The sequence below is a fragment of the Sceloporus occidentalis genome, unplaced genomic scaffold, assembly GCF_023333645.1.
Source record: "Sceloporus occidentalis isolate IW3139 unplaced genomic scaffold, rSceOcc1.0.p SCAF_2, whole genome shotgun sequence".
NCBI lineage: Eukaryota > Metazoa > Chordata > Lepidosauria > Squamata > Phrynosomatidae > Sceloporus > Sceloporus occidentalis.
Window position 1 is genome coordinate 174,741,337 of NW_028316982.1, and position 67,726 is coordinate 174,809,062.

Sequence of the window (67,726 nt, forward strand, 5' to 3'; positions counted from 1 at the left end):
CAAAATAGATAATGTATGGAACAAACTGAACTTCTTTGTTAAGAACCTGATGATTGAGACTCCAATAGCTTATTTCATTGTGGCAGGAGACCTAAATGCTAGAATAGGGGCTGATGATGTGTCTCTCTACACAAAATATAATTGCCAACCGTTACCCCCTATATATATACCTCCAATAATATGCCGACAGTCTAAAGATAAGATCTGCGACTACAAGGGCTTATGTTTAGTCCGCACTTTTGCCGAGCTAAATTTAACAATCCTTAACGGCAGCTTAAAAGATGACTACCCAGCTGAATTTACTCATTGGGCAGGTACTAGACCTTCGATCCTTGATTATGTAGGGGTCTCATCAAATTTAATTCCTCACATCTCTAAATTTGTAATAATAAATAGACCCGCCAGTGACCACTTTCCAGTTTTGCTGCATCTGAAATTACTCGACAGTCTCTTCCTGCTCCTTGTTAAGAGCACAATTTTATCTGGCGACCTCTGCTTATCACGGGCTAAATGGTCCCCCCAGTTATCTGAAACCATTTCCAAGTTCCTTAATAGTGACTTAAGCAAACATCTTCATACCCTAATATCGGAAGGTAGATTGGATTCTGAAATATTGTCTAGCTATAACACCCTAATTAGCTCCTCACAACCACTAATAACTGTCTCTAAAAGCAACTTATCCAGAAATGAACCGAAGTGCCACCAGAATTGGTTCGATTCAGAATGCAGAGAGTTATGGGTACATCTCAAGTATCTCTTTAAACAATATAAATCCAACCCCACACAATCTACTGTAACAGAACTCATGAACCAGAGGAAGAAATACAGACTGTTAGTGAGACAAAAGAAAAATAGTGCCATGCTAGCTGCCTGGAACAAACTAATAATATCTACCAGTGCCAACAACCCCACTCTATTCTGGAAAGAGGTTGCACCCTCTTTTGTCAGGAATATAAATAATTACACATTTCAGATTCCAGCAAATATTTGGGAAAATCATTTTGCCAAACTTTACGACCATGCCGAAAACTCACCCGCAGATTTGAGGTTAGAGGTGTCCTCCCTACCCTCATGGCCTCCTGTTTCCCAATCAGAGATCAAGAGTCTAATTAGTCAACTTAAACCAGCCAGAGCTCCTGGTGCTGATCATATAACTGGTGAAATGCTAAAAAATAATTCTGATTGGTGGACCCCAGTCCTATCCAACCTTTTCACGGCTATCGACCGATCAATTACCATCCCAGAAGACTGGAGTCTGGCCATCATAATTCCAATATATAAAAAAGGTAACAGAACCGACCCATCTAATTTTCGACCTATTAGTCTGTTGAGCTTGATCAGCAAAATGTATGCAAAACATCTGCTAAATAAATTCCTGGACTGGCTAGAATCTGAAGACATTCTCCTGGCTGAACAGGTAGGCTTCAGGCCCGGACGATCCACTATCGACCACGCAATGGTGTTACAATACCTTGTCGAAAAATACTCTCATTCTGGCCAATCAATACATGCGGCATTCATTGATTTTAAGTCCGCATTTGACTCTATAAATAGAACTAGATTGTGGGGAAAACTAATGTGCACTAACATTGATAAACGTCTTCTTTTGCTCCTCATTAAGATACATGAAAATTCTAGTATAAAAGTCAGATGCAGTCATCAAGGACATGTTTCCAAAGAAATCCCTGTGAGGTCGGGTGTAAGACAGGGATGCGTTTTGGCCCCCTCGCTATTCAATTATTATATTAATTCTCTAATTCCTGCGTTAAATAACATCGCCTTCCACCCCCCAAAGCTAGCTAATAGACATATTAACATTTTACTTTATGCCGATGATGCTGTTATCCTTTCCCTGACCCCCATTGGTCTTAAAAGAGCCTTAAATTCTCTCGCCCTGTATTGTGCTGAGGAGAAACTAATAATCAACTCCTCTAAGACCAAGATTCTCATCTTTGCACAACATCCTAAACTGAGACAATGGAGTATGGAAAGGCAACACATTGAACAGGTCAAGATCTTTAAATACCTGGATATTGTTTTCCATGCCTCCGGGAGAAGAACTGCTCATTCAGAGTTTGTCATCCGTAACGCTCAAAGAACTGTAACTGCCCTCCTTAATTTCTTCTTTGCTAAAGGTGCCCAATTTATCCCGGCCGCAATTAAGCTATTTATTGCTAAAGTTCGCCCGCAGCTCCTATACGGACCTCAACTAGGGCCATATAGCAATATAAATGCAATTGAACGTGTACAAACTAAGTTCCTGAGGAAAATATTCCAAGTTGCTCATTGTGCCCCAAATGCTGTCCTTAGGAGAGAAGCTGGGATTAATAAAATAGAATCTAGTCTATGGATTATTATATTCAATTACTGGTTGAAATTGCAGAAAACATCTGGAGAATTGACACACTTAATCTTATTAGACTCCTATAAATCATCTTGGGAAACAGCTATAACTAAGAAACTGAATGAGCTAGGCTTTAACAAAGATGTAATCTTAAAACTCGATGTAGATAAAGCCAAATTTACTATTAAACAAAAAATCCTAGACATAGAAGGTCACTGCTTCCTTCCCTAAACATATAGTGGTTAGTGATCAGGTCTTGGTTTCCTCTCCAGCTCCATATTTGTTTCATGTCACCTTACCTAAGTTCAGAAGAGCTTTAACTCTGGCACATTTTAATATGTTACCCACAGCTGTATTAGAAGGAAGATTTAAGAAAATTCCATACGAACTTCGACTATGACATTGTGACTTAGGTGCCATTGAAACTACTGAGCATGTTCTCCTTTATTGCCCGTTTTATAGGGATGTCTGTAACCAACTGATCTATCCGATCATAAACAAATTCCCAGGTAATGCCGATCTATTTTACTTACGCCTCCTTCTGGATAGTCGTGACCCTAGTATGATCCATAAGGTGGCCAAATTCTGCTACATTGTGTGTAAAGTCCGCCCTCAATTGGTAAATGAAAATTTTACTGCTGCATAGATGATTTGACCCGGCATTATTGTAACTGTAATTGTTTAAGTACTATTCATGCCCAGTTATGTACAATGTATATTTTAAATTATACTGATGCTGTTTTTCTTTTATTTTATTTTTTATACTGGTCAAAGACCGAATAAACTATATTACATTACATTACATTACAAATAAATAAATAAGCAATGAAACTTACAGAATTCCTATCTCCAGTGGGTAGCCACTATTACTGGTGAATAGTTGTTTTTTGCTGGAAAGGTATCTTTAAAGAAACATAGGTTTTAAACACAAATGTTGAACACTATGTTGTTTTGTTTTGTTTTTTGTTTGTTTGTTTGTTTTTTTAAAAAACTAAGTAAAACCAGCAGGACCAGCCATATTACACCGGTGCTTAAAGATCTGCACTGGCTGCCTATTTGCTTCCAGGCACAGTACAAGGTGTTGGTGATTACCTATAAAGCCCTACATGGCTTGGGCCCAGGATACCTGAAGGACCGCCTCTCCCCATACATTCCGCCCCGCACCCTCAGAACTTCTGGGCAGCAATTACTTAGGGTTCCAGGGGCCAAACTCTCCTCTACAACGAGGAGGACGTATTCCATCGTTGCCCCGACCCTTTGGAACACGCTGCCCACAGAGCTCCGCTCGGCCACCTCCCTGGCTCAGTTTAGAAGGGACTTAAAAACCCTTCTATTTCGAACTGCATTCCCCGAGTGAAGTCCTGGATGGCCTCCCTCTCTATGTTGACGGCAAGATGGACGGCTGACCGGGGGTTTTTATGATGTTTTTAACTTGTTTAATGTATGTACTGTTTTATTATGAGGTTCACCGCCCTGAGCAATGGAAGGGCGGTATATAAATAAAAGTTTTATTTATTATATTTTATTAAAAATAGAAGAGCACTAACAGCTGAACCAGAGGAAGAAATCATGATACACTCCAGATGCTATTGGACTGTATTACCCAACATGCCTAGGCAACAAAGACAATGGTGATGCATGCTGGGAGCTGTAGTCCAACAACATCTGAAGAGCCACATTACTCCACTCCCTAACACAGAGCTTGTCTACATCAGCCAAAATAGTCCAGGTGCGGTCTGCAGTATTCTGCTCTGGAGCTGCCCTAGATTTGCTATGTGAGTACCACCCATACTGGCAGAAAAGTAATGTGGCCACCTTGCTGTCTAAAAGGTTGGATGGGCAGGCAGCTCAATGGCACTAGTACTCTGTCCTGATCAGAGCCTCTATTGCTGTTGCTGCTTCACCAGCCAAGCAGCTCCCTGGCAGAGCCTTGCTGGTGATGTTGCTTCTGCTGAGGCCAGAATGGAGTGCCCAATCATGTGATTAACAAGGAGAGAGTTGCTCCTGAAAGCTCCAGTGTAACCAATGAGTAATCATAAGTTGAATTAAAGGCCAAAAGATGTGGCTTTGTTGTGTAACTGGCCGCATGTCATCTGAATTGATTGCACCAGGTTTGAGGTAAGGACGTGTCTTCCCCCTTGTGTAGACATGCACTTAGAGGAACTAGCAACAGTATTTAAAGTTCATGGAAGACTCAAAAGGCTTTCACCTGGTACTGGCATGATGATGCTGTCAGGGCCAAGTGAACTTCTCTAGGGAGGGCATTATACAGATGGTTCTTTCCTCTGTGCTTTTCCACAGATTTTAGGATATTTGAATGCTTGTCCATCAGATGAGTATGTGTTGAGAAACACAGGCAGAAAAGAATGTTCAGGGCAGCCAATAGGAAACAGGTTGGGAAAACATGAGGGCTGCTCTCAGGACTGAGTATAAAGGAGGAGGAGCCAGTGATGTTGGTGGAATGTATTATGATCCTGAGGAATATACAGCCAAGAAGACTGGGGGGAATAACAGAAACCGCCTAAGGAGTGGATATAAAAGTGAGCTGAGCTGAGAGATCTGAGCTGTGTGTATTGAGAATGTGCCAATAATAATAATAATAATAATAATAATAATAATAATAATAATATTTCTATCTTCCCGCCTCTCCCAATGGATCAAAGCAGGATCACAGCAAGGTTAAAATTACAATTACAGTATTGCAGCATTAGTTACTGCACCATTAAATCCACAGTTAAAAAATAAAAACATAAAAGCATAAAAACCTACAAACATTAACATCAATCACGGGATCAGCTGGTATCATTCCATACTAGTGGTCTTCATAGGAGGTCAGGAGGATAAGCTTGGGGGAAGAGCTCTGTCTTTACCGCCTTCTTAAAAATTTCTAAGGAAGTAACAAGGCAGGTCTCCTCTGGGAGTCCATTCCAAAGTCTAGGGGCAGCTATGCTGAATGCCTTTAGGGAAGTAGAAACATGTTTGGATGATGGTATCTCCAACAAGTTCTTCCCACTTGTTCTAAGAGTGCGGGGCGGATTGTATAGGGAGATGTGTTCCCATAAGTAACCTGGACCCAAGCCATGTAGGGCTTTAAAGGTAATGACCAACACCATGTATTGTGCCCAGAAGCTAATTGGGAGCCAGTGTAGATCTTTCAAGATAGGTGTTATATGGTCAAGTCTTGAAGAACTAGTGACCAACCTGGCTGCCGCATTTTAGTTGAAGCTTCCAAACTTGATACAAGGGTAGCCCCATGTAGAGTGCATTACAGAAGTCGAGATGAGAGATTACCGGAGCATGCACTACTGCTTCAAGGTACTTTTGGTTGAGGTAGAGTCACAGTTGGTGTATCAACCGAAGTTGATACCAAGCACTTCTGGCCATCACATCCACTTGAGATGACAAATGTAGAGATAGATCCAGAAGTACTCCCAAACTTCGAACTTCATCCTTCAGGGGAAGTGTGACCCCATCAAGGAGAGATGGACAAATTTCCCTCCCCGAACCTAAGAAACCTATGGCAAGTACCTCTGTTTTCTCTAGAATCAGCTTGAGTTTGTTTATCCTCATCCAGCCCATTACTGACTCAAGGCAGGGGTTCAGAGGGGAGAAGTCATCCTTAGTCACTGTAGCAGTCGGGGACATGGAGAAGCATATTTGGGTGTCATCAGCGTACTGATAACCCCACGCCCCATGTCTCCGGATGATCTCTCCCAGCGGTTTCATGTAAATGTTAAATAGCATGGGGGACAGGATGGCGCCTTGAGGGACGCCAGATGTCAGCTCTCTCTTGAAAGAGCAACTGTCCCCCAGCCTCACCATCTGGAACCTGCCCGAGAGGTAGGATCGGAGCCACTGGAGCACAGTGCCCCCTATACCCAACTCCCTCAGGTGCTCCAGAAAGATACCATGGTCAATGGTATCGAAAGCCGCTGAGATGTCCAAGAGCACTAACAGGGTCACGCTTCCCCTGTCTGTGCCCAGACGGAGATCATTGATTGAGGCAACCATGGCTGTCTCCACTCCATATCCCGCCCTGAATTCAGTTTGAAATGGGTCCAGATAATCGGTTTCATCCAAGACAGACTGGAGTTGGAAGGCGACTGCTCTCTTGATCACCTTGCCCAAAAATGGTAATAAGGAGACCGGTCTGTAGTTATTTCTCTCCAGGGGATCTGGGAGAGCTTTTTAAAAAGCGGTTTAACCACTGCCAATTTTAGCTGAGATGGAAATTTGCCCTCCCTAAAGGATGCATTGATTATTGATCATAATAATGTAGTCATAGCATCCCCTCCCTGGACGGTCAGCCATGATGGGCAAGGCTTGAGGGTGCACATCGTCCTCCTTACACTTCCAAGGAGCTTGTCCACTTCATCGGTACTCACAAACTCAAGGTGATCCAGTAACATGGCCCACGGAGTCTCTGGACACCTTTCTTACTGATTCTGTGAAAAAGCTGGCATCATTTACATTTACAGCGCTTTATAAATAAAGGTTAATAATAATAATCAAGATCAGCCCTTATCCGAGAGATTTTATCTGCAAAGAAGTCATTGAAAACAAAGGTTAACAGCTAAGGAAGCTGAGGCAGGTTACACACCGCCATTTAGTATGTAATGAATACGTACTAGGGTTAGGAAGGGGCGGTGCTTCCGCACCCCCCTAACCCTAGTACGTATTCTGTACGTACAATATGGCGGCGGCCGTTCCACACGGCCGCTGCCATATTTATGTATCAGACGCTGTGCGTCCGCACGTGTCACGGCGTCTATGATGTCGCGAGTTCGCCCTTGACGTCTCACGACGTCATAGAGGCGCCGCTTAAAGAAGCTCCATTTTGGAGCTTCTTTTTCGGTCCGTGCGGGAGCCGCGTGGTGTGGCTGCTGCGGCTCCTGCATGGAGCAAACAGCGGCAGCGGCGGACCGCCGCAAAGCGGCGGTCTGTAACCCGCCTCTGTGTAGGTTCTGTGTGAACTAAGTCAGTGAAGAAATGTAACTAAAGTCAGTAAGGGAAAGTAGTAAATGTGTAACAGCTGAAGTAGAACAACAGAATAATAGAATTAGAAGAGACAGCAAGGTCCATCCAGTCCAATCCCCTGCAATGCAGGAACTCAAAGCATCTCCAACAAATGCCCATCCAGCCTCTGTTTAAAGACCTCCAAGAAAGAGACTGCTCTACTCTCTGAGGAAGTGTGTTCCCTGTGGAACAGCTCTCACTGTCAGGAATATATACTGTCTACTGTAACCACAAGCTTGGGAACCATCCACCAAAAAAAGATACAATATTAAGTTCTGAATGTAAATAAAGTTGTTTTATTCGTCAGGTTTAACAATGAGTGGTCTGAAATAATTTTACAGATAACAAACACACTATCAAACATATTAAAATGCTATCAAAAGTAATAAGAACAATTATTAATAAAGACATATAAGTTAGTGGCAGTGGGTGGAAAGCTGTCACATATAATTGGTGCCAAGCATTGGGGGTTTTTAAGACCATTGTGCTGGAATCTTAGAGAGATCAAGCAGAGTGGGGTTCTCCAGAGTATGAAAGATCACAACAGAGCAGTGGCTGCCAGGAGATATCATAGCGCTTGTCTACATTCTGTTGAAAAAAAATCCTCACTCATTTCAAATTGGCGGCAATCCGGACCTACAACATTCTTGTCAATTCAAGGAATTAGGGGGGGATTTGGTGCCTGAGGGCTTACTTCATAGATAATTCAGGGGAAAAGGAATCATGGTTTTCTCCAGAGATTTGTAGTTCGTTGTGACACCAAAGCTCTCTGACAGAGAAGGTTAAATATCTCATGAAACTACAAATGGCAGAATTCCATAGCATTAATCCAAGGCAGTTAAAGTGATGTCAACTACTAGGATGTGTTTAACTATATCCCAACATGCCTGGGCTATTTTGGGGGGAAATGGCAGAAATAATTTTCCATCTCTCCTTGGAAGGTAGTGTTGGAAGATTTTGTATTGTCAGAGCAAGGAAAATAGGCGAGGAAAGGAAATAATTTCTTTCTCTGGCCTGAGGAAGAACTGGGGGAATTCTGGAATTGGTTAGAAAGTGCTGACCAACAAATAGCACAGAGAGTAGGACAGTGTTCATAGCCTGCTGTTTTTCTCAACGATTTATAGCCCATCAAGCTATATGTTGGGAAATGACCTGCCAAAATCTTGAGTAATTACTGAACAAGATGCCGGCCTCATGCAAGGAAGCCCCTTAAAAAAAATTAAAGAGGGAGAGGACAATTAGATCCCCTACCAGAAATTTTGTCCTTTGTTTTTCTCCTCTAACAAACTGTAGCATGCATGTCTCTTTCATTTCCCTTTATCTTCAGAACGCAGCAGATCCATCTGATAATGTTCTACAGATCAGCATTTCTGAAGAAGAGTGTGGTTGATTTGTGGTTTTGTTGAAGACAGTTTATGAAACAGGTCTTCACTACAATATTCAAATGTATGTCTTCTTCAACAGAAAGAGCCATCTTTTATTGGAAAAAAAAAGAAAAACAAGGAAGTCAACCTGTTCAGTACTAAGTAATAGCCAGATTCAAGGAGACACTGTTCTGCCAGATCTGTCACTAACATGACACTAGCCATTATTGCTGTTATTTTAATTTGGAGGCCCTGCTATCATGAAGCAGAGAGATAATCCTGTTACTCAAATGCAAGGGTCCTGGAAGGGCACCCACAATTAATATTCAATAGAGGAATTTTATTAGCTCATTTGAAAGCAGTGAAAAGGCTCAGGCAACTTTAAGCAGGGATCTAGCGTGTGTGTACAGGTTCTAAAAATAGAATTCCAGAGTGTGAGGTTCCAAATTAATTTTACTTAGCAATTTATTAACTTATTAACCAATTTATTTATTATCAGAAGGGAGTCACCAACTGTGCAAAGACACCCTCTCACAGACACATCCAGGAACTAATGATGTAGAAGGTGGTAGCAGAGAGCAAATTAAGGGGATGCAGAGGGCAATACTATATTGATTCCAGAAGCAGATCTCCAGTCAGAGGATACCATGAAGTGAAGTGGCTCAGGAAGCTGCCTGGGAATCATGGCATGGCCAGCAAGCTGAGGGGTCAAGCAAAATGCAGGTAAAGAAGGTTTGTCTTATCTCAAGCAAGACCAAATTGGTAGTGCCCAACCAGCCACATTTATAATTGCAAAATCTGTCCCAGGGTAGAATTCTGGATTAGATGGATTTTCCAGATGGGAAAAATGGGAAGGGGAGTTGGGAACGGCTAGACAATCAGTATAAATATTTGTGGACAAAGGAGTATTGCTACCAAAAGGAGGTACTCTTGGGTTTCTGTTTACTTGCAAACATGAGGCTTATCACCCACAATCGCACCCATTGGTAAAGGGATTACGCAGATTCTGATCTTGATTGATCCTCTCCATGCTGAACCTTCTTGATCCTCAAATATGCTTCTAGATCTCCTTATATGGTATGGCTCTGTCCTCATCCTGGGGTGCATTCATGGCTATGAGCTTCAGACAATATCAGAAATGGGGGTGCAAGGAAAATGGATCTTGGGGTAACAATCTGCTTGGTTTGCAAATGCTGAATGGGTTGGAATGGGTAGCAACAGAGATATGGTTATTATCTTCTAAGTATATATAAATATGTAGGTAGATAAACAAGTTAATTTAAAAACAACAACTATTTACTTTATTTATATGCCGTCTTTCTCCAGGACAGGACCCATGATGGCTTCCACAGTTGTTAGCTGTTAACTTCAATCTTGCTTTCCTCCAGCACAGCGTCTCAAATTAGTTAATTTTCTTCCTGTAAGCTTTCTTCACCACCCAGCTTTCACATTCATACATGTTAATTGGGGAATACAATGGCTTTGACAATTTCCATTATAGTGTTCAGATTTATATCTTTGCACTTTAGTTCTTTCATAGCTGCCTTGCCCATTCCTAGTCTTCTTCTAATTTCTTGACTGATATTACTATTCCAATCAATATTTGATGCAAGGTATAGGAACTCTGACTATTTCTATTTTCTTGTTATCTATGATGAATTCTTGAAGATCTTCCTTGGCCATTATTTTTATTTTCTTGAGTTCATCACCAAGCTTACCTTGGCACTTTCCCCCTTGACTTTCTTCAGTAATTGCTCCAGGCCTTTGTTGGTTTCTGCTAGTAGTATTGTGTTGTCTGTGTATCTTAGGTTGTTAATGTTCTTTCTTCCAATCTTCACTCCTTCTGTCTCAGAATAAGGAGCTTATCGCTTTGGCCAATAATCTGTCTTACCTCTTCTGGCTTCAGTTCTGCATCCAGGATGCCCCTAAATGTTTTCAAAACTAAATTGCCACTGATCTATGTGGGATGCCGCTACCCGGTTGCATCCCGGGTCAAAGCCTTGCTCAGCCCACACTTTTTCAAAGTTGGGGAGCTTCTGACTTTAAAAAATGGCCGGCTGAGCAAGGCTTCAACCTGGGATGCATCCAGCCGGTGGCCTCCCATGAAGATTGGTAGCGATTTAGTTATGATAACATCAAGGAGCAGCCCGGATCCAGAATTGAAGCCGGAAGAAGTAAACCGGCTTATTGGTCAAAGTGATAAGCTCCTAAAACTGTTCTATGTACAATATTTTCTGCATACACGTTGAATAAATAGGGTGATCGTAAGCAGCCTCGTCTGACCCCTTTGCTGATTGGGAGCCATTCTATTTCTCTGTATTCAGTTCTGATGGCAGCTTCTTGTTCCAGGTACAAGTTAATTTTTAATTAAACCAAAATTTTAATTTGAAAATTGAAAATATAAATTGAAAATTGAAAATTAATTGAAAAAAGACATATACAAACTGAAGATATATATAAATTGAAACACCTCCTGTGATCTCTGCTCCCAAAATGAAGCCAAGCTAGCCACAAATGCTGTCCCCCTGCCTTCTCACTGTTAATTTGCTGAGCTATAAGACTGAAAAGGTTGGAAGCAGTAGCTTGAGTTTCCTGACAAAAGGACATAGTGAGGGATGAAGTATTAATTTTAGCTGACAGGATTTACCCCCTCTGTGGTTTCAGAATATATAGTCAAGTCAAATTTTGGATAGTGGTAATGAAATTGAAACAGCGAAATAGTACAGGAGGTTTTGGAGATCAAAATTTGAAACTCTAACTTCTTTTTGTATATCATTGGTCTGGTCACAAGAGTTAATGATTCACAGTATCCAATATCAGGGGGATACTAGAGAGGTTCCAGATAGAGGTATGATTTGCTTTAAAGACCAATACAATATGTTGGATGTTCTGTGCCTTTGTTTCTGACTCATGGAAACTCTAAGGCAAGTCTATAATGAGATTTTCTTGGCCATATTTATTCATTTTGTACTTTTGCCTTTGCCTTCCTTTGAGGCTGAGAGAATATGACTTGCCCAAGTTCAGGTAGTGGCTTTCTGTGGCTGAACATGGATTTGCAACCTGGTCCCCAAAGTTGTAGTCCATTATTCAGACTACTACACCTTGCTGGCTCTTCAATCCAATATTTCATGAATAAATAAAATTAAAACAAGAACATGTGAAAATAAACTCCATTTTAAAAAACTGAAAAATGTCTAATCAATCCAAAATCAATTTGAATAGTATTTAACACTGAAAACCTTAGGACAAACAAGAATATTTGGTACAAGGTAAGATATGACTAGCATCTCAGCACTAAATGTATTGGGAGAATATTCTAGAATAGGAGCTCCATCACAGAGAAGGCCTTTTCCTTTGCAAAAGCTTTCCCTCTACAGCAGGAGTTCCCAACCTGGGGGTTGCAACCCCCTTGAGGGTCGATCCACCCTTTCTCAGGGGTTGCCAGGTTGGGATTCGCCCCTCCCTCCTCCTCCTCCCCTCGTTCCCTCGGGTGCCGGTACAAGCGCTGCCACCGTGTGGGGATGGGGACAGGAATGGGGATGCCTCCTCCTCCTCCCCTCTTCCCTGCAGGTGCCAGTGCCAGCACTGCCACCCCACAGGGATGGGGGTGGGGATGCCTCCTCCTCCTCTGATGGGGGAGAAGGAGGAGGGGTGAGGAAGAGGAGGTGGAGGCAGAGAGGCTTCCAGCAGCCTTTGCAGCCAGAGGTCCCATCTCGGCGGCCTCCCTAATTGGTTGGGAGGCCGGGAAGGGGCAGGACTTCCGACCACAAAGGCCACTGGGACTTGTAGGCGGCTGGAAGTCCCACCCCTTCCTGGCCTCCCAACCAATCAGGGAGGCCGCTGGGTGCGAATTTCGCCACAATAAGGGTCGCGGCCCAACAAAGGTTGGGAACAGCCATAAGACAAGATCGTCCCTGGAGGTCTAAATGTTTTGGCAGGATGATACAGGATAGAGGAAGAGAACACTGGTCCTCAGTTTGGAGCTTATCCCATGGTTTACTAAATCGATTTACCTCTATCCATCTTAAAGCTTAATTTGGGTGGCATCCTCACGTTATGCCAAATTTGCCACCCAAATACATTCTGGGTGCGTCCCTGCTTCTATGAGATCTTCGGGGGCTTTTCTCTTAAGCTGGAAAACTTTCAGATCTGAAAAGAGCCCCGATGACTGCTCCTGGAAGCAGGGATGGACCTGGGCTGTATTTGGGTGGCAAATTCGGCAGTAAAAACCTTCTGATAACATCAGGTTGCCACCTGAGTAAAGCTTTAAGATGGATAGAGGTAAATCGATTTAGTAAATCATGGGATACGCTCCTTTATTTAAAGGCTTTAAATGTGAAAATACACCTTGAACTGAGTTCATCAACTCCATCAAAATCAATAACTCTTTGAGCAGTCAAATTCTGAATCAGATGTTCTTCTGAATAATTTCAAAGAGCAGTCAGATGAGCAGAGTAATTCACTCCGCAGCTTTACCCAAGCATGGATCAGAGAGAGGTCAGCCATCAAGGAAATCAAGTTTTAATACCTAATTTAATATCCTTCTGGCCTAAGCCTGAAATTGATGTATCTATTTCATTTAGATGAAAATCTTGAACCAGGCAACAGTAGTTATCTTCTTCTGATTGGAACCAATCCACCTGTAACCCAGAAAGATGTTAGCAGGTTTCAGAGACTGCTTACATGATCATTTGGGATGATCAATCCTGGGCCCTGTCTGCATGGGCCAAATAAACTGGCCTTCCTCCATCCTCTGAGGGAGAGACCATACAACATAGGGCCAAATCCCCAAGTCTGGTGTGAACAATCCAGATGATGTCCAGGTTATTCAGTGCCAAACCCAGAGTATACCTCTCTTAATGAGGATTTTAAAAAGTGCCCAGAGGCATCTGTAGGTGGCTTCACTCTCAGGTCAGGATGAAGTGTTCAGCAGTCTGGGCTGGCAGGAGGGAGGGCAAGGCAGTTCACCCCCATGCATAGTGTGACACCAACCACAGAAACAACACTGCTCCAGGATACTCCAGGCTCCCCCCCCTCCCCAAATAACAGACAATGCAGACAGGACCCAGGATATTTTAGCTGATTTCATTCTATTTTTTTAAAACCCTACAGAGGGCCCTTGGTTTCTGCTGAGGTTTGGTTCCAGAACCCCCTGTGGATATCTACATCCATGATGTTCAAGTTTCATTAAATACAATGGCATAGTAACATGGTGTTCCCCATATAAAATGGAAAAACTCAAAGGTGTATTTATTTATTTATTTATTTATTTAAAAATATTTTCAAGCCATGGATGATAGAATCTGTGCATAAAGAATCGGTGGATATGGAGGACCAAATGTATACTCTTTCACCAGGAAATATTTCTTTGGCTTTCTCCAGGATAAAGCAAAACCTGGCAGCTGGGTATGAAATCTGGAGGTGCACTTCTTTGAAGATTAGGCAGGTTGATTTCTGTTTTATTTTCCTTTGAAGAAAGACACATCCAGCTTGTTCATGAGGGGGAAAAATATTTTCCACATACTTGAGACTGTTTGTACATTGGATTCTATTGGCCATTTCTAGATTCTTTTGGTCAAAATACTTGGTCTGAAGGACAAAATAATACAATCTGTCATCTTCCCCTGTCACCCCATTTCATATCCAGGACCTAACTAGATTAGCTCAATCTTCTTTCAAGACTGACAATGATAGGACAGTGTGTACATTCATATAAAGATATGTACTTCCTGTAGTTCAAATGCTTCAGCAATTTTTGGCCTGTTTTACGTTAAACTGATGCTATCTATTCACACTACCCAAAAAAGTTTCCTTTGTTGTTGCAACATATGGCTTTAAATCTTTCACATGTTCTTTCAATTCTTTCAGTTTCCGCAAAGCAGGAGAGATTAGCAGTGTGAATAATCTTGTGTGGTTACCCTGTGTCTGTCACTATCATCATTGCCTGCCCCTTCCTTCCCAAAACTATCATGGTGTCCAACCTGTACAACATGTTACTCACTGGATATAATCCTTCTCGCTTAGAATTTTAAAAATCCATTGCATACCTCTCGTTTCATTTTCCCATGAATAAAAAGCGGCTCTAGAATTCCTCTTTATTCACTTAATAATTGTGGGATAATCATAATATCGCACAACGTCATGTGATAATTTTCACATTATTGCACAATATTGATGGGAGCATCCTACTATGCTCCTGTCTTTTTTTGCCCATGTGATAAAGTCCATAGAGTGCACTTTTTCCCAATAACAGTGTGTGTGTATGTGTGTGTGAAACAAATTTACTTCATCTTACTCAATATTCTCTTTCTCACAGATGAAAAAGAGGAAATGCATGAATGCACACTGAAACTTTCATACTCACTTGCAGTTCATGAACTCTCTCTGCTCTGGAGTACTATGGGAAAATGGCCCTGCCTGGCCAAGTAATCGCAGACACACAGAAGGGGATAAAGCAACAAGAGTTGGATAGCTTGACCATCTCCAGTATCCTTCATTATATGCAAAGGGATCTTGCAGAACCTTTGAGACTAATGGAAAGATAGAAGTTGGTAGCATGAGATTTCTTTCTGCTTTATCACACTAGGGGGCAAGCAGGATTTAAATGAGAGTTAAACTAGAGAAAACCAGGAAATGTCGGGTATTAAACATCAGGCATTTCCTGGTTTTCTCTAGTTTAACTCTCGTTTAAATCCTGTTTGCCCCCTAGTGTGATAAAGCAATAGAGTTGCACCTACTCCCTCAGATGCATCAGATGCATAGAAAATGCATAGAAAATGATATGACAATTCCACTTCAATGATGGGACAATGACAGGATAAGCATGACATCGTATGAAAGTCTTCCATAAGATCATGGTCAATTGAAGTTCAATGATGGGACAATGACAGGATAAGTGCAATGTTGTATTTTCATGATGACATAAGGACGGGAAAAGGACGAGACAAGGATGTCCTTTTCCCTCTCTGATAATCTCAACATTATCAGCACACACACAATGTTTCCTCCTGGGAAATAACTATGCTTCCTCCTTCACCCAAAAAGAGAGCCAGGGAATATTGCCCTGTCTAGCTATACAATGAGCAGCAGTACTATTCAAAATAAGCAAAGATCAACCATGACAACTTTAGGATTGTCTAGAAGGGAAAGGAAGGGAGGGGGGAGGCTGAGCAAGGGAGGGGATTACAGTGGGAAGGAGATGCTAGTAGAAAACAAATTGAACATGAGTGAACAGTGTGAAGTGGCAGCTAAAAAGGCCAGTGCAATTCTAGGCTGTGTCAATAGAAGGATAGTGTCTAAATCAAAGGAAGTAATAGTGCCACTCTATTCTGCTTTGGTCAGGCCTCACCTGTGTCAAATTCTGGACACCACAGTTCAAAAAGGATGTTGAGAAACTGGAATGTGTCCAGAAGAGGGTGACCAAAATGGTGAAGGGTTTAGAAACCATGTCTTATGAGGGGAGACTTAGGAAGCTGGATAAGGGGGGATACAGACGGGCAGAAAGGGGTGGCGACTCACCGCCCCTTTCTCCCATGGATCATTGCCGCGGCGACCGCATGTCTTGGCAATGATGCACCCAGAAAAAGGAACCATGAAATGCGGCTCCTTTTTCTGCCACTGCTGAAGCACCATTAGCACCCTGGAGTGGTGCAGTGACATCCCTTGTGCGCCGCACTGTTTGGATGCAGCTCACAAGGCATGCCATTGGCGCGCGTGCCATGTGAACACACATGCCAAAATGGCACCTGGACAGCATGGTAGGGCTTGGGAGCATGCAGACACTCCACTTTCCCGAGCCCTAAAATCGGCCCCAGGCTGGTGCATAGCACCAGTCTGTTCTGGGCCTATGTTTAGCCTAGAAAAGAGATGGTTAAGAGGTGATATGATAGCCCTTAAGTACTTGAAGGGGTATCATATTGAGGATAGAGAATAGGACCCAGAACAATAGATGCAAGCTACAGGAAAAGAGAATCTACCTCAACATTAGGAGGCACTTCCTGATAGTAAGGGCTGTTCGGGAGGTTTTTAAACAGAGGCTGGATATTCATCTGTCGGGTTTGCTTTGATTGTATCTTCCTGTGCAGCAGGGGTTGGACTTGATGGCCCTTGTGGTCTCTTCCAACTTCCAACTCCTTGATTCTGTGGCGGGTTACAAACCGCCATGAAGATACGCGCAGAGCGCGTACTAGGGTTAGAGAGGTGCGGTGCTTCCGCACCTCCCTAACCCTAATACTCGCTCTGCGCGTAAAAAATGACGGCGGCCGTTCCAGATGGCCGCCGTCATGAGTACGTCACGGCCGCGCCACCTCTACATGGGGTGGCGCGGACGTGACGTCCTCACTCCGCACCAGGGCGCCTAGGGCGCCCTTTCCGCGGACCAGGAAGGAGCTCTGTTTCGGAGCTCCTTCCTGGTTTGCGGCGGCGCTTTGCTTCGCTGGGCGCAGCCTTCAGACGGCTGCGCCCAGCAAAGCAATGGAGAAAGGGGCCAAGCGGCCCCTTTCTCCTTCTCCCCGCCGCTGCGGGGTGTCCTTGGGGCTTTAAGCCCCAGGCACACCCCTTTTCAGGCTGCGGGGAAGCGGCATTTTGCTGCTTCCCCGCAGCCTGAAAAGCAGTGGATCGGGGCCTCAGCGGCTGCCGTTCTGGCACCTGAGGCCCCGATACACCGGGGAAAGGGGCGGGTGCAGCCCACCCCAAATGGGCGGTCTATAACCCGCCAATGTTTCTATGAATGTACACAACAACAACAACAACAACAACAACACAACAACAGAAAATGTGGCCAAAATGTGGCTGGAAAATGAAGGCTAGAAGGATTTTGCTTATGAGGCCAGAATGTCACCAATACTAACTGAGTGCAGAAAAGCAAAACACATGTCCCATTGCAGTAAGAACAAATTTAAATTGCTCCTTTTGTCCCAACAGAAAAGTGCTGGCAATGATAAAAGACCACAAAATGACTTCTAATTACTTTTGATGTTTGTATGCATGCAGCACGTGAATAGAGAATTGTAGGCCCCATTCCCACTTACAGATAAATCAGTGTGTGATCCAAATCGATGGATCGATTTGACAGCGGAGCATGGTTCCTACTACATTTGCCCCGATCTCATTTTTTTCCCTCCAAAATAATCCACTTGTCGTTCACATTCAAGCATTAATTGAATCAAAATGGATCTGCTCCAGCCAGATGAAGGGCAAATTTAAATTGATTCCAATCCTCATGTGGTTCACACTTGCACAGATTCAATTTATCAAAAAAGAAGCCGAAAAAATCAGCATCGAAAAGAAGACACGGGTTAAATGAGTCTAGCACATGGCCCCAGGCTCGGAATCTCTTCAGCGGTTCAGATTAAGTGGGAACCAGGGTCGTTTGAATCAGTTCAAACTGATTCACAACCCAGTTTAAGAGATAGTGGGAATGAGGCCTAAATGTATATCCAGCAGTTTAGTCTAAGGAGATTATCGCATGGACAAAAAAATATCCTGACTGTACCCCAGTAGGATGCAGCTGGTTTGCGAGATGCAGGCAGAAATAATTGCATGTAATTCACCGCCAATTACAATCATAGAATCATAGAGTTGGAAGAGACCACAAAGGCCATCCAGTCCAACCCCCTGCCATGCAAAAATCCTCAAACAAAGCACACCCAACAGATGGCCATCAGGCCTCTGCTTAAAGACCTCCAAGGAGGGAGATTCCACCACACTCCAAGGGAGTGTGCTCTTCTGTCGAACAGCCCTTGCTGTCAGGACGTTCCTCCTGATGTTGAGGTGGAATCTCTTTTCCTGTAGCTTGTATCTCTTGTTCCGGGTCCTGTTCTCTGGAGCAGCAAGAAATATGCTTGCTCCATCCTCAATATGGCATCCCTTCAAATATTTAAACAGGGCTATCATTTAGCCTTCTCTTCTCTAGGCTAAACATCCCCAGCTCCCTAAGTCATTCCTCATGGGGCATGTTTTCCAGTCATTTCACCATTTTAGTTGCCCTCCTTTGGACACGCTCCAGTTTTTCAACATCCCTTTTAAATTGTTGTGCCCAGAACTGGACACAGTATTCCAGGTGGGGCCTGACCAAAGCAGAATAGTGTGGCACTATTACTTCCCTTGATCTAGACACTATACTTCTATTGATGCAACCTGAAATTGCGTTGGTGATACCATGAGTTCCTGCACCAGGTTATGCCAACCCTAGTGATGCTACTGAATTCACACAATACACTAGATTAGAATGTAGTACTGGGTATATGGTATAATATGTGGAGAGGGTCCTTAGTGTGAACTGCTTATGTTATCTTAGTTTACTGGTGGGTTGTGGTGCTAAAGGACCAGTTTGAAAATTGCTGCACTAGTTGGACAATTTTGGAATTAGTACTGTCCAAAAGCAACATTTTAAAGCTCTTTGTCAATGAGCCTGAATGGACAGGCCAAAATAAAGCTGCTTCAGTCACTTCGAAGGTATGCTGTTTAAATGCTGCAGGTGTCCTAAGAGGCCGCAAGCCACCCCAAAGCCGTGTCCTAAGGACAAGAGTGCAGCTTTGGCAGAGCTTCTGGCCTCTTATGATGCATGTGTCATTTAAACAGCATTAACTGCCAACGTGATCTAAAGCAGCTTTATTTGGCCTGTCTGTTCGGGCCCAATGTCTGAAGTGTCCACAAAAATTGTTTTTCCAAATGTGTTTTGTGGCTGTCAGAATCACCCATCAGTATTACAAGGTCTGCATCTTTCCTTATTGGGTGAGTATATAGCTAGAATACTAAAGACAGATTAATTTTTAGGAACAGTAGGTTTCAGTAGCAGCAACTGTCATTCCTCGGAATATTTAAGTTTTTTGGTTAAGCATACAGAGACACTGTGATGAATTTAATAAATAGAAATGGCACTGGGACCTCACTTCTGCTAAACATGGCTTTTACTTAGGTTTTTTGAAAGGAAATAACATCGTCCATTACAAACCTTTGTTGCTGCCTGTTGCAGCTTTGATTTTTCAGGTATGGTTACTGTGCTAGATCACTTCATTAATGTGTGAAAAACAAGTTTCGTTGTGGTTTTACCACTAGTTTAGCAGACTCCCCCCCCCCCCCCCCAGGCTGCCTTGTTTATAATTGGCAGTCATTCTATGTTAAGCCTCTCAGGTGGGTGGAGAAAAATTACTCGGAGCTACCAGATTGTGACAGTACAGACACAGCTTGTTACAGCCCTGGTAAGCAGATCTTGGGGGTGTTCCCATTCGCCTATAAAGCAGATCATGATGCGAATTTAGGGGGTATCATTTCCACTCAAGCCCGAATTCGACCTGCATTGCCACTGAATCGTTCCCATAGAGATTCGAATCTGAATCGGATTATCTCGAATAATTCGAATTACATGCCTATAAACCAGTTTAAAAAAACAGTAGGTTTTAACATGGATTATTTTTGCTCTCAGGGTCCAATTCGCAGTATCCGAATGGGAACGAAAGGGTGTCTGATTCAGGAACCTGGAGATGGGAGGAACAGCGCTCAAGGGGCTGGCCTGGGGTTGTCACCCTCTTTGTTCTCTTTCTGCATCGCCAGTGCCATTTTCTTCAATGCACATAGACTTTCTCCCAGTGGATTGCAACCTCCCCTCTGCTCCTCATTCATAGACCAATGTGTGAGGAGAGCCATTGAACACCATTTTAAACTATTATTTTTTCTTTTTTCGCCTCTGCCTGAGCGCCTGAGCAGCAGATGGGCTTTGCAGTACATGCCTGCTTGATTGCCCCCCAGACAGTGCAGGGAGCAATGGGGGAGGCAAAGGGATTTGCAGGAATGGAGGCTCCTTCCAGAGGAACTATGGGAAGACACAGGAGAGCCTGGACACCTGGATGCCCAGGGATCTGAGGGGGAGATCAAGCTTTCTCTTCTCTCTTCCCCAAAGAGTCTCTCCCCACTGAAGCCTGCTGCCTTCTCCTCCTTGATCTGATTTGGCAAACGCACACGCATGCACACTATTTAGATAGATAGGTAGATAGATAGATAGATAGATAGATAGATAGATAGATAGATAGACGCCTATATGTTTGTGTGTGTGTGTGTGTGTATATATGCGTGTGTGTGTGTGTGTGTGTGTGTGTGTGTGTGTGTGTATATATATATATTCGAGGGATCTGAGGGGGAGATCGCCTTCTCTTCTCTCTTCCCCAAAGAGTCTCTCCCCACTGAAGCCTGCTGCCTTCTCCTCCTTGATCCAATTTGGCAAACACACATGCACGCACGCACACACACATACACTATATATATATATACACACACACACACACACACACACACATGTTTATATATGAATACTCACACACATACATGCATATATATATATAAACACACACACAAACATATAGGTATATACACACATACATATTTGTGTGTGTGTGAACGCACATATATACACACATATGAATGTATATTTGTGTGTGTGTGTGTATTTCTAAAGTAAATTATAAAGTAACAACTTTTTTAATTTACGGAAAAAAAAACTCATCTGTAGTTCCAAACCCACTGTAGAAATAATACAGTTTGAGACCCCTTAACCTGCCCTGGCTCAGTACTAAGGAATTATGGGAACTGTTGTGTTTGTGAGACATTTATCCTCCTCTGCCAGAGAGTGCTGGTGCCATAATAAACTACCATTCCCAGGATTCCCTAGCACTGAGCTATGCAGTTAATATGGGGAGACACAGAAGAGGATGAATAGACGCTCCTTCTAGTCTGGGGAGACACAACAGAAGAGCCTCAGATGTAACCGATTTTCATTGGCTGCCCCCCCCCCAAAAAAAACCCAAGACTTGTGACGTCTGAAGCTTGATTGACAGCTTGCGGACACAAATGGGAACGGGGAGCAAGTTAATCTGCTTTAAAATAAAGCGATTTAAAATAAACGGGAACGAAAACAGGGTCTAAATGAATCGAGGTAATTTGCCCCTTTTTGTAATGGAAACGATGGAAAAAATTCGAATTATTCCCGGAACATAATCCGAATCAGAATCGCGCCAATATAATCCGTTTTATCTGCCAAGTGGGAACACACACACCCCTTGTTTATTTCTTTCTGAGTGAAATGGCATGTAAAACAGAAGTCCCTGTGCTGCAAAAACAACTCCCCCCCCCAGCATACTAACATGTATCCTTACCCAGACCTAATCAAGAGGCTCTGTAAATAGTATGCAGTTCACATAAAAAGGGGGAAAGGGGGAAAGTGGTACGGTGGTGGAGGGAAAGTTCTTATTTACATACTAGCTTTCCCAGACTGCATTTCAACCAGTGCTGGACTTCATCAAGCTGGATAGTCTCAAATATCTTTTGACAAAAGCTATGCTTACCAGAATGCTTAAAGAACTCATTAAGTGGTGGCTAATGCATAGATTATTGCCTTTGAGCATTGAGAATGAGACTGGCCATCAGCTTTATACAAGAGACCTGCAGCAGAATGCAGTAGTTATACAATAAACTGCCATTGCCCAATTGCTACATTAAGGTGGAAAAATGTTGCGAGGGGTTGCAACATGTGGGGACCAGTAGGTTAAGCCTCTCTTTCCAACTGCAACATTGCAAAAATCTGTCCCCTCAGAACAGTTCAATTTAGGGAAAGGTTGTATTCAGACCAAGGGAACCTCCCCCAAATAGAGAACCATGGGGGGGGGGGGGTTTACACCTAAAATAAACAAAAGGTTAATACTGTATTGGGGCCGATCAAAATCTTTAAAATATGAGGGAAGTGAGTGAACACCATGGAGATTATCACACACAGATGGGATAAATCCTTATCCTGTCTTTGACTGTGATCTCACAAAAGGCTTTCAGATCGCAGCACTATTGTCCAATCATTGAAGTGGCATTGCATTAACACAAGCTTCTATTAATGCAAAATGCCAGGCAATGTCACTTCAATGACAGGACAATGATGGGATCTGTGTGACATCGTTTTAAAGTCTTTCACATGATTGAGGTCAATCGCACTTTCTGGACTGGATAATGACAGCATAAGTGTGACATCATATGAAAATCTTCTCATGATTATGCAATAAGAATGGGAAAAGGAAGGGACAAGGACATTTCGTCCCCCATCTGATAATCTCCTATGGCTCACTGTTTTATGATCTTTTTTCTACGGGCCCATATGGTATCTATATATTATCTGAGACAGAAAGATTTTGTTGAACAAACTCTCAATCTGACAAACTTTTTTAAGAGTCATAAATTTCAGGTGGTCCTCAGATCCCAAGCATGTGCCTTGATTTAAATGTACAGCCATGGGTCACCAAAGCCTGCAAGCTGGAGATCCTGGGAGCTGCTGTCTAAAGGAACAGCACTTCCAGGCTCTGGTAGTCACATAGCATAACATCTAATATCATGTAACAGGACAGCCATTCCTTTCCACCCAGTACTTCCTCCTGTGTTCTCCAGATTTGCCCCAGAGGGTCCCCACAGAGGCAAAGAGAAGGAGGGAGAGGAATCCCTTCTGCTGGGAGTGTCTATTCTTCTAGTAGGTGGACACCATTGGATGCAAACATATTTCTGAGGTGTGCTGCCACTTCTAATGTGCTTCCTCTTAACATTAACTATCTGGGTTAAAACGTTGAAGCAGATGTGCTGGTAGACTTCTGGGGCTTCTGGTTTTAAATATAGTTTCATGGAAGTAAGTCCCATTCTGTTATGTGAAACTGATTTCAAATCATAGACCTGATTTTGACATTTTTGAACAATGCATAGAGAAAACTGAGTAAATAAAAATAATAAGTACTGGTCTGGAGGAGGAGAGAAATACAAGTCTCACATAATAAGTCAAAACCATTTGGCTTAAGAATATTTTACAACCTTTGCCTAACAATCAGGTACAGTCTTGTTTTTAAAAGGGTGTGTTTTCATTTACTTTTATTTCCATAATCTTTCCATAATGGTACTAATTATTATATTGCCTTATATGGAGAGATCAAAACAGTCTGCAATGAATAGTTTGTAGGGGCAGAGGTCCATGCAAGCTTGAGATTATGTACCTGGAACACAGTGTTTCCTCCCACATTGGCCATTGGCAGATCTTATGATCACATGGAACCTCTTGCAAAGACTTAGGCTGGCTTTTATATATATATATATATCAAACCTTTCCTTGGTACAATGGGTTGCTGCCAGAAGAAGAGATATGCTGAGAAAGGGAATGAGACAAGAGGATAAAATACACATCAGATATGAATAATAATTTTATTATAGCTCTTATGTGATACATAATATAAACAAACTAGCTCCCTAAAATGTGATCCTCTGTTTATTTTGATTTTCATTACTTACCCAAACATGTTTTTCTTAACATTTGGCAAAGATATGCTAAATATTTTGTATAATAGCATTTGGCAGCCAGTAATATTGGGCTGGATCTGGCCTTTATCATCCATAAAGCAGCAGGATAAATAAATAATAGCTGAGTTAATGAACTATTCGTTTTGGCAGCTCTACCCTAAGTATGACTTATGCTGAATAGCACACTACACTGATATAGTGCTATTGTTCTACTTTTACTGGTATGGCTGCCTGCTGTGGCATCCTGGAATTTGCAGGTCAGGAAGGGGCATGTTGAATTCTCAGCCAGAGAGCTCTTAGGCCTTAACTACAAACCCCAGAATTCCACAGGAGGCTGCTATAGTAGTTAAATTGAGATAATAGTGCTAAAACAGTGTTGTGTGATATTGACTCTAGATTCAACCCAATACATATCATGGCTGTATTGCCTCTACTGGCAATACATTTCTTATATGTTCATGGAGATTCTATATGTATGTCTTTTTTCCATTTAGAATGTTTTTCCCCCTCCAGTAAAATGAATACCCCTCCTTACCCATTCCACTTAATCCATGTATAGGACTTTTATGTAAATGTTCATCTTTTTCTGATTCACATCTGCTGGACTCTTTCATGAGATGTACAGCAAACAGAAGGTTTTTTTAAATTAATTAATTAATTATAATAAAACAAACATATGTGCAAACATTTCCCTCCCTCACCCCTTGGAAAATCTTTTGGAAAATTATGTTTCTTTAGAATATAATAACTGATTTCTCTCACTGCACAAAAGAGTGTGAAGAGGGGCAAGTGAGATGGTGTGTTTTGGTTGTCAGTCCTTCTTGGCCTGGAATCCTACATACACAAGAAGATCCACCAAGGCACAGCTCCCTTCTTGAACACCTCATCACCTTAATTTTCATTCTACTGACATCTGTGGTATTCCAGTTTATATTAAAGATCCATTCAAGGTTATTTGGCTACCACTTGTTTGTGTAAACCTGAAAGAAATATATGTCTTGGTGAGGTTCCTGATTTCATTCAGGAAATGAAATGTGTGTGAGAAGCTTGAGGTTTGTCTAGACAAAACATTATGAGACTTTTTTTTTTTTTTTTTTTGCTTTTCATATTTCCAAAATGCCCATAGGCACTTGGGCATATTATTATAGTTACAGGAATGTAGCAAAACATCTGCTCTTACTATTATGTGTTTTGCCTCTGTGCATGTGTCTGTGTGGTCTGATAAGTCATAGATATATCTCAGTGTGACATTACAGCAACCTCTTGATGCTGAGGTTTTGGTACAAAGCATCTGCCTACAGAGATCTGTTTAAAGCCTAATTGTGAGCATGTGGAAAAGTTGGCCTGACACATAAGTCAATGCTAGGAGTACGAAAAGAACTCAAATACATTTTTTTTCTGATGGTAGAATGGAGACCTTTTGACTAGAGCTCTAGAAACTGCTACACAAATCTTTGAAACCACCATGTAAAATTGTATTATTTTGTATTGTATTGTATTGTATTGTATCATTTTAGTAGATTATATTCTATTGTAGACTACAGACACGATTAGCCACATCCACCATGGGCCACATTTGAACAGTGATGGTACATAAACAATATTCACTGTGGCTGATCTGCTTTGAAATTGTGTAACCCCTGAGAAATGGCAGCCCAGAATTTATTCTTTCCCAGAAGTAAACAAGATTACAAGGAAACAAATGATTACTGTATATACTCATATATAAGTCTAGAAATTTTAGTCAAAAAATTGACCCCAAAAATCTGAGTCGACTTATCCATGGGTCAATGTAAGTACCATACTCTAACTCTTACATACACACAAAAAGGAACCAGGTTCTGGTGAAAGGCAAGAGCTTAATCTGTCCTGGAAGCACTGACTCCCCTCTATTCTCTTATCTATCCAGCCTTTTGCATAAGCACAGAGTGATGTCTGCTTGAATTTTGTAAGTTCTTTGGCATAATTTCCCTTCGCTTCATTCTTTACATCCTTTGTTACATGCTCCTAAATTTTACCCTCAACTTATCCACAGGTCATATTAAAAACCATAATTTTAACCTCAAAATCTGTCCTCAACTTATTCATGAGGTCGATTTATAGTCAAGTATATATAGTTATTTTTTCTGGATCAAACACTAGGACCTTCCTTTCATATTTTAGGTCAAAGCTGAGGATTCTGTAGTCTTCAAGCTGATGTCTGTGTGAGGAGAATTAATTCTTCCTGGATTCTCCTTCCATCAGCAATTGAATCCTGGACTATTTATTTAGATCCATGTTGGATTATTGTTATCATATAATTTTCATTTTGATGGTATTTTGTTATGAATGCAAAAGGCCTAGTTGGCTAGTGACTGCTAAACTGAACTAAACTACTTTCCAATGTTGGCAATGGGTGAGTGGGGAAGGGCACAACTTTCCAGCGTTCCACCCAGTCCAGGGGAAAAATAAAAGAGAACCAGACCTGATTGATTTTGAAATGAACTTGGAAGAGAAGAATAGAAAAATGCTACATTACATTCCTGAAACATGTCTGTTTAACATGTACTCTGAGCAAATTTCCCTTGCTTTTTTATAGGCATGTACCAGGAAGACAACTGCTTTATATCATGTATACTCCTTATGATGTTCTGGTGTGGGTACAGTTTGTTTGTTTTTCTCTCTTTTTTAATGGTAAAGGATAGACTATCAGAGTTGTGTCATTCTAAAAACAATATGGTAACTTCAGACTCAATAGCAAAGAAACGACAAGCAAGCCCTTTTTGGCTATTTCTTTAGGAGCATTTGTAATGGCATGAAAGAACATCACTAAAAATCCACTAGAATATTTACATTGAATGGTTATTTAACAAATTATTTAATGCTACTACAATTGCAACTTTTACTTCTGCTTAAACCATCTTGTTCAGTTGTCTTTCATGCAGTCTCAAGAAACGGTGTAGGCAACAGGGCAGGGAGAGGACAGAGAGAAACCTATGAGCAAAATTAGTTGCCTGTAATGGGGAGAAACGATCCACTATGGTTTCCATCACCAGCCATGGAACAAATGTTGATTGTGAAGTTCCTGCCTGCATCAGATTCCTTCAGTCAAATTGCAGCTCTGATAATTTTCTAAGAAAACTACAGAAAAAGTAACATATAATAAGACAATACTGAGCATCTGATTTTATTCTGTCATCATTCTTTCACAGTGGAAAGACTGCAAAATCTCTTCCCTTCATTGTGTGGATAGCATAACTGGGAATTGGGCTTTCTACCTAGAATCCTATGTGGGCACGATACCAGCATAATGGCAGTTTGCACAGTGGTTGTGTTGTTTTCACGCTTGTGGAAGGAGGTATCCAGTATCTGCTAGTGCATGTTTTTCCTTATTCACTCACAGTGCAAATATCTGGCTTAGAGATCAATCTAGCATGCAGGCACAACTCCATCTCTACCATGACCCAGAAATGCCACTGAAAAAGCCTCTTTAATGGCCTACAAGGACCACCAGAATGTTTTCCAGCATGCCATCACTATGCTGATGGAGTTTTATGTTTAGCAGGAGCTTAACAGGATTTTGGCACAAGTGTGAGTATCTGGTTTCAGGAAAACTTACATCTGAATTTTTTTCCTAGCCCCCTACCCCCGCTTTTTTTTAAAGAGAGCATGGCGGGCAAACTGCAGAGGGACCAGGTTACCTTGAATAACATCAATATGGTGGAAACATTCACAACTTCTCCATCATACAATCCCTATTCAGGTATTATAAAGGAAATTACTAAACATGTGAAGGAGAGAAATGCTTCCTAATGATCCATCCTGAATCATCCACCATTACACATCACTGGGTGAGCTACAGTTTTTGCATTATGAGAGAAAAAGAAAACTTTTCTGTAACTATTTATCAACATAACATCTAATTTTATATGCGTCTGCCATTTCATGTACTCCTAACTTGTTGTTGTTGTTGTTGTTGTTGTTTATATTTAGCTCTCTTAAAAGTCCCAGATGTTCTAACCTTTACTCATAGGGCTGTTGCTTGTCATTGTCAATGCCTTTTGCTTGTTGAAGCACCAAAACTATTTCATCTGCATCAAGAAGTCTTGCCAGATGGCATATTATTTTTTATTGACTCTTTTTGGTAGCTGCCTAGGATCCCATTCTGAGGGAAAGGTGGCATGTAATTGGAATAAAATAAAATAAAATTTAAACATTATCTTCAGTTAATAAGTTTAGATGCCCTATTTAAAAAAGGTTGTTAGGAAATGAGAAGTAAGCAATTAAAATACCCCAACCCTTCCCCATCCTCAATTCATGCATGGTATTTCATAAAAACAATACCTATGCTTCTGCCTTGTTTTCTTGGAAACCTTCCCCCTTCTTCTCGGTGACACACTCTTCTTCAATACATTCCAACTTTGTTTCAGCCAATAGATTCTCAGTTTTGCTAACCCAGTCCTTTAAATGGAAAAAGGAGAAAGAAATGTGAACTTCATCATTTTGAAACAGTAGCTCTTTCTTCCAAGCATGTTCAGCTAGTCCAGTCTTTCCCAAAAATGGGCTACAACCTCAAGCATACCCAATATACTCAACTCATACTCAATGAGGATGATGGCAGTTCTAGTACAAGAATATCTGGGGACCAAAGTTTGGAGAAGGCTGAGTTAGTACAAAACCAGATTAAGTCTTATTAGTGTAAATCCAGGAATAATTTTGAAATAATAATAATAATAATACATTAGCATTTTCAAAATAGTGTGTGATGTTTCATTAGTTACTGATATGTCTTGGGGGATTCGTTAAATAATATCTCATCTCTCAGAGTCATAGTCCAGGACTCAAATCACTACATCACACTTGTTCACCACTGGCTTAAGCTGCATTAAGGTATACTTTACTTTATTTTATTTTAACCAGTGTTCTATGATGTTGGAGAGACCCATTCCTCTAATATTTGCATTGGTAGAATGGTAATTATTCTAGATACTCTCTCTTCCTGAAAAAATGAACTGACTGGTTCAATAAAGTTAAAGCAAGGGAGAGGGCAAATTGGTGTGTGAGTTTCATTCAACGAGAATAATACCCTTCATATAAATATCTTGTTTACATTGATACTCTAATTTAATGCAAACATTCTAAAATTACATTTATAGTAGGGAACACTACTACTAGATACATCTAGTATGAAATTAAGTTTCCCTAGTGAAATCTTGGCAATGACAAAATTGAAATGGGGACTTTTTGATTTGTTGCTCTGTCTTTTAACAACATTGCTTGTAATGTAGCATTTCAGTCCTGCACAAATACCAAAAATAAATTTACAACAAGTTTGGCTCTTATTGATCTGTGTATATCAACATTTCTATCTAGACTGCTATATAGAAGAACAAACTTGACAAAATAGATGTGTGCAATAATAATAATAATAATAATAATAATAATAATCTCAAGAAAATCTTTGACACGTTACCTGGAAATCTCCATTGTGACCAGTGAACAATTCAGAATATATATTCTTGGGGTCTGGTATAACAGGCATTAGGGTTTTCCTAATTCTGTTTTTTAAAAAAACTTTAAAATTAGTCCAGAAATAACCTAAAATCCCTTTAGAGGCTGAAATAAAAGAAACTAGTTTATCAAGAAGGTTGCATATTGGCCAGAGAGCCATTGATTGAGATTTGCATATCTGACCCTTTCCCTTAAGAGTTTATCAAACATGAGGAATTTCTCTTAATTTCAAATGAAAAGAAAGTGGGGCCAGAACGCATTCACGTGAATTTGCTAGTTCAGCAAATTTACATGAATTCGAATTGCGTTCAAACTGACTTCCCATTGCCCGAAAATAGCTTGCCATTGCCTGAAATTGCGTGTGATCACCTCTCACGCAATAATGTGAAATCCCATGATTGTGTTCAGACTGACTTCCCATTGCTTGAAATTGCATGTGGTAGTCTATCACGCAATAACATTAAACCCCATGATTGCATTCGGATTGGCTTTGTATTATACTTCCAATTTCCTTTGTCTGATAAACTCCTTAGTCACAGTGCAGCTTATTCAGAATGTTCATAGCCATATGAAACATGCCTATATTTGAATATGTTTACAGTTACAAAATTACCTCTGGATCCTATTGACTATATATAAATGTAGCTAAGCAGAACATATATATTACTGAAAACTTTTTACCAGAAGGGACAAGATTTGCACATTCCATTTCAACATGTTTTGCAAAGTTTCTAAGGATCTTATCACATGGGAGGCAAAGCACCCAAATCCTGTGGATAAACAGGGTTTAGATCCCGGGAATGTCCCACAAAAGCGAGATTGTTTTCAGACACATCAGACATTAACCTGACAGTAACCCATGCAGAAAGTCGAAAAATCACACCGCTTTTATCACGATTTTGCAGCTTTTTGCATGGGTTAATGCTCAATTAGCATGATGTGTCTGAAAACAATCCTGCTTTTGCAGGATACTCCTAGGATCTAAACCCCATTTATACATGGGATTTGGGCACTTCCCTCCCATGTGGTGAGATTCTAAGACTCAATGGAGTTTTCCATCTGACAAGATGTCTGGCCTATTGACCTAGCTTTATTCTAAACCAAAGTGGACCTTGGCTAAACTGGCCTATCATCCCTGGTCCATCATTCCCTTTAGCACCCCATAAAGACTGCTGCTTCAATGCAGTTTCTCTCAGTTCTTTCCATCCTGACTCATAAGGTTCTTTAGGTTTTTTACTTGTTTCCTAGAAAGGGGGCAATATCGAGTGAATAGTATTTGTGTGTGTGTGTGTGGTTTTTTGGGCTATGAGGCTGTGTTCAAGAAGAGCTTATTCCTAATGTATCACTCTGGTCAATGTATCACTCTGGGTCCCCCCCCCTTTTTTTTTCTATTTAGGACTTATTTGAAGCATATATTTAGATGTTTGTATGTTTGTAATATTATAAAAATTTGGAATAAAAAAATAGAAGAGTTTCTTCCTGATATTTCACCAGCAGCTGTGGCTGGCATCTTCAGAAGATGCCAACCACAGCTGCTGGCGAAACGTCAGGAATAAACTCTTCTAGAACATGGCCTCATAGCCTGAAAAACCCACAAAAAGTATGGACGCCAACCATGTGTACTTCAGCACATGTGAGCTTTTCCCTCACCATACCTCTTAATACAGCTTACCCTCCCAACATGGCTATTGCTTTACCAGTGAAGGAGGGATGAGTTTGGAAGGTGATGTAAGACAGGTACCTTTGCCTCACATGATGTCTCTTCCTACCCCAAAATTTGTTAAGGATTAAAGTTACAGCCCCCTCCCAGCCTGAATCCAACCTGGTAACTCTAAGGAGTTTATCACATGGGAGGAATTTCTCTTAATTTCTAATGAAAAGAAAGTGGGGCCAGAATGCATTCATGTGAATTCGCTAGTTCAGCGAATTTACGTTAATTCAAATTGCGTTTGAACTGACTTCCCACTGCCTGAAAATAGTTTGCCATTGCCCGAAATTGCTTGTGATCACCTATCACACAATAATGTGAAACTCCATGATTGCATTTGGACTGACTTCCTATTGCCTGAAATTGCATGTGATAGTCTATTACACAATAATGTTAAACTCCATGAAGATTATTGCACCGGGTTAAAACGTTCCCCGGTGCGTTCTAACGGGGGCGAGGACGGAGCATGACGGGAACACGATGGGGCCCAGAGCACTATTTTACCGCACAGCGGAACGCCGCCATCGATGCCAGGCATTCCCATCGCGTTCCCATTGAGTTCCAGAGGACACCATTTCTGGGAATTGTTTCAAAGCATCCCCAGAAATGGCGTCCCCTGGAACTCGATGGGAATGCGATGGGAACGCCCGGCGGCAACGGCGGCATTTCTCTGTGCAGTAAAATAGTGTTCTGGGCCCCATCGGTTTCCCATCGCGCTCCGTGCTCACCCCTGTTAGAACGCACCAGGGAACGTTTTAACCCTGGTGCGATAATCTTCCATGATTGCATTCGGATTGCCATTGGATTATACTTCCAATATCCCTTGTCTGATAATGTCCTAACTCTCACACATGTGTGTACAACAACATGGCTGTAATTTGGGATATGGTTTAAAACCAAGGAATGTCTTTTGTGTGCTTCCATGTAAGAAAATGACTGCCTTTCTCCTCCTCCTGTGGAGAAAGGAAAAGGAAAATATTTGATTTGGAATATAGCTCTTAAATTAAATTAAATCTCTTCAGTTAATATGTGAATTGAAATATATTTAACCTTTGGACTGGTGCATGTCACCAAATATCGTGATGTAATTCTTGTCTTTAAAAAGCATCTTATATGAAACATATTGTGACAAATGTATTTTAATGTGAAGTATATACAATGTAAAGTAACATTTTTGTGCAGGTTTTTTTCTGGGGGGAAATTCACTCCAAACTGGACAAAAGGGATTTTTCATATAAAATGACGCAAGCCAAAAATGGGCAATTATTTCTGTCTTTACCTTTCATCTTAGTTCCCTAATCTCCACCAATGAGGTTACAACAGGGGAGACTCAATGCATATGCACAAAATGGACAGAATACATAGATCTTCCCTTTATAACATGGGTGAGCAATTGTGAGGGAGAGCAGAGGCAAACTTTACACCCCGGACCCCCTTTCCATAGTCATTTGCCTCTGTTTCTCAACTCTTTTTTCTTCCAGAATTGCAAGCAGAAATTATATTGCATCACTTTGTGCCACATTTTGGAAGAGAAGTAGGAAAATCCAGAGGAATTTCAGGGGCTTGGGGTTTAAGGAGGCTTTCTGTGTTTTTCCACACATATTGGGGGTTTCAATCACCCCAAAATGTGTAGGCTTCAGGGGCTGCAAGAGACAGGACTAAGGACCACATGTGACCCACAAACCACACTTTCTCTACCCCTGATTTGTGATATCCTCAGTCTTAAAATGCACATTTTGGTAGAGATGGACAAAAGACCATGAAAAATAACCCAACAGTCCTTACCTGTCTAACCTGCAAAGACACAGCAGAAGAACAAATATTATCAGAACGCCAGCCATCACTGAAGTTAAAAGGATTATTGTACTGAACTCAGGTTCAGAGATTTCAGCAGCACAGGAATCTCGGGAGAATCACAGGGAAAAAAAGTTTCAAAATGTGTTCTCTAGTATGTTGAGAAGGAGTTTCTTGAAAGCAAATTATTGCCACCTTTTTCTTTTGAAAGGCAACTACATAGAAGAACTAAATAGTGTTTTTATATCTAAACCAATGCTCTTTAAGTTTCACAATATAGCCTCTTGTAGTATTCACTGGAAGTATCCTTGTACGAGGGTGAAAAAATACACACATATTGATAGAAAGTGTATTTACTTAGGAGATAGAAATAAATGCCATGTGCTATCTTCTATGCCTAATCACAGTTCTTACATAAAATTCAGCTCCATATTGGAGTAGGGAAAACAGGGATAGTGTCTTGTACATGTGTTGAAGCCAAACCGCCACCTGATATTCTCCCTACCTGATATAACTAAAGAATTTATTAAATTTTCTGTCCCTGTCTCAGCTATATACTAGACTAGTGATTCCCAAACTTTGGTCTTTCAGGCGTTTTGGGATTCATCTCCCAAAATCCCAGACTATTAGTCAAAAGGGCAGTGGCTTCTGGGAGCTGAAGTCCACAACACCTGGAGGACCAGCATTTGGGAATCATGCACTAGACCATGGAGATGACATGAAAACAGTTTGCCTTGTGGTAAAATTCAAAGACAGGTTGTCTACATGGGCTAAATGGCCTGGCTCCCCCCAGCCTTGTGTTGTCTAGTTTAGATTATGCAAGCCACAACACCTGTGGCAGGACCAAGCCCAATCCAGAGGATCTGATCTGCCCCCAGGCTAAAGAGCCTTTGCCCTGGGGTAAAATATCCCTGGTTTTCTATACACAAAACCAGGCTATTCAGACAGCCCCAGCCTCCCCCCCTCCCTTGCATTCCTTACCATTCTGGCATGTGATCCATCTGAAAAGCTCCCAGTCACCCCATCTGATGCAGAAACAGAGCTCCTGGTCATGTGGGTGCAGCCAGACACCCTGTTTCCACATCAGATGGGGCAATGGGGGGGGGGGCTTCTCAGATCACACACCAGAAAGGTAACAGTGGCCCTGGGTCCTGGGTTGGTGTGGGGTTGGGTGTGTGAATGGTGGCTTGGCCCTACACCAGCCCAGGAACTAACCCATGTGAGCACCAGGGGCAAGATAGCATGGACTCAGCCTGTAATATCCTGTCCCATCTGCTTGAGCCCTTAGCTATGTTAGTCTGGAAAATCAGTATGCAGAGGGATCTTGGAAACAAACATGCTTCTGAGGAAGTAAGTTCACATCTACAAAAACTCATGTTACCAGCTTCTTTCTTTCAGTTACTAACACACCAGCCTCTTATAGTGCTGCTATTCCACTTTTACTGCTCTGGTTGCCTCCTGTTGCATTGTGAGGCTTGTAGTTCTAGAGGCTTAAGATCTCCCTTTGTTTCTCTCTAGCTGACGGTTCTAAAAACCTCTCCCTTAACTTCAAATTCCATAATGCAACAGGAGGCAGCCAGAGCAGTTATAGTGGAATAGCAGCGCTATAAGAGTGTAGTGTGGTAATCTAACTAGTCTCAAAGGTACTAGAAGATCCCTTTGCATGCAGGTTCTCTTGTGTTAACCACACATACTTAATACTATTCTAATGTTTATAAATAGTCCCTATATGACCCTGGTTTGTGAAGGTAGAGTTCTCATTTGATTTGGACCTTAGCAAAAAAAAATGTGTTCTCAAAAAACACTAGGTAAAATGCCTTTGTCTGCCCCTTATCTCTGTTCTCAGTTTGGAAACATAATTGTACTTCTGAGCATTGAAAGGTGATCCGGTTCATTCCCAAACAAGAGGTAGCTGAAAACAATAAATCTACATATTAATTCCTGATAACTCCCAAAAACTAGCCTATTATCTGTAGCCTCTGGGAAAGCATATCCAGTTTAGTGATTTCCCAGCATGCTCCCACTTCCTCTACCCCTACCAAAACCAATATTGCTGCCAGTATTGAAGAAACTCTATGGCTTCAGTTATCCAGTCTAAATTCTGCCTCTTCTATTATCACTGAAAGAAGGGTCTAAGCAACAATCTACTAAGGATGCACCTACACTGCAGAAACAATGCAGTTTGACGCTGGTTTATTGGCCATGATCCATGCAATATGAAATTCTGGGATTTGTAGCTTTGTGGGCTCTTTAGCCACCTCTGTCACAGAGCTCTGGTGCCCCCACAAACTGCAAATCCCAGGATTCCAGAGCATGGAGCCATGACAGTGAAAGTGGTGTCAAACTGAATTATTTTGGCAATGCAGATGCAGCCCAAGTTCCCGGATCTCCTGCCCTGATTGACTCAACTGGTGGACAGTCTCTTATTTCTTCAAAATTCTGAAAAACTGGAAAAGGAATCCCAAGCATTAATTACTTGTGTGCTTCAGCTATTAATCTTATATCAGTGGTTGTGTGACAGTCACTTCTGTGACTTGTGGAATAGATAGCATACGGTGGACCCTAAATTAATGACTAGCACTGAAAGTAGATCTATATTTTAACTATCGAGAAAAAGAAGATATTTTCATGACCAACAAGAACCATTTTTACCTACAGAGCTGCCATTTGTCCAAAGTGTCTCTGCAGTCCATTCACTGGAATAATCTCCATAAATATATTTCAGTCTGAATCGAAAAGTGTAGCACTTCTCTAGATCAAAGCCTTGATCTTTAATCTTGCAGCAATCATTTTTTCTGGACTGAATAACAGGGAATTGTCAATCATTAATAATTTTGCCCAATATACATTTTTCCTCTTCTGCATTATCCTAACAGGACACAGTAGTAACCAAGGCTAGATACCAAAAGCTTTCAAAATATGGAGGGCTACAGCAAAGATTTGTTGTTTCTGTGTCTACCAGCGGGTTTTGGGTTTTTTTGAGAAAAATATTTTCCCTTTTGTATTTTAAATAATTATTTAATTACAAGCACTAAATAGATAAATGATAATTTCTTTTAAAAAGGCAAATAAAAGTCCTAGGCCTGTTAAAGACAGCCAAAATAAAGCTGCTTCGGGTCTCTTTGGAGGTCTGCTATTTAAATGATGCATGCATCCTAAGAATCCGGAAGCTGCACCAAAGCTGCACTCCAGTGCTTAGGAATGGAGTGTGGCTTTGGTGCGACCTCGGGACTCTTAGGACCCATGCATCATTTAAATAGCATACCTCCAAAGAGACCCGAAGCACCTTTATTTTGGCAGTCTGTAACAGGCCCTACTTTAGTATTTTTACAAAAAAAAAAAAAATCATTTTAGCAACCTCTGTATCTTGTTTTATTCCTTTTCTGTTCCTTTCAGCTTTTCTCCCATCTCATATCCCTGTATATAATGCTTTACATGTCCTGTTCATAAACACAGTTTCTGGAAGTAATATCCATTAGATAAATAGAACCCCTTGTCTTCTTCCAAACAAACTGGTAAACTGCTGTTTTGTTAAAGAATAAAGACCATGTTTCATATTCATCATGTTTTGCTTTTACAGAAATTTTCTTAATCTAAACATTATGTGTGAAATTATGCTAAGAGGAGGGGGATATGATCATTAGGCTTGGGCTGTAGTATTAAACAAACAATGATGTTTCCAACTAAATTCTGAATTGATACTTTAAAAGTCAGTGGCCGAGTTTACAATAATAATAATAATAATAATAATAATAATAATAATAATTTGTTTTATTTATATACCGCTATTCCAAAGATCATAGCGGTGAACAGCAAGTAAGCTAATTAGCAAGTAAGCTAATTTGCCCCCAACAGTCTGGGTACTCATTTTAGCTCCCTCCTCGGAAGGATGCAAGCCTGAGTTGAGCTTGGGCCCTTTTTCTGGTCTTGAACTCGCAACCTTGTGGTTTTGAGTGAATGGCTGCAGTACAGTCATTAACCACTGCACCACCAGGGCTACAATGACCACTGAGATCTAATTTTGATAGGGCATTATATCACATCACTATGAGAAGTGAATGGGAAATAGGTGGTTCCAGTTACCACTTTCATTTGAAATTCTAGGGCAAGGAGGAATCCATCTAGACCTCAAAATCCATCTGAGAGCAAGTGGGACCACACTCATCAGAAATAGATAAATGTCCTCCTGCTACTTGACAACAAAGATTTCTTCTATCTAATCAGAATTCAGTCTCAATTGGTTTTCTTTATACAGGGTCCTAAGGGTCTCCAGTAAAAGCCAGATAGTAGGAGATAATTCAAATTAATGAAGGCTGGTGCCTTCCAAAGAGAAAGGACTGTCCATATATCATCCCCACTGCAAACTAAGAATCTTTGCATATTTTATTTTTGCATCAAACACAATAATGTCAAAAACTTTTCTCTCTACTGGCTAAGATTATGAGAATTTTTCTACATTTTGCATGATTTTATGCACTTTGGGAATTTTTGCAAAAAAAAAAATCATTTGTGGGGAAAAAACACAACTGGACAACATTTTGGAATGACCAAGGCCCTGTACACACTGGTCATTAAGGCCAGCATAGGGGTGGAGTGGAGGCATAGTGTCCTCATGACACACACCTGACTCTGCCCCCAGGGCAACTTGATACTGCGTGCTGCTTCACATGGTGTGCAGCATCATGGCGCTCCTCCAGCACTGTGTCCATATGATGCAGCACAGGAGGAGCCCCATATGGCTGCGCCACCGTGGCTACAGCACCCTTTTGAGGGTAGAAAAAGGAGCTGCTTTTTGCGGCTCCTTTTTGTGCCTTCAAAAGGCCAGAAGGGGAGGGAAACAACAAGGGTGTTACGGTGGGAGTCTACTACAGACCCCCAAGTCAGACTGAGGAATTGGATGATATCTTTCTAGAACAGATGACCACACAGTCAGAAAAGAGAGATGTAGTAGTGATGGGCGACTTCAACTATCCTGATATTTGCTGGAAGTCAAACTCAGCAAAATCCTCAAGGTCTAGCAAATTCCTCACTTGCCTGGAAGACAATTTCATGGTCCAAAAGGTGGAAGAGGCAACAAGGGGGTCAGCTATTTTAGATCTGATCCTAACCAACAAGGATGACTTGGTTAATGGGGTGCAAGTGGTGGGATCCTTAGGTGGAAGCGACCATGTTCTCCTGGAGTTTGTTATACAATGGAGAGGAGAAGCCAGGCAGAGTCAGACACGCATCCTAGACTTTAGGAGAGCGGATTTCAGTAAACTTAGAGAAGTATTGAGGGTGATTCCATGGTCAGAAACACTAAAAGATAAAGGAGTTCAGGACGGATGGGACTTTCTCAAAAGGGAGATACTGAAGGCACAATTTCTAACAGTTCCAGTGAGAAAGAAAAACGGGAGGTGTCTCAAGAAACCAGGATGGATGACTAAGGAACTTTCAACCGAGCTAAGTTTGAAATGGAACATGTATAAGAAATGGAAAAAGGGGGAAATCACGAAAAAGGAATTCAAAGAAATAGCAGGCATGTGTAGGGGTAAAGTCAGAAAAGCTAAAGCGCAGAATGAACTCAGGCTTGCTAGAGAGGTTAAGAACAATAAAAAGGGCTTTTTTGGATATGTCCGCAGCAAGAGGAAGAAGAAGGAAACGGTAGGGCCACTGCGTGGAGAAGATGGCAAAATGCTAACAGGAGATAGAGAAAAGGCAGAATTACTCAACACCTTCTTTGCCTCAGTCTTCTCAGAAAAGGCAAAGGGTGCTCAACCTGAGGATAATGGAGCAGAGGACAGAATAGGGGAATTTCAGCACAGAATAAGTAAAGAGATAGTAGAGGAACACCTTGTTAATCTAAATGAATTTAAGTCTCTGGGACCAGATGAACTCCATCCAAGGGTATTAAAAGAACTGGCAAAAGTAATATCGGAGCCATTGGCAATCATATTTGAAAACTCCTGGAGAACAGGAGAGATCCCAGCAGACTGGAGGAGGGCAAACGTTGTCCCCATCTTCAAAAAGGGGAAAAAAGAGGATCCCAACAATTATCGTCCAGTTAGTCTGACATCAGTTCTAGGAAAGATTCTGGAGCAGATCATTAAACAGAGAGTTTGTGAACATCTAGAAGGCAATGCCATAATCACAAAAAGTCAACATGGGTTTCAGAGAAACAAGTCATGCCAGACAAATCTAATCTCTTTCTTTGACAAAATTACCAGCTTGGTAGATGAAGGGAATGCTGTGGATATAGTATATCTTGATTTCAGTAAGGCCTTTGACAAGGTTTCCCATGACATTCTTGCAAACAAGCTTGTAAAATGTGGGCTAGACAAAGGAACTGTTAAATGGATCTGTAATTGGTTGACCGGCCGAACCCAAGGGTGCTCAACAATGGCTCCTTTTCATCCTGGAGAGAAGTGGCCAGTGGGGTCCCACAGGGCTCTGTCCTGGGCCCAGTGCTATTCAACATCTTTATCAATGACCTGGATGACAGAATTGGGAGCGTACTTATCAAATTTGCAGATGACACCAAATTAGGGGGAATAGCTAATACCCCAGAGGACAGGATCAAGATTCAAAATGACCTGAATAGACTAGAAAGTTGGGCCAAAGCTAACAAAATGAAATTCAACACAGAGAAATGTAAGGTATTGCACTTAGGGCGGAAAAATAAAATGCACAGATATAGGATGGGTGACACCTGGCTGAATGAAACTACGTGTGAAAGGGATCTAGGAGTCCAAGTAGACCACAAGTTGAACATGAGTGAACAGTGTGATGCGGCAGCTAAAAAGGCCAATGCTATTTTAGGCTGCATAAATAGAAGTATAGTGTCTAGATCAAGAGAAGTAATAGTGCCACTGTATTCTGCTTTGGTCAGGCCCCACCTAGAATATTGTGTCCAGTTCTGGGCGCCACAATTCAAAAAGGACATTGAGAAACTGGAGCGTGTCCAAAGGAGGGTGACAAAAATGGTGAAGGGTCTGGAGACCATGCCCTATGAGGAACGACTTAGGGAGCTGGGGATGTTTAGCCTGGAGAAAAGAAGGTTAAGAGGTGATATGATAGCCCTGTTTAAATATTTGAAAGGATGTCATATTGAGGAGGGAGCAAGCTTGTTTTCTGCTGCTCCAGAGAACAGGACCCGGAACAATGGATGCAAGCTACAGGAAAAGAGATTCCACCTGAACATTAGGAGGAACTTCCTGACAGTAAGGGCTGTTCGGCAGTGGAATGCACTTCCTCGGAAGGTGATAGAGTCTCCTTCCTTGGAGGTCTTTAAACAGAGGCTGGATGGCCATCTGTCAGGGATTCTTTGATTTGGATTTCCTGCATGGCAGGGGGTTGGACTGGATGGCCCTAGTGGTCTCTTCCAACTCTACGATTCTATGATTCTATGATTCTATGATTCAGAACAGGACTGTATGTATAGCCTCCAAGTCTTTTTTGTGGCCACTCATATCACATAAATATGACTAGGCCATGCAGTTCATTAAGAACACATTGTGACCAGGTGGAGGACAGACATTGGGTTGATTGGGTAGCACTGGAGGGCAACGCTGAGGGAGGAGTAGAGCAGCGGCACTCAGAGGACAAGACATAGACATGGGGAAAGGAGAAGAGTAGTTGGAAGAAAGAGACTGGAACAGGGCCAGCAGGGGACCCAAGGGAAAGAGAAAGAATAGAGGTGGAGTCAGGAGGGGAAGGTATAAAGGTGGAGGGACAGGTGGACACAAGAGGGAGACGTGGAAGGAAGAGGCGCGGAGAGGAAGTCAGAGTAACTCGGAGTCCTAAAGAGCAGCATTGCTGTGGCTCTTCAGAAAGGATGGGGAAACCCAGAGTGGGACCCCATGCCGAGGTATTAGTTCAAGACCCCCACTGGGAAGGAGAATTGGGCCCATGGGCTGCAGAGGTTCGACCTGACCAGGGTCCTTCTAGTGGCATTAATTTAGAGGGAACCTGGTGGGAAGTGAGAGGTCAAAAATGGTAACAGGATCTGGGACCCAACCTTCTGGAAAAGGCCGAGTGGGAAGTTGCAGGGAAATGTTTTCCAGCTGATATAAACCTGTGTAAGGAGGGAATCAGGAAGAAACCATAAGAAACTGTGTTTCACTTACAGTTTGAAGAAAAGACCTCTATTTGGTTTACCCAAGTTTGTTTGGAAGTAAAGTTATTAAAGCATTTCCCATGCATGTGTGTTTGTGGGGGGGGGGGGGGGAATATGGGGCCACAGTGAGCCAACCCTACCCAGGAGAAGAGTAGCATGGCCATTCTCATCAGTGTAAAATCTGGTGCGAAGTCCCTCAAAAAAATCTATTTGTTACTACAAAAGAGAAAGTTTATGTCCAAGTTTCCATTTCCACTTCCCTCCCTTAAAATTATACTTCCCAATGTCTCACCTGCCAGTCTTTGTCAAACCTGCTTTTGTACTGAAATTCCAACTCAAAATTCTGTGGAGGCTGAGATGGCATGCATTGTGCAGTCACTTCACCATCCATCCACTGGATGGTTACATTTTCAGGTGGGTCGGGCTTTACTGGTGGAGATAAAACCAAATACAAATTACACTCTCTCCAAATAATTGTATTACTTTTCTAAAATGTTACATTTCAGAAATTTCAAAAATTACATTGCTTTCATGAGAGCAATGAACACTTTTGATATTCATCTTCTCTGGAAGGGTAATTTCCCTTGTGCCGTGCAGCATTCGATATACCTTAAAAGTCATTGCATACTTTAAAGAAACTGGAAAAACACCAAGCTGAACTTGTCTGAACTTCAAAGGAACTACATAGGATCTTATCCCCTTCTTCTACTTGGATAGTTCCTTTAAATTTCAATCTTAAACCTGAAGCCTCCAGAAACCTTTATTTTACATGTGGGGATTTGCTTGGTAGTAATAGCCCAGTAGTGACTTGTGAAGAGCTAGAATAATAATCCATACTGACGTACAAAATTTAAAAATGTGCTGTTCATCAAAGTAAAGGTCTTTTGTCCCATTAGTATCCCGAATAGAAATATGAAGATGCGCATCTTTCTCAGCCTGAAAGACACATCCAGTGTTGTACCCTTGGTCAGGTATATACTGAGGACACTGCTTCCACTTCAGGTCATTTAATCTGCAATTGAAATAATGACACTGAATAATTTGTCTTTTTTAAAAATATAAAATAAAATAAAATAAAATAAAATAAAATAGGGGATCGGGTCCAAATCTGGACATAGTTAGAAGAGATGCCTAGAAATTAATGGGACTTAAATTGTGAATACCCTTTAAAAGTCTGAAATTCTCCCAGAAAGAAAAAAGAATCCCGAACTCCTGAAAGATAATACTTTTCCTCTTGGGTAAAACATCAGTGAGTCATAAACAAAGGAGATATATTTCAAGATGTTGTAAAGTCATGTCTAAGTCGTTAATGAGTTTTATCATATAAATATTTATAAAGGACACATAAATGTACATGCATAATCAGAAAGTTCATAATCATTCAGTAATTGTGCACTGCAAAGTAGATCACACCAGTTAAAAACTATTCTGATAAAATTGTCTTTAATATAGCTTACTGGTGATGGACAAGTGCCTGAATAGAAGGCTATGGGGTAATATTCTGTTAGAAATGTTTCTTGAACATCAGTGCTGTCACTGAGGTTGGTGTCACCCAGAGCAAAGGGGGGACTTTCTTGCCCCCCCCTTCTGCCACTTGGCCACCCAGATCACTGCTGAAGGGAGTGGTGCGCTGGAGTACCCAGTCAGGGTCCTGAAGGCAGCGCCTTTGTAAAGACCTTCAGGGTCCAAGCATTCTTCCAAGTGACCCGCTCTGGCAGGGACAGTCCCCATTAATCTTCTATCATTTCATTTTCAGCATTTCATGCTTTCAATATGTCCCAATTTCTCTCTCCTCCTCCCATTGCTCCCCTTTGTCCTTATCTTACTTCAGTTGCTGGAAATTGAGGTCAAAGTGCATAAGTAATTTGCACCCTTTTTTCCTTAGTGAGGAATGGCTGGGATCTTGCCCTTCCCAGTAGGCTCAGGGAAAAACAAACTGCATCAGTCTCTCCTTAATTATGTGTTCTCCCTCATTAATAACTTTTGCCATCTTGACTGTACTATGATGTTCCTTGCCCACACACAGCCTGGTTTTCATCTGTGAGATGTTGGAGGTGTAACAAATGAAGGTTTCTAGTAATTCTAAAAAGTTACTTTTCAGGTGCATTTTTAGAATATTTGGACAGGAATTTTTCAAATATTATGGCATTTTCTTAACAAACTTTATTAACAAAAAATCAGTGGGAGATACTACATGCAATTCATTCAGCAATTAAAGCAGCAATCACTTTTCAATGATAGTAGGCTACAGATTGCAGTAGGCTACGGAAGGAAAAATTTGGAAGGTGGTTACCCAGTGAGATGAGCCCCATAGTTCTTTCTGTAAAGAGGGAAAGAGATTACGCTGTAACAATGGTAGCCAAACATAAAGGCTTTCTCTAGCATGTGCCTTTAGTTTTTTCTAATTAAAAGAGAGAAGGAAGAGTAAAGAGAACCAATTCCTGCCCATGTGAAGGAATAACCAGCATTCAGACTTAGAACCTTAGAGCAGTACTTACTTATAAAACATTGTCACGTTCATGTCAGGAAAATATTTTCTGCTATCCCACCGTACCTCCGTCAGCTCATTAGGAAAATGTACAAGTGTGTAATTAAAACAAGAATCATGAGTGTCATTTTCAAAATCTGAATACAAATAAAGAAAAAGAAAATTGAAGTATGATAATTATATATGTACGTCCTTTAAACCAGAGTGGCTCTCTAAATGTTGAAAAACAATATTCATCACCCTGACCATTGTCCTTTCTGGTCAGGGCTTATAGGCACTGGAATCCAACATCTGGAGGCCCACCATTTCAATTCCCCATCCCACAATATGCAGAAACACTGTCCCTGGCACTCTAAGGGGTTTGGGGGAGGGAATGGGTCTAAGAACCAAGGTCTTTAAGTTATGATCCTTGAGTGAAAACTGATGTTGGTTTGTTTCCTGGTGTTGCCAGTTTATACATTCAACTGCTGGCATCAATTGCTGACTGATCAATAATGAGATGAAGGATGTCACATGAATTCCTCAATATATTCAGTTGACAGTTTTAGCAGGCTAGTCCCATCCAACTCTGGAACTGCACATTCCCATACCTGCCATGCCAAATTCAATGGATTTTCATGAGGTAAGGTCCCATGGTACCTCCTGATAAAGAAGACCTCACATCATGAAAATTGCTAGATGTGAAGAAGTTCTTCTGATAAATGTCAGAAGGGTGGGGGGGGGGAGGAAGCAATGCATGATTCTCACAGTTGTCAGGGTTGATCTGTGAAGCCCCATGGCTTTTACTGAACATTCTTTAAACATGAGGAGGGGTCATGTGAGAAATCAAATGAGTAAGGAGTCCCAAAGGGCTTCTACACTGCAGAATGTAGAATTTAATAAATGAAACATTAGAAATGTTTGCTCCATCTGTGGACATGAAAAAACCTGCTGCTTCCATGACTTTTCTCAGAACTGGTCATCTTAGCATGATGAAAGCTTCACTGAGACTATTTGTCATCAGCCGGAGCAATCTCCACTGTGGCATAAGAACAAGAAACCAGTTTTATTGTTCTTCTTGTGTAATTTGTGCAAAATACCTGATCACTGAAATTAAAAACTGGTGGCTTTCTTGAAAGTTTCCTTAGTACTGGAAAATAAAAGAGAAACACACACTAGTTTCAGCCACAAGCTTGGAGATCAAGGACCTTATCTCCCAGGAAGAATAATATCAAGGCAAGGGGAAGACCAACTTGCCCACCCACCAGCTTGAGATGGGACAGCTGGGAGAAGCTTATCTCTTCCCTTTCTATCAGAAAGAAGTCAGTTGCAACTTCCAGTTGCCCTGAAACTAACAGAGGGGTGTGTGCAACTTTTTAAAAAACTTAAATATGGATGTGTGTGTGTGTGTGTGTGTATATATATATATACACGTTATTACCTATTTCTTCTGGGTAGGCTGGATATTCATTTGATTGAGCATAAAACTTCAAAATAATAAAACAAAAGAAATTATGTTGAAATAGTAAATTCAAACTGCATATAACACAAGAAATTTGTTAGAATTCTCAGTGTGCAACACACATCCAATAAATCACCTTTTCCCCCATCATAATTCTTCCTTTGCACAATGGATTAAAAATAACAACAAAATATAATTAACATTACTTCAGTGCTATGTAATCCTGGGATTTGTAGTTTGTTGTGGCACCAGAGCTCTCTGACAGAAAAGGTTAAATATCTCACAAAACTAGAAAACCCCAAAATGTCATAGCATTGAACCAGGGCAGTTAAATAAGTGTCAAATAATAGACATAATATCATCACTGGAAAATGCATTAGTCATGATATGTTGCGTCATTCTGTTCCAACTCTGACTAATTCTGAGTGCAACCTAGTTTTGCTCAGAATTGAAGGCACACACACACACACTGTAAGAAAGAACATATTTAAATCTAAATGAATTTAGTGAAATCTTTATTATATACTAAGAGATCTCTATTAATTTAACTGAATCTTCATTGTGGACTTCTTTCCAAAAGACTGTAGCATATACTATATTGCCTGAGATACTTAAATCTTGCTTCCTCTATCTTAGGCTCAAAGTTGCTAAATTGTTTAATTATCATTGCATTTTATTGTCACAGACATGCCAAACAGAGTTTTTGCAATGGTCTGAAAAATCTTTCTTATTTTAGAAACTGAATTAATTTGAATTTTCAATCATTTCTTGTACTTTTTTGTAATTTCTAAATAAAATGATTACAATGTTGTTAACAGTGACATTTGTGCTTTAAAAAATCATGCCCTCAAATCTGAACTTACATTGTGCCCATGTCTGAGATGCCAACAGGTTGACCCAGAGATGTACAACAACAGAGCTGTGAATGCTGCATCCCATATCTCAAAACAGAGTGCGAGATCAAATATTCATCTGTGTGTAAGCCACAGCAATCCTTCTCTAGAACTGATTTTATACTGGATATCACTAGATCAAAAAGGAAAAAAAATCGAGAGGAAATGACTATAGGAAACTTTTGCAATGGTGAAAACATGATAAATAATCTCACAAAGCTGAAGAGTTACAAAGGTACTATAGATTTCGGATATTACTCCTCCTAAGAACCAGAACCATGATAGTGGGGGTGCTTTTAAAACTTAGCTATAGAATGTCAAATGTATCCCCAAATTCCTGCTGGCAAACCCAACCAATGGTTCTGTGAGCCAAAGTTGAGTACCAATCCACACTTCAATACCCCACTTTCTAATGTCCTTGTAATTTTCTGTCTTATGGATAATATGTTTAAAATCAGATGCTATCTGTCATGTATAAAAAGTTAAGAGAGTTCCTTTAAACTTCAAGTGATATGGAAACAGAACTGTGCAGCTTATAAAAGACATACTGGTTTGTTTCTTTGTTTATCATGCATCTCATTTCTATCCCACTTTTAACCCATATGAGATACATCTAAGGATTAGGTAAATCTGTTCAAGAATATTGATGGCCTGGGATTCCTTCTTTGGATTTCAAAAGCCTTACTTGAGCACAACTAGAGCTAATACAGTGAGCTCTTGGTATCTGTGGGGTTTGGTTCCAGGATTTTTTTTCAGTGTTTATATTTTTAAAATATTTTCAAGCCATGGATGGTTGAATCTGTCAATGCAGAATTAATGGACATGACAGTCCAGTTGTAGCCCTTGTTCATTTTCTTCTTGCCTTCTCTCTTTTGCTTACTCCCCCTGTATTTTAAACCCCTTTCTTCTTTTGTGGGGCAAAATTCTGTCTCCCCTGGAGTCATGGTCTTATTTGAACTGCAATTTGGGAATACATGTCTTTCTGCTTGTATATATTCAACATGGCAGGCATCACAATCTGTCAAAAATAGAAGAAAACCACAAAACATGAAGCAAAATACTAGACATCTCCATTATCCCACTACACATCTCTTTCCCCACGAACACCTTTTCATAGTTTCATGTTTTCTGCTGAGCTCTATCAGCTTTGTATGGGCCTTTTTGCTTTAAATCAGCATTAATTCCACTTTGTCAGCATCTGCTCATGGTTACATATATCATCAGCATTTGATCAGGGTCAAGTTTATGCCATGATCAACACTATACTATCACTATCTCTATTTTATCATCAGGCAAATTCAAGCAATTTAATTCACCCAGACTCGAAGCTGTAGCTGTATTAATGTCAAGTCATAGACTCAAATCCAGTTCTTATTCACACCAGGGACCTGGCTGAACTCATAATTTTAGGGTCAGATGGACCTCTAAAGGCAGAACTGGTAATGTCATCTTTGTATTATCACAGTCTGATATTACAGCAGAAACCATTGTAATTAATGGTGAGCATGGAAGCATGCCCAATTTGAATGGTCAAAATTAACATCCCCTTTATGTGTGCTAAATCCATTATATCTGCAGGTTTCCGAGGAAGAATTTGGGAGATTTAAGATGTTCTGTCTCATTTCCAAAGATAATACAATCACTGCCTTCTTTGGATTTATTTGGAATTTTTTGTATTCCAACAGGCTTTGAAAAACGTTTTCAATAATGTGTGATTTTATTGATTTTTTTCTCTTTGCTTTTCTAATGATTTGTTTTAAATATTTTAAATTCTATAAATAGTTGCACCACATTTCACCAATAACTTTTTGTGGATGTCCAGGTTCAAATGGCACTGTATCCTAATGACCCTTAGCAACTTCATTGAGGAACTTGCGCTAGATGTGGAGATTGCTGGTTTGAAGAAATACCAACTGTCTTAAATTGCCTCCCTGGCACTGGAAGCTCAGAAGATTATTCCCATGTGTCTGATCTCCATTCTTAGCATCTGGACAACACATGCCATTGTCACTGGGACATGGGTGGAATGGAGGAGACTGAAAAAGAACCGTCCTGCCCTACCATTTCTTAGCCTCTGATGAAAACTAACATTGTGCATTCTGCTTTTTTTAATTTCCCTAACTACAACTTCACAAAGAATTAAGGAAATCTACTAGCTTACTTCCAGCACTGTTGTGTCTACACTTAAAATAGTCAATAAATCTGGTTGCAAATTTCAAAGTGTAAGACAGCACTTTTTAAGCAGTTCAAATAATTAAAAGTTGGACAGTAAACTGAATTGTTAAAGTGCTGGAAATTTAGAAGGAATCTAAAGTCACAAATTAATTATATTAAAGGGTGTGGTACATACCGCCCTGAAAGGGCAGGCTGGAGGCGTCCATTTTAACTCCGGAGGAATGCCACAGTAGCCAAACAGTGTGGCCTCCCTCCACAATAAAAAGAACCCGGAAAAACTGGGTTCTTTCTAAGGTGCCCGGCACACATAATGAGTGCACCATTGGCGCACCGGTGACATAAGCAACGCACAGTGATGTCTCTACGCTGAACATCACTTACGTCATCATGGTGGTGCCCATGTGGACAGGACGCTGCCATGATGCCGCCACCATTATACACTAGGGTTCAGGAGCGTGTGGTTACTGTGCGCTCCCGAATGCTAGTATCGGCAGCGGCATGCCGCTTTTGAAGACTGAAGTACTGGAAGAGTTAATTCCATCTGAACCTGTATATATATATATATATATATATATATATATATATAAAACTTTCCTGAAGATAAAAGCAAGGTAATCTCTGTGAAGAAGCTAAGGAAGTGAATAGAGAAGGTTTCTCCGAGATCACAGCATACAGAGTTTAAGTCTGCATCTGCATTGCAGAAATAATCCAGACTGACACCACTTTAACTGCCATGGTTCAATGCTATGGAATTTGGGGAATTGTAGTTTGTAGTCTCTCTCACAAAGAAGGCTAAATGTCTCACAAAACTACTGTTCCCAGAATTACATAGCATTGAGCCATGGCAGTTAAAGTGATGTCAGCCTAGATATTTCTGCAGTGCAAATGCATCCCAAAATACACTGGGGGAAAGGGGAGTCATATAGTAATGAATAGGACTAATTATAGCAGAAAGGAATGAGTGAGCCCTTTGTATTTGCTGGGGTTTGGTTCCAGGTCTCCCCATGGATATCAAAATCCATGGTTGTTCAAGTCCCATTTAAGAGGATTTGTGCCCTCTTTACATATCCTCCCACCCAGAGGCCTTACCATTCAACAACAAAACAATACACAGATTGACATGGAAATCACTCCTCCCAACCCAGGGTCACACAGTATATATATACCCCACTCACTTCCATGCCAGCATTCTCTGAAGATGCCAGCAACAGATGCTGGAGAAATGTCAGGAACAAACTCTTCTAGAACGTGGCCATATAACCCCCCCCCCAAAAAAAAACCCACAAAAAACTATAGAGTTGATGTAGTTTGTACAAATTACTGTTAATATCATTTATGCAAAATTCTTTCCTTTTGATTCCTAAATTTTTAGTTTACATGTCTTTTTAAGACAGCCAGATGATTTTGCAAGTTCACAAACTGACTCATTAATCAATCAGTTACAAAACTGATTATTTAAGAAATATTCATATTATTAGAATTAAAAGAACTGTCATTTTGAGATACTAAAGTATGAGATAACAAACAATTCTGCAATTATCTACTATTCTTTTTCATAAACAAGTTACTTTCAAATGTTTATTTCTTATACCCTGTGTTAGCACATCAGGTCCAAAACACATTTCCTCTAAACCATTAAAACTGGCTTCCATCCATCCATTGACAAAAGCCATTGTTTCAAAAGGTACAGATTGAAATGCAGCCCTATTGCAGCTCTATCAATCCCACAATAAAGTTGGCCTGTACTTCCCTCAGGGAAGTACTTGCCACCTCCTAGCAAGTTTCAAATTTGTTCCACATGGAGAAAGAAATGAGAGAAGCTGGAGGAAACACCCATGATTTCTCAGATCATCCTGTATGCACCCTAATCATATAGAAAATCTCCAGAAGGTTCAAACAGTGCTTACTAGTCAGTTGAAGCTAAATAGAAAACAGGAAGGCTGTTTTTTTCTAATAAAGAATGTATATCTGGTGCCCAGAAAACAGCTAGTAATCGATGTGAATCAGTTCTATAGAAATTTTAATCAAAAGATGCACATAGTAAAGCACTACTATACATGTAAAGATTATTCCAAAATTGTTCAGTGTCATTAGGTGTCAGAGATTAAGCATGGGTTGAACAAGATTGCCAACAGAAATTCTCTTCCATAATCTATTTACTAAACTTTTCCCACACTACAGATGATCTGCACTGTACTTGTTTACTGTATTACCATTATGGGGACACTGCTCTATCAGGGCCATCTGTTTTGCCCCTAAGAGTAGATGTTTTCGGCAATGTAATTAAGACAACTTTCATGTGATAAGCTCCATTTAAATTAGTAGGGATTCATTCTGTGTAGACATATCTCAGACTGAAATATGGTATGCAAAAGACAGGATGGACTGGGTTTGCTATTTTGTTGAAAGTATATGGAATTACAGATACTGGCTACAGGCCTTTGACAATTTGTGATCAGTATTACTTTGAAAGGAGCTGCATGTATATATTTAAGGCTTTTACTAGGAGGGGATGAGAATTATGATCAATCATAGTTCCAACCCAGTGAAAGGATCCCTACACATATATATCACACATACCTACATCCTCTTCAAACTGACAGTGATAACAAGGTGACATTGCTCACATTTGGTATAGTACCAAATGTCTGAATACAGCTGTCAAGTTTAAAATGAGAAGCAAACAATAAGAAATCAGATGCAAAGATTAAGGTGGAGTTTTACAGTACTTCACTCAAGAGCTCCCTCTATTGACATATTTGTTTCAACAGATTCTGTTTTCATTATACAGTGGGGCCTTGTTATCTGCAGGCGTACCATCCACGGATTTAAGCATCTGCAAATGACAATCCCCTAATGTCCTTGATTGTGGTGCATGCACTTTACCTGAAGTCCCATTGTCCCTAATGGTGGTGCAAGTCGTGTTCACCCACTGCCATTGGGGACAACGGGACTTGAGGTCCTGCAGTTTTTGGTATCTGCGTGGGAGTCCAGAACAGGTCCCCCATGCATACCAAGGTCCCACTATATTTATTGCAGATGCTAATGCCAGTCTGGGGCATGACCACACAAGAGGCAAAAGATCAAAAGTTCCCTACTCTCTATGCTTTGTTCTAATCTAGATCAGGCCCTTTCTGCTTAGTTTAAAAAACAAAGAAATGTTGGGAGGGGGGCAATGAAGTTCCTATGTCTTTAGAGCAGAGGTTCTCAACCTTGGGTGCCCACCCCCAGCAGGTGTGAGATAGAATTTCAGGATGCAACATGTTGGAGTATTGGCATCAATGCTTGTTTTGTAGATCTATGTTTTCTTTCCTTCAGGAGGGGCATGTCTTCCAGCAGGAACACTGATGTATATCTCTAAGGTCATTTGGTCAGTGTTGCATGTGAAGAGGTCACTTCTCATACCCCTCCCTTTTCTAGGGGTCAATAAAATGTATTGCCTTTTTTTCTCTGTCCTCTTCCTCTCTGTGTTGTTACCAAGCATGGACACAGAAACCAGGTTATGCTGCTAAAGATACTTTTCTTCTTACTCACACACATGAGAGTCAGCTCTAGGGACTCTTCTACCAAGTATAGTTTTCTCTACTGATTAGTTATTTTTGTAGAATCTAGATGTAGCTTAAAGTAAATTTCTTTTTTGCTACCAATGTATCCTGTTCATTTGCCAGAAGCTCAGATCTAGTTGTTGTTGTTGTTGTTTTAGTCCTGTGGAGTACATGCTTGTTGCTGTGTTGCTATTGCTGCTGCTAAACTTTCTCAGCCACAAATAACCAAAACCACAGTCAATTTTCTAACACAACAAAGGCCCAAAATGCATGGGCCAAATAAAGTGGCTTCCAGCAACTTTGGGGGCATGGCATTGAAATGACACACTCCCCCAAAGCGGGCAGAAGCTGCACTGAGGGCACATTTGTAATTAAAGAGCTGGATCTTTTAGGAGCTGATTAAATCTGCTTCTGCCAGTGGCTTGAATGAGACTGCTGTGGTGGCACACTTTAGAAGCCAACCATGCAGTCACCATGGTTCTGCCACGATTGGGCCCAGAGTGGCAGGAGGATGCTCTTTGTGGACCATGTACTTTGGCCCAAAGAGTACTTGTGTCCTTGAGTCATGAGTCACTAGTCATCACTTTATTTTCCCCCCTGAATTAATTAGAATCTAATTGCTGAATTGAGATTTGCATCTTATGCACTGAATTAAAAGTGTTTTTAAAAAGAAAGTTCAGTTTGGTCACCTTCACTATTGTATGTGGTTCAAAAATTAGAAATTAGACTTCTTCATCTTCAAATACGATATTACTTTTGTAGGAGATGTGAACATTAAACATACATTTTCTAGGGGTGTGGGGCATAGAATAGGTTGGGAACCACTGCTTTAGAGTAAAATGAAGTTTGGGCCAGCTTAGATATTTAAAGATTTAAAATTGATGGATGGAGGGCATACTCATTCTGACATAGTAAACTTTTCTAGAACTAATCTAGCTATTTTAAATAGGCATTTGATAATCAATTGTGCAAATGGGTCATTTGTTAGAGCTGCTGTGTTTTATCCTTATTTTTATGTTTATAAATGATTTTATAGTTTTAATTTAATGGTATTTTAATATGATAGCTTTTTTAAAAAAATAATTATCAGGTATTTTACTCTGCCTAGAGTTAGCCTTGTTGTAAGTCATGCTATATCCCATATAAGGAAAAAAGTGGGATGTTGTTTTGTTGTTGTTGTTTTTATTTTATTCAAAAACCAAGACACAATACACAATATACAAGAAACACATATACATATAAAAAAATCCAAATAACTTTCTATTGATTTACATCATTATTGAATCAATCCTTTATGAAGCTTCATACCTTTTCTGGTTTTTCCCATATTTACATGAATTTGTTCAAATCAAACAACAACTACAACAACAAAACAAACAAACAAGCAAACAAAAAGAGAAAGGAAAGGGGGAAAAACAGAAACAAGAGCAAGTACAAAAGGAAAAAGAGAGAGAGAAAAAAAGCATGCACACACACACACACACCAAAACATAAAAATATCTTTCATTGAACTTCCTTGCTTCTCTGTACTTCAATCTTTATAGTCTATTATGATACCCCCTTCATTTAACCTTTCTCTTTCTTTTCCTTCCTTTCATTAATATATTTTTATCCTACTGTGATTGAACAACTACATCATAACTTCGTCATGTTCTATAATATCAACTTAATTCTTATCCTAATCTACTTTGACGAAAACTCATTTAGATTCTCCTCCCATACTACTTACTTCTATTATATACCTGTTAGTTTATTAGGATAGCTTAACTTCAACTATCCATTCCAGGTTATTTATTAATTTCAGTTTTTTAGGCCTAAAGTAGCTATTTCTCCCCATTGTTCAACATCCCAAAGTGGGATGTTAAACATACAAACAAACAAACAAATATGTATTCAAGCATTCTTCTCAGTTAATAAAACATCATGTCAAACAAGTATGAATGGTAGAGAACTAAAAGTACACTATACTGGGAAAATATTTCCATGATGAGATTTTGCTAGGTGCTGATTTTAATATCAAAGAATAATGAGTACATTCCTTTCTTTCAAATTATGAAAGTTTGTCCTCCATGGGCTAAACTCTCCAAATCCTCAGTTAGAACGGCCAATAGCCACAATCTGAGATTATAAAGAGGCTGTCCTAGGCTGGGATTAACAGGATACAATTCTTAGGTCACCTAGCTAACCAATCTAAACACTTTATATCCTATGGATCGCTAGCTGTCACCTATCTAACATCTGTTTATTCTCTCCCTCCCTCTTTCTCTCTCTCTTTCTCTGTACTAGCTCTCCTAACCCCCTTGGGCCCATCATGATGGAATTTGGCAGCTACAGAAGTTTCCACTGCTTGCTGCAGTTTCCCTTGAAATTTAGACAGCCAGATTTCCTTCACTCATCAGATAGCCCTTGGGATGGACAAGGTAGAACATCCCTTTTCCTTCTGTTAGGGAAGGAGGAAAGAGGCAATTCTATTTTGGCATCCCATGTGTTTCAGGAACAACAGCTTAAGGGGTTGACAGGAGCTTCAAATGGTTTCATGGCTACATTAAGCCATGGGCTACATGTTGCCTATCTCTGGCACAAATGAAAGTCCTCCAGGTTGAAAACAATTCCACAGTGGTAGTATTATGGTGGTATTATTTTATCTTTGTACAAAGGATCAGACTGATGTTATACATCAACTCACTAGAAGCAGAAAAGGGCTCCATAGTCAGCAATAAAACAGCCCTCTATTTTATTTATACCCCAAATGAGGTATATCATGTAGCAATCTGGAATATATGAAGTGGAGATTAAGTTGATATAATCCAAAAGACAGTTTTGTGTGCACTACTGAGACTCCCACATAGAACACCTGGCACATTGCTGGAGCTGGAGTAGCAAGACTTGTGTTATTGTTGTTTTTTTTAAAAGGCATCCATTAATCTGCCAGGCCATGCCTGGAAATAAAGCTTCTCATAATGGTCATTGCTTACAAGCAATGAAATGTGACTAACCAACTATAACCTGTCTTATCGTAGTTCACAAATACTCACTCCCTGAAACCCCTAGAGATATGAAAGTATTTGCCATTGATTCCACAGTTCAGTGAAAAAACTGACAGAGAGAAGCTGCAGCTTCAGTAAATTTCACTGAACTCCTCTCTCCTTTCATCTTTTCCATGGATTTTTTCATTCCTCTTCATCTCTGCCTCTGCTCCTGCAGTGCTATCCACAGCATCAGCTCTTGTAAGTCCCTTTTCATCACTTCCAAGTCATTCCCAGCAGTGAACAAGTGACAATAGGGTCAATTAAGAGGCTTTTCAGATCAGTACCTCATTTTGATCTGAGGAATCTTGTAATATTTCTGGATAGAATGAAAAAGATGGAAAGAAGAAACCTGTGAACGCCTATAAAATCTGTTGGAGTTAACTCAGTCCTGTAGATCTGCAGAAAGAATATTTATCTCCTTGGTGAAGTGAGGAGTGCCATTGTAGTATAGCCAGTATTGCTGCACTGATCTGCACAATGCCAGGAATTTTAAAAGAACTGTCGTTTTGAAACCTCACCACAACATTAACTTTCAGCTGTGGGAGGAATGTGTGCTCCTGTGAATCAAGAGGCTATATTCACAGTAGCAATGCTACTGTTGAGTCTCCCATGTCACACAGGCCTTTGTTGAGGAGCCAGACTAAGGAGTTTACCTCACTTACCTTAGAATGGCCCCTGAGCATTCTTAAAGGGGCCGTTCTGGGAATGGGAGGCGGCAGGGAACGCTGTATATTGCACAGCGAGAACGCCGTCACCGTCGCCGCCGCGCATTCCCCTTACGTTCTGGGAGCATTTCCAGGGCTGATTTTCGGGAACGCTTTCCCAGGTGTTCTCGAAAATCGGCCCTCTAGAACACTTCAAGAATGGAAAGGGAACGCTCGGCGGTGGCGTTCTCGCTGTGCGATATACAGCGTTCCCCACCGCCTCCTGTTCCCAGAACGGCCCCTTTAAGAACTCTACGGGGGCATTCTAAGGTAAGTGTGGTAAACTTCATTATGTGATAAATAGGTACTGGGCATGAGTAGTGTGTGTGTGTGGGGTGACACTGGCAGAATATCTCTCAGACTGCACAGAGTATTGCACAGGAGACATGCAAAGCCCCTTCTGAATGTCTTTTACCACAAAACCCCTAGGATGAAACAATCCAAACTGAAACAAGAGAAGATGACACTGCCAGGCTGCAAGTCACTCAATGAGCTACTGGGATAGGCCCAAGGACAACTATGAGTAGAAGATGACAAGAAAAAGGGAAGAACAAGAGACCTCTTCCACAGCCAGGAAATCCAAGGAAATTTAAACCAAGAATGCAAGAAATTTAAACCTACGGCTAGGAGGAGAACACATTACATGACCAGGCAGAAATAAAAAGACAGTGGAAATAATACATGGGAGAATTACAAGAGATTCAAAAAGGAAGGTGCAAAAGTAAAGCTATTCTTATTTGGTTTTGCACCATTTTTTTTAATCACCTTGTATATAAAAGAGAAGAAATGATGACAGATTAATTCAAGGAGGAAGCACAGAAAGAGGAACCTACAATTTTAGAAAGTTGCAGTTCCCAAGAAAGGGGACAGCAAGGATTGCAATAACCACAGGGGCACTGATTTAATCTCCCATGTAAGCAAAGTAGTGCTCAGGTTTCTACAACAAACACATTTACCAGATATAGTAAGTACATTTCTATACCGATGTATATACACATCAAGCCCTTTTCTAGGCCAACGTTATCTGAGGATGCCAGCCACAGATGTTGGCGAAATGTCAGGAATAAACTTTTCTAGAACATGGCCACACAGCCCGAAAAACCCACAAAAAACTATGGATGCCAGCCATGAAAGCCTTTGATTTCACATGCTAACTAGCAGTTAGTGACTAGGGTTGATAAAACAATGATAAATCACAAAACAAAGCCTGCTACATGCAAGCTGTGGAAAATAATATGCTATGATAGAGAGAGGTCTTTTACCACTTGAGAGAGCACCTCTGCAGAAATCAAGATAAAAATATTGTTTGGTTTTACCCTAGCACTCATGGTTCTTAAACTTTTAACTTCTGAGAAATCATAAACATCATTGCCTTGCCTTCATTTCCTTGTTCCATTTCTTGTCCCCTGCCTGCTCTGCCTTCCATTTGTATGTAGCATTAACTCAGAATTGGCTTCTCAATTCTAATTTCTAATAAACAATATTCTAACTTCATACCCTCCAACTGTCCAGATGTTACCCATGCTGCTTCATATAAATTTTGGTATAAATGATAGCCCTTAATGACCCCTAGATGAACTCTAACTGCCTGTCCACCATTGCCAGCAAGGCATGAGGACATGTACACACACCCCTGAGGGGCATCATCACATTATCATATCTAGGGAGTCGCATAAAAGGATTATCATAGGACTAGGAAGAGCAAATATTTGCCTTGCCTGAGGCTCTTACCCCCTCCCCAGGTCTGTTGTCCGAGCAGCTTAAGACCACTAAGACAATCAGACAGGAACATCCAGGTGAAAAGAAAGTAATTAAACACCTTTGTTCTCACCATCAAGCACCTTTGCCAGAAGCAAGATTTTGCCTATAAATATCATCAGATTTGCCTGTTCACTGGCCCAGTCTGGATTTCAGGGGGAAGCTCTGTCCCCTTGAACCCTGACCTGGCTCTTGACTCTTGACTCCTGGCCAGTCATTCCATGGCTGAGCCTCATGCCATCCTCATCATATTCCATTTGGATTCCTGGAGGGAGTCTACATTCTGGTACGTATCACCCCAGTGATGCCTAAAATCCTATTCCATGCTAACCTATGCTTTTCCTGAGCCTTGTATGTGTGTGTATGCTAGTGAATCATATGTGTTTTCCCCTTATAAATAAATTGGTTATTAATTCTAGAAGTCTGTCTCAGCTCCATTTATTGGGACCCCCTGGTCTACTCAGTATACACATCGGGAGACGATTCTACAAGGGCTGTCGTAGCAGGCCCTCCTCTTGCAATATTTGAGCTAATAACAATAATAAAATCCCCCTAAACGGACCCTTGGCTACACAGATATGGCAGAGACAGTCTCTGTTAATCCTCTGTCATTTCTCTTTTTCAGATGTTATTCAGTTTCTCTCCCCCACTTCTCCCTCCTGCTACTTTCCCCCTTTGTTTTCAGCTTAGTTCAACTGCTTGCAGAAACTGAGGCCCGGTACACACCGCCTGGATGTGATGTCCTGGCAGTAATAGTAGGGCTCGGTGTCCTGGACTGCAGCCAGCACACATCCAAACCAACGCTGATAAGGATGGCTCAGCAAGAAAGGAGCTGGGAGACAGTCTACAGACCTTTCTATTAGTCCATTATTTCTGTTGTCCAGATGCATCCCCAGATTAAAACCCAAAGTGGATTAATTGTCCAGCTGACAAGGGATGCAGCAGCCACTATTGGGATCCATGTCAGCTTCTTATCCAGTATCATTACCTTCAGGATTGTGGTGGTGGGGAAGAGGAGAGTTCATTTCCATTAGGATTCTGGCACAGCAGTGAAGGGATAAACAAAAGCCTTCTCCCATGATAGTGGTCCTGAACCAGCTATTTATTTCTTTTCTAGAAAAATATGAAATACATGATATCAAATGATATGTACTTCGTTTAGTTCTTTAAAGAGTCAAGGTGATTAAAAGGATTACTCAGAAGTATGGTGTTCAGGAGACTTGGGACAGGAATCTGTTCTGTATGTGATTATGAGATAAATCTATTCTCAGTGTGATTATAGGTTCTACCTTTGACAAAGGTGACATAAATTCTAAAATGCTCATCAGTGAGGTGTTGAAATCTAAAGAATAGGTCTTCAGCTTTGTCTTGGAAATCTTTGTGAGCATCTAAACAGGAAAAAAACCAAGCTATCTTAGCTCATGTCTAAATTGAAGGAAACAATGATTCACCAAGATATGCAATACCTATGGTGCTGTAATCCAGTGTATTTAAATAACTTGACTAATCAGCTGTTTTTTATCCATTCATCTTGGATGATAAGGGTTTGTGGAATATTGTATTCTCTTCTTTTTAGTGTATTAAATCAGTGACGTGCATAAAGAAGAGGGAACATGATGAGAGTGGCTTTTCTTCTGTGCAGGCTGATTAAAAGAAAATGCAATTTATTTAAGTTTTAATTAAGCTAATTCATTGAGACAGCATCATAAATAGCTACAAGTCTTAATTAATACTCTTCAGACTTTTACAGGAAGCTCTTTCATCCTATGTGTATAGTCAGTTTGCACTTTCTAGATAATGTTGAACCATTTTTAACGACATTTTCTGTTCCCCAATTTTGAAGAAGCAAAGTTCAAATGTAAGGGAGGTGATGTACAATGTACAAATGTTACATTTGCAACCATTTTCAGTATTCAGTGTTACTTTGGATTGTATGTGTACCAAGTTTAATCTTTCTGGGTAATGTGAAATTTCCTTACCATTTCATTATATACTTGTAATTTCCCATTTTTGTGGGAACGATAAATAACTTTGCACATTTCAGACATTTCCGATGAAAGGTGACAATACCTCCCTAAGTGAGAACGCCAGTTAGGGGTCATTCCTAGAAAGACAAGCAGACAGACAATGTGTACGAGAAGGGTGTTTCCTGTGCAGGGGGGGCGGGATTAGAGACAGCCTCTGCAAGACCAATTTTTCATTTAAATTAACAATGCAATTATAGCGGTCTATTTGGAAGTAAGCCCCAGTAAATTTAGTGGGGCTTACTCCCAGTAAATGTGTTGTCTTTTGACTCTGATGCTGTTCCATCACAAGCCCTCTTTTCATATGTAAAATGTGGGCTTTAACTGGGTGATTTTTCATATGCATGAGAATAGCCAAATATATCTTTCTCAATACATGCAAACACGCATTTCATAACATAAAAATAACTTTTGGCTGTCTAGACATATGAAGCTTTATCTGATGGCAATGTTAAACAGATCCTACAGGCCAAAAGTTTAGACGCACTATGTTTAAGAGAAACAGCTGCAGAAGATTTGAATGTCCTACAGCAATTAAAAAAAATGCTCAACCCTGTTTTCCCTATGTTTATATTCCTTTTATTTTTCAGTAACATTTATATTTCCCCACTTATTTTTCAAGATGCAAATCATTAAGGTTCTAAGAAGTTTCTGCCCAGATGGAGACACTACAAATAACCCTATACAACCTGTAGTACTTTAACACTATGACATATGCCTTTGCCACAATTTAATTGTTTCACTTCATGAGGATGCTTGCTAGGCTTTTTGATAATATACTCAAGGAATTTTTCCACCCTGAATGTTCTACATACTTTTTTTACCATGAGAAACTTCTCAAAATTGCCTAAGGAGATGTTCTACTTAAATGTTATCAAAATCCTGAGTTATAATGATGTGCTGATACATGGTACTATACCAAATGCATGTCAACACTGGCCACACTGGCTGGAATTCTGGGAGTGGAAGTTCAACAAAATAACTGTTCTATGATCTGGTAGTACTTAGGGAAGAGATCTGAGACACAGCTACTGACCTCCACTGAATGAATGGGCTACTATTGGCTACCTATTGTGCATACCACATGCGGTGATGGCTGGTTAGTGTATAGATAGCATCTGTTGAGAAGTTCTACCAGAACATCAATAATTTGAACTCCACCATCAACTTTAGGCTACAGCAGTCTACACAACATATTTCTTTCCTAGATACTTTTGTGCAACTATATAATGAGCATAGTAGGAAGCCTACTGACTTTTTAAAATCTTTCAGATTGTGCTGTTGCCTAGTCCTACAGTATGACTGCATCTGTTCAGACTTGTTGACTCACAACTGGAGTATTTCTCAGAACTGATTTCAATAAGCATCTCATTCCAGGAAAGACCTTGAAAAGAAATCAGCAGAACCCCAGTTGCTACCAGCTACATCTTCAAGCTAAAATTACCGAAATGTATCATCAAGAGTTTACATTCATGGACAATGGCACTTCATGTTCACTAATAAAGGGGTGGCAGTGTGTTTGTACAGTGTCCCCAGCCAAAACCATCTACTCAGTAATAGCTAGACAGATAACAAAAATAAAATCACTGGGAACAAATGCTGCTGTAAGACAAGACACCATCCTGCCTCCATATCTAGTCTATTAATACTATTGCAGATAGTAATATATCATGTGCAGAGGGGTTCATTAACATGCAGATCCTACAATGTGATATATGTTCTCATTTGTTGGTAATGTTATTCTTCATTCCATATGGGATCAATGAATGGGCCATTCTCTGCAAAGAAGAATAAGTGGGCACAAATACAACATCAGAAATTCATTTTCTTAAAAAAATATATATACTAATTTGGAATTTTAATAATATGTGAAGAGCAAAGCTGGATCAATGTTTATACAGCGACCAACCAGTTGTTTATAGGGAGAACATCAGAAGAGCATGACTACAATTGCATCTATTTGATGCCTTAGAGTGCTTTCAACAAGTAAAACCTAGTCCAGGCCTAAAAACTACTTTCAGGGAACTGAAACTTTGGTTCATAAATGTCACGATGGATTTTGACATTTGTGCCAAACCTAATTAGAGAGCAGAGTCTGATTTTGAGGATAGAATGCAGAACACAAAATGGGAAGACAGACAGGAAGCAAGGATCCCTCCTCATAAGCTAATGAAGAATATTTGAAAATAATACAAAAATAAATAAATAAATCTCTATTTAACATTGAATTCCCCTCCCCCCTATTAAATATTTTTTGGGAAAACAATAAATGTTTATCTAAACTGTCCTTGTTTAACTAAAATAATACAGAGAAAGTCAGGAATCCAAAATATGTGTTGTTTTTTTAAGTTTTAGTTGAAGTTTTAGTTACATTTTATTGCTATTTTGGTTGCATTTTTATAAATTTATAAGGTAATTTTTAATATTATAATATTAAATTTATAATATGTATTGCCTTGCAGTTGTTTCTTTACAATAATAAAAGTTACCCACCACCATCAATATAATATAGGAGATGGATGGGTGATTAAGGTTCAACATGCCACTTATTTTAATTAAAAAAAAATTTCTAAGGATTGTAGGCTATAGTTAGTTACTGATATTATTTTTTATTCATATTTTCTTATGGTAGAGTAATAGGATTTTGGGGCCTTTTTATATGCTTGTTAGAGAGTCAAGGGAAGGACACAGGAGTTTTACTTAAGTTCCTTATAAACTTTCTTTTTAAACTCCTGTCAGCTGGCTCGAGCTTTACTATTAGTTTTCTCTAATAAATTTGAATTTCTAGAAACTTTTTAATGGTTGAGGTTCAGTAAAAATGGGAAAACAGGTTTATGGTGTCTGACAGGTTTGTTAGCAGAAGGGATGAACTTTAAGGTATAGAAATTTATGATGCTTATATTTTTATAAGAAAAGTTTGAAATAAAGGCCTAATTAAGAAAAAAGGGAACAAAGAAACTATTAAAGTTTTTGATCCAGTTATCAGTTGAGAACCAAACTCTGATTGACAGAAAATTCCTAATCAACTGGTAATTGAAATTGGAGGAAAATATGGATTATTTATATTGGGAAGTGCCCAAAAGATGAAACTTTATCTTTGCTTCATAGTTTGCTGGTTTGTAGATCTTCTCATGGGTCTAGAGTGTGCTGGACCTCTCAGAAGAGGAGCCACTTTTTGCTGCTCTTTGCTGAGATGGTCTGAATTTGAAGCATTTTAGATGATTTTGAAACTATTATAGGGTTTCATTCTCCTCCCCACCCCGATCACTGTATTTTTCATATAGAGCCCGTGTCATGTAGTGGTTTGAGTGCTGGACTACAAATCTGGAGATCAGGGATCAAACCCCCACTCAGCCATGGAAACCCACTGGGTGAGCTTGGGCAAGTCATACTCTCTCAGCCTCAGAGAATGGCAATAGCAAACCCCCTCTGAAGAAAGCTTTCCAAGAAAAACCCCGTTTGGTTTGTAGCATCTTACCTGACGAAGAAGCCCATGAAGCTTCAAAAGCTTCCAACAAGTATATTGTGCATTTCGGTTGGCCAATAAAGGTATCACTGATGGATTTTTGTTTGTATAAGAAATCTCTATGATATATTTATCTTAGGGTCACTATAAGTTAGAAACATCTTGGAGCCATACAACAGCAACAAATTAGACAGACCAATGTGAATATTTGTCTTCCCCCTGATCAGTTTCTCACTCACTCATTCCTGAGCAAAGCAGCTATACCCACAGCTTGATAAGGAGTGCCACCAGCTGATATTCAGAGAGTGGGACGTGGGCCTTCACAAACCTACCAATTGGATAGGTGCACTCAAGCCAGTAGGCTCCTGGTGGTCATCTGTTACAAGTGCTTTTATTTGTGTTTTCCTGCATTGCAGGGAGAGTTGGACTAGATGACCTTTGTTGTCTCTTCCAAATCTATGCTAAATTAGGTATTAGATCTGGGCCAGGCTAAGCCAATTTCTAGAAGGATTGCTTTGCCAGTGGTCCTTCTTATCTTTAGAGTTTGTTCTCTTCTTGTGGGTTTTGGTTTACATGTATACATATTAGATGTTTTATACATTGATACTGTACCTTGACTTCGGCCATCTAATGAAAGCTTTATTCCAACAATTCTAGGTGAAACCAGACACCTGCATGACAGGAGCCCATTCACACTACACACCTATAGCACTATGTGGCCAATAAAGAGCAGCCTCTGGCCGCTCCAGCCGCGATCAGGCCAGGACCATGGTAACCAGCACACAGCCCCAAGCCAGCCACTGCCAAGAGCTAGATGTAAACTGCTCCTTTTTGTGGTGGCTTCAGGCTGTCTTTGGCAGCCTCAGAGCACCTTCTGGCCATTTTGAGGGCATGTGTCATGTAAACATGATGCCCCAAAGCATCCAGAAGCTGCTTCTTTTGGCCCGTGTGTTTTGGGGCTATGATTGAGCTGTGGCTGTTCAGTCTTACAATGCTGATTGACCAGACTTTATGACTTTACCAACCAAGCAGTCTTGTTTTCCTCTTCATATTTCTTATATAGTGATTCAGTAAAAGTACTGCCTGGCTCTGGATTCTGGGATTTTAAATATTTTAAATATCATTTTCCCAGCAGGTGGCAGAAGTGGGACAAAGATGTAGATTTTAAAATATTTTTTAAAGCTATGCCTCTTCAGGTTTTATATTTGCATCTTTAAAAATGGGAATGATGAAAGTGGGTCTGGGAGACATAGGTAGGTAGGTAAGTAGATATGTAGATCCATTTCTCATTCTGGCACTTGCACTGCTAATAACAAAAAGCAAATAGAAGAGAAATATTGTAGACTGAACAGTTATGCCATCCAGTGGTGAATATTTCAAAGTGTTAACATAATATTTTAATACTATGCTGCTTTATGGCTTCAAATTTGGCATTATCAAATTCCTGAAAATGAGTTATAGTGTGAACCTATATGTACCATCTTGAGGTAATATGGACTAAATTCAAGTTTATGCTGGTGGTTGCCACATAAATTGTCTTTCCTTCTCTCTACTGTCCTCTGTGTTTCCTGAAAATCAATTGTGGAGAATCTGAGGATGTCCGGGGGCAGCTGTAGAGAGGGGATCTCCCAATCTCTCATTCCGCTGGTGAAAATGCAGGGTTGAATACTGCTCAACATGGTTAACCGGAAATCCAGTTTTTAGACTGAAAGAGGAAACTAGGATATCAAAGACCACTAATGCAATTACAGTTGTCTTCTGTCACAAGACAGAAAGAAAGATACTGCTCTGTGAAAGGAGAAAAAGAATCTGCTTCTTAAAATTAATTTCACCCAGAACCAGGACTGGGAAACATGACCCTTACATGCCACATTACACCCTTCTAGGGCAGATTCTGGTTATCATGAAAGAGCAGGAAATTGTTAGCTATTTAATTTGTTGTTACTGTATTTTTACAGTCTGGGAGAGGAAGTGGTGAGTAGGGCGTTATATAATAAAATATATAAAGGAATTTAGAGGAGAAATTATGAAACTTACAAAAGATTGAGTTTCACACAAAAAAGAGGGAAGGGTCCAAAACTGGCCCAAGGTATTTTTCTTTCTGTTATCAGTTTCTATTTGCTCAGTGCATCATACAGTTGCTGGATTTATTATGCTTCAGTAAACATGCCTACCTCTTGAGATCCATGATGGAGATGCTGCTTACAGATGAATCTGTAACGGCAACCAGATAAATGACCATGGGAGCTAAAGTCAGTAATAGCCCCACATCTCATAGAATCCCCTTGTATATAATATATATGCCCTAATAGTGTGGTACAGACTATTATACCCACTTTGGAAATGCATTTATTTCAGAAAACTTCCTCTTTCATTGTTACTGATTTGTATATATAAAATTTAGAGTGGTGCTTTGTCATTTATTGTTTTAGACTATGGCTTGAAATGAATGCAAATCTGTATTTTGTGGTTGTTTTCATGCAAGGTACTTAGTGAGAACTTTAAAATGTGTCTCTTAGGCCCATTAAGGCCAGCCTGAGGGCAGTCAGGGTGTCGCATCCAGATGACACATGCCCTGACTCCTCCTCGGGGCGCCATGATGTCGCACACCACTCCACATGGCACATGGTGTCATAGAGCTCCTCCAGTGCTGTGCCCATACAATGCAGTGCTAAAGGAGTGCTGCCAAACACCCTTTCCAGAGTTCAAAAACACTTTTGAGGCTGTAAAGTCAAAGGCTTTCATGGCCGGCATCCATAGTTTTTTGTGGCCTTTTTGGGCTATGTGGCAATGTTCCAGAAAAGTTTCTTTCTGATGTTTCATCATTTGGTGGTCCCTATGTAGACTTGTCCGCAGCTGCGGACCAAGCAAAACACATCTGCGAACCCCACTTCTTGGAAGATGAACTGAAACATCTGGACCGGGCTCTACAGGCCAATGGTTATTCCTGCTCAGACATCAGAAGGGATGCCAGGCCCAGGAAAACCCAGAGAAGTGAAGACAAGCAGCCACCTAAAGGGAAGGTATTTTTACCATACATCAGAGGAGTCACAGACAGAATAGGCAAAGTGATGAGGAAGCACAACCTTCAGATGGTTTACAAACCGACGAAGAAAATCCAGCAAATGCTTCACTCAGCCAAGGACCAGAGAGACCCTCTCACAGCCGCAGGATATTACCGCATACCATGCATCTGCGGACAAGTCTACATAGGGACCACCAAACGCAGTGTGCAAACAAGAATCAAGGAACACGAGAGGCACTGCAGACTGGGTCAGCCAAAAAAATCAGCAGTAGCAGAACATGCCACAGACCATCCTGGGCATAAAATACTGTTTGAAAACACTATACTACACAAAAACAATATACATGCAAATTCACTCCTGCCTTTCCAGGTCACACATTATATATACCCAAGTCCTTTACAGGCAAACATTCTCTGAAGATGCCAGCCACAGAAGCTGGCGACACATCAGGAAGAAACTTTTCTGGAAGATGGCCACTTAGCCTGAAAAACCCACAAAAAACTACTTTTGAGGCTCTTTTTTCTGCCCTGGAAATGCCAGACTGGGGCCGCGGCATGTGGTTGCTGCAGCCCCGATCTGGCTAGGAAAGGGGCAACCTGTCAAGCCCCTTAATCTTCAAAGTATCAATCAACAGATTTACATGACTGTTTTGTTGCTGCTGTTGTTGTTAACTGCCCTTGAGTTGAGAGAGAAAGAGAGAGAGATTAAGAAAAAGGGAGCTGCTCTTTCTAAAGGGTATTTATTTGATTTATAGCCTGCTTTTCTCCTAAAATGGGACTCAGTACAGCTTAATGAACCTTTTGTTACTTTTCTGGGTAGGAAGTTGGAGGTCAAGAAATATGCTATAATGTAATAAATTCTGAACCTTAAATATTTGTAGCACTGCCTTGATATGATGGAAAGATACTTTTTTCAGGACTCAGTCATTTCCCCCAAAAAACGTGCCCACCTCACCTCCACAAAACCATCAAACCACTTTCGCGATCACTGCCATCAGTATTCAGTTGTTTTTTTTTAAAAAAACACCACTTTAGAATTTTTTAGAAGTTACCCATCTCAGAAGCAGGACTGCCTGGATACAACAAATGAAGAAAAAACGATACACCAGAACAGTTACACCCAACACCATTCTTGTATCCATGCTTGTATCTGCAGAAAACTGGTGGAATCCTCTATGACTGTTTTGTACTATGTACCACTGTTTATTGCAGTGCTATGTAGAAGATACCAGCCAGGGATCTATTCCCCTTTGCTCCCATGATCAGTGCAATAGACAGAAAGAGGACCCCTGTTGCAAATCTCCCTTGTACCAGAGGTTACTGACAAAAGAGTGAATGGAAGCATCAGGCAGCCACATTTTGATCAACAGGGAACGAACTCCAGTCAGTCTCAGTGGCTGCTTACCAGTAAACAGGATTTGGGGAAATTTCACAGTCCCTACATGGGGGCTATTTAGGGATCGTGAATATGTAGTAGTTACAAATGCATAACTGTAGGTTACATATTTGTAACTGCCCAACAAGATTCCAACTAATATTTGGGACAATTATTTTAAAACCAATTAAAATGATTAATGATGGCAGGGACCTTCACCTGATAACTGTGCTAAAACTCTACCTCACTCATTCATTTATATGTGTGAATGGAAAAATGTATGAATCACATAATTGGGTATCCAGTAGACCATTCCTTCCAGGACCCATAGTAATATCCTAAAGGAACTAAAAGGAACTAAACTTTTTACTCATGTTTTCAGTTGAAATCTTGGGGCTAAATTCATTTGTGAATACCAGTTAAAGCACTAAATCAATGGTGGAATAGTAAATTGAGACTTATAATAATAATAATAATGTTTTATTTATATGCCGCTCAATCACTGGGAATCTGGGCGGCTTACAACAGAGGGGATAATAGACGGTTCCCTGCCCTCAGGCTTACAATCTAAAAAGACACAACACAAAAGGAGAAGGGAATGGGGGGGGGGGGATCAGGTCCAGCATTCTTCTCTCCCTCTGAGCCTTGGACCAAGGCAGATGGACTGGAGGGAGGGCTAT

General features: G+C 40.6%; 1 protein-coding gene across 1 annotated transcript; it reads right to left on the reverse strand.

Annotated features, from left to right (window-relative positions):
* Positions 1-26,826: 26,826 nt before the first annotated feature.
* On the reverse strand, positions 26,827-45,991 carry LOC149319357 (cytokine receptor-like factor 2). The gene is made up of 10 exons (XM_089508416.1): positions 45,923-45,991; positions 45,032-45,077; positions 43,622-43,748; positions 41,969-42,135; positions 41,416-41,552; positions 35,681-35,828; positions 33,020-33,137; positions 29,489-29,573; positions 28,360-28,476; positions 26,827-27,156 (listed from the first exon to the last, which is right to left on the reverse strand). Exons 1-9 carry the CDS (start codon positions 45,989-45,991, stop codon positions 28,360-28,362), a joined length of 1,014 nt encoding a protein of 337 aa, XP_089364542.1. The 3' UTR covers positions 26,827-27,156.
* Positions 45,992-67,726: the final 21,735 nt, after the last annotated feature.

What these genes read in the sequence shown, in the direction of transcription:
- LOC149319357 (XM_089508416.1), bottom strand. Translation starts at nt 45,991, where the DNA reads ATGGGATGCAGCATTCACAGCTCTGTTGTTGTACATCTCTGGGTCAAC. An exon ending in AACGTGACAATGTTTTATAA is followed by an intron (nt 42,136 to 43,621) that starts GTAAGTACTGCT and finishes TTTCAATTGCAG; the next exon opens with ATTAAATGACCTGAAGTGGA. An exon ending in ACAGCACATTTTTAAATTTT is followed by an intron (nt 41,553 to 41,968) that starts GTACGTCAGTAT and finishes TATCTCCACCAG; the next exon opens with TAAAGCCCGACCCACCTGAA.